Genomic DNA, 72,089 nt, shown 5'->3' on the forward strand with positions numbered 1-72,089 from the left:
AATTTTATCTTTGATAACATCTTTTTATGTGGGCATACAAATTGAGTTCCAGGATATTATTTTTATATGAATATTATAATGTCACAGCATGTATATTGGGTAAAGTCTACCCATATCACAGCAGAAATCACCTTCATTTTATTTTTCATTTATATTTAACTTGGCATGGTTTATCAGGAATCTAAATTTTATTTTAACATCTTCAAGTGTACCAACATTAAGTATCACAGGTATTCACTTAAAATAAATGGAAATTTATCATTCTTAAATGAGATTTAAAGGCAATTTATCAAGATAGAATTGTTATTGAAAAAAGATAATGGTAAATATGAAGTTTATATAGAGTGTATTATGTGTCTTTACCACAATTAAATTTTAATATTTGATTTTTAAATACCCAGATAGTTGATAGAACTGTAATCAAGGAAAATAGATAGTAAAGTGATAGCTGTAGTGCCTTTTACTGATAGGTGTAGTGCCTTACAACAATGGGGCTGTCAAATCATAAAAATTTATGCCCTAGATGGTATGGCTTAGTGGATTGAGCACCAGCTTGTGAACCAAAGTGTCACCAGCTTGATTCCCAGTTGTAGCACATGCTTCAGTTTTGGGCCAGGTCCCAGTAGGGGACGTGTGAGAGGCAATCACTCATTGATGTTTCTCTCCCCCCTCTTTCTCCTTCTCTTCCCCCTCTCTAAAAATAAATAAGTAAAATCATTTTATTAATTCATAAAAAATAAACAAAGAATTACATATGGTTAATAAATAAGTAAAATCATTTTATTAATTCATAAAAAATAAACATAAAGAATTACATATTACATAAATATCTAAATGCCCCATTTAAAATTTGGACATGTATAGTATTATAATGTGCTTGAAATAACATTGAACAAACCCAGTTGTATGTATATCTTCCTAATTACCTAGGAGGAGATTGTCTTCATCATGAACATAAACATCTAGACTCCACAAATTATAATACTGATGTTACTTAAATATACACATCTCTATAACGTGCCTATGGGTTAATTTTTGTTGATGAGTTTATTACTCTGATTTCATTGCATTGCAATGAATTCCTCCTATATGCAAGCACCTGGAAGCAATTACCTGAAGAATTTAACTATATGCACAGGTATGGCTAAGGAAAGCAAAAATACACTTTAGTTCATGCAAAATTCAACAGCCTGCCTACTGGGTTACATTTCTGACTTAAGCAAAAATCATCACACTAAACTTTTAAGGTCTAACTAAAGCAAAAATTTAAAGTTTAACATGTTTTCTTTACTCATAACACTTTTAATATTCATGCTCTCTGTATAACTAAGACTAGTTTCCAAGATAAAGCATAATTTTAGAGAAGGGAAAAAGTACCTTTACTCAATGTTATTAAATTAAATCCTTGCAAGACCTTCTGATTCTCTGGCCTGTAGTTAAATTCTCTAGAAAAGTGGATTCCCATATCATAGCAGTAAGAAGAGGTAAGACTCCCAAACTCTTTTCACAAGGCCATTATTATTCTAATTCCAAAGCCAGGTAAAGACACACCAGAGAAGGAAAACTACAGACCCATATCTCTGATGAATATAAATGCTAAAATTATTAACAAAATATTAGCAAATTGGAGCCAGCAATACATTAAAAAGATTATACATACACAATGATCAAATGGGATTTATTCCAGGGATGCAAAGATGGTATGATATTTACAAATCAATAAGCATGATACATCACATAAAAACATGAAAGACAAAAGTCAAATGATTATATTAATAAATGCTGAAAGAGCATTTGATAAAACCAAGTACCCATTTATGATAAAAACACTCAGCAAAGTGGGAATAGAGGGAACATACCTCAACATAAAAAAGGCCATATATAAAAAACCTACAGCTAATATCATATTCAATGGGCAAAAACTGCAATCACTTCCCTTAAGATCAGGAGCAAGACAAAGGTGTTCAGTTTCACCACTGTTATTCAACATGGTACTGGAAGTTCTAGCCATAGCAATCAGGCAAGATGAAGAAATAAAAGACATACAAATTGAAAAGGAGAAAGTAAAAGTGTCATTATTTGCAGATGACATGATCATGTAGATAGAAAACCCTATAGTCTCCCCCCAAAACTACTCGACCTAATAAGTGAATTCAGCAAGTAGTAGCATACAAGGTCAATATTCAGAAATTGATGGCATTTTTTATACAGCAACAATTAACTATCAGAAAGAAAAGCTAAGGAAAAAATCACTTGTACTATAGCAACAAAAAAGTATTATAATTACATATTAAACGTGAATGACTAAGTAAACTCCAGGCAGGAACATTGCAAGATGTTTAGTAATTTCAACAATAATCATCATTACATCATCCTCATTATTGTCCTTATCATAAAACATGATTAATCATCAAAGTGCTTCTTAATGCATTCAATTTTATTCTTTTAAAAATGCTATTAAAATAAGTAAATTGTAAATTATCCACACTATTGCTATTAAGCATTATATTCTAACACTATGTTTATTTTTTAAAAAATGATTTCACTTGATATCAATATCAATGTTTCAACTTTCTCATGATGTATTGATAAATACTTGTAGTAGTTTATTCATCATTTTTTCTCTTTTTTCAAGCTTCTATTTTATTTATTTTTTAAATTTATTTAATTGTTGTTCAAGTACAGTTTTCTCTCTCTTACTCCCATCCCAGTCCACCCATCCAGTGCTCCCCATCTCCCTCCTATTTCCACCTCCCCTTAGTTGTCATCCGTGTGTCCTTTATACTAGTTCCTATAAATCATTCCCCTTTTCTTCTGAAATTCACCCCCCTCTCCCCTCTGGTCACTGTCCACCTGTTCTCTATTTCAGTGTCTTTGGTTATATTTTGCTTGCTTGTTTGTTTTGTTGTTTAGCTTCCAGTTAAAGGTGAGATCATATAGTATTTGTCCTTCATCGCCTGGCTTATTTCACTCAGCATAATGCTTTCTAGTTTCATCCATGCTGTTGCAAAGGGTAGGAGCTCCTTCTTTCTTTCTGCTGCATAGAATTCCATTGTGTATATGTACCATAGTTTTTTGATCCATTCATTTACTGATGGGCACCTAGGTTGCTTTCAACTCTTGGCTATTGTAAATTGTGATGCTATAAATATTGGGGTGCACAGGTTCCTTTGGACTGGTGTTTCAGAGTTCTCAGGATATAAAATCCCAGCAGTGGAATTGCTGGGTTAAAAGGTAGATCATCATTAATCAAATATTTTTAGCTCTTATTTAGCTTACTTTTCAATGAGGTATGAAGATGATGTATATACATACAAATCACATATAATAAAAGGTCCCCACAATCTTAGTTAATATCCTAACTGTGGAAATGATCTATTATTCTTGAGCCTTCCTTGTAATTATTGTTCATTCACTCTTATTTATTGATCAATAAATATATAATTTTAAATCTGTTTAATTTTGACTTTTGTGAAAGCTGTATTTTTTCCTTATTATTTTCTTCCTTATGTTTAATGTTTATGTTCTTTGGATTCTTCAGTGAGAAACAGCAAAAATGTTTGCTTACTAAGTTAAACATGAATTAGTGGTTTATCACAAGTACACTGTATAGAAAAGAGAATTGAAGTAATATTGGGTGTACTTGGTCTCAGGATGAACAGGACTTAGGCCAGGTCCATTGACCTTAGCCAAAACAATGCAGGAAACAACTCTTACTGCTGTGCCAACACACAACTCATCATTTGCTTTCTTTTTTCTTTGACATCGCAATAGATGGTTCACATTTTCAGGAAAGAGAATGTGGTTGTACTATCTTTGATCTCATACTACTTCTTATAGTCAGTGTGTTGATGATATTTATATGAAAATTTGGACTTAAGAGTTGATGCTGCCATTATTATTTCTTTAGGGATGAGGAAATTCAATGAGTTAATACATGTACAGACTAAAAACATCACTCGGTACACAGTAAGCTCTTAATAAAAAATTTAGCCATTCACTAAAATATAAATTAGCAAACTAATTTTCCTGTCCTGTGAAGATATTGATGGGTTTATATAAAACAATCCATAAAAAGACAATTGTTGGCAAAGCTTTTAGTTTATATTAAGTGCTCAATCAGAATGATATGTCATTTTGGTAATTATTATTACTATGATTATTGGTAATTTACTTTATTGAAGTTGTGTGTTATAATACATACTTTTCCCATTTCTAACAATAATAATGTTATTAGTAATTAGATGCTATCATAACTTGGTAAAATAGTACTTTTGCATGTGTCTGAGAAAAGACGTGAACTGATAATTATGTAATTAAATAAATGCAAAATTAAAATGGTTTTTGATGCTAGAATTATTAATATTTCTCTTGTTCTTGGGATAGGGTAAACATACTTTGAAGATGGTAAAGACATGGATTCAGAAGGGCAGAAGGCAGACTCTTATGTGTTGAGTTGTGTCCTTTCAAAATTACACGTTGAAGTCCTAATCCCCAGTACCTCAGACTGTGACCTTCAGAAAAATATCTCTATGCATTTAACCAGTTAAAATGAAGTCAAACTGGAATGGGGTGAGTGCTAATTCAATATGACTGGTGTTCTTATGAAAAGCAGAAAATTAGACATAGAAATACACACAGAATGTCATATGAAAATGAAGGCAGAGATAGGGATGATTTTTTAATACCAAAAAACACAAAAGATTTCCAGAAAACTACCATAGCTACACAAGAAGCATGACAAAAAAATTGCCTTGTATAACCCTAAAAAGGAACCAAACTCATCAAAACCTTGATGTTGGGTCTCTATCCCCCTTTACTGTTTAAGCCACCCAGTTTATGGTGCTTTTGTAATGACAGTTATACCATAACATACAATTATACTGACTTTTCCTGTTAGAAATTAATTCTAATGATAATCCACAAAGTCTTATCCTTGAGTATGATGTTACCTGTAGATTTTTTCAAATCCTTTTTTTATGTTGAGCAAGTTTAATCCATTCCTTCTTTTCTGAACATTTTTATCATAAAAATGGATTTCGTCAAATGCTCTTTCTCCATCATCTGAGATTACATGGGTTCTTTATTTTTGTTCTATTACAATGGTGTATTACATTTATATTCTTATTTTGAATACTGTCATATTCCTGTAACAAATTTTATTTAGTAATAATGTTAGTAAATTTTGTTAATATAGTGCTAGATTCAGTTTGTTGAATTTTGTTGAGGTTCCTTGTGTATGTATATATATATATATGGATATATATATAAGGGATATTGATTTTTAATTTTATTGTGTTGTCTTTCTTTTTTCCAGATAAATTTATTTTATTTTATTTTTTAATTTTTAATTTTTAATTTATTTATTTTTCAAGTACAGTTTTCTGTCTATTACTCCCATCCCATCCAATCCTCCGTGTTCCCCTCTCCCATTTCCACCCTTCTCAGTTGTCCATGTATCCTTTATATATGTTCCTCTAAATCCCTCCCCTTTTTCCCCTGAAATTCCCTACCCTCTCCCCTTTGGTCACTGTCAGCATGTTCTCTATTTCAGTGTCTTTGGTCATATTTTGCTTGCTTGTTTGTTTTATTGTTTAACTTCCTGTTAAAGGTGAGATCATATGGTATTTGTCCTTCAACACCTGGCTTATTTCACTCAGCATAATGCTTTCCAGTTCCACCCATGCTGTTGCAAAAGGTAGGAGCTCCTTCTTTCTTTCTGCTGCATAGGATTCCATTGTGTATATTCTATTGCTAGGATTGTATCCTAAGAACCCTAAAACACCAATCCCAAAAAAACATATGCACCCCAATGTTCATAGCAGCACAATTTACAATAGCCAAGAGTTGGAAACAACCTAGGTGCCCATCAGCACATGAATGGATCAAAAAATTGTGTTGTCTTTCTTTACAATGCATTAGAAAGTATTCCCTCCTATTCATCTTTTTGGGAAGGTTGAAACATGTTGGAGTTCATTACTTTTTAGTACTTGAAAAAATTCACTAGTGAAGCCACTGTTCCTGGGGTTTCGTTGATTGAAAGATATTTTGTTTACTAATTCAATCTCTTTATTGTCATAATTCTGTTGAGATATTATGTTTCTTCTTAAGTCAGGTTTAGTAATGTATATTTCAAAGAATGTTTACATTTCTTCTGGGTTATCTGATTTGTTGGTATATAACTGTTTCTAGTTTTCTCTTGTTGGGAACCACCCTGCCTGGTTTCAGGAATTGTAACTGCCTCCCATGGCTAAGTGAGCTACCTCCGGAATGAAAGCCATAAGAGACAAAACTTGTCTCTGGCAGCTTCTTCTCCTACCCCCAAAGCTTGGTCGATGTCCATGGTGGATGAGACCCCTCAGAGAGGCCAGACATTATCACTTGGGAGGCCATCATGGAAGGACTCAGGGGGCTGTGACAAAAGGGGAGCAATGGACCCTCGTCCCCCAGCTATTGTGACATAGCCCGAGTCCCCATTTCCATTTGGGAGGAGCACTTCCTGGCTCTAATCCACTTAAACCTAAAAACCTATGATGGGAAAGACAGTGCAGCCCTGTACTGGGAAGGGTGGGTATCTGGGGTAAATCAGGCATAAGAAAGAATATGTAAAAATCCTGTGAAACCTGCTTTGTTTAGAATACTTTCATTTATATGATAAGGATCCAAGTAGGAAGCTTGTTCCTCAGAGTTTTATGGCTCTTTAGCTATCTGACCCTGACTGAGAATAAGCCCTCATAGTTCTCTGAATGCTGTCTATTGTCTGATCCTTACCTGTATTCTTGTGCAAACAAACCCAATAAAAGCCCCTTGAGGAAGGGGCTCTTGGCCCTTCCCCTTTGAGGGATTGGCCACCTTTCCTCCCCAAGCAGATTATGTCTTGGTAGTTTCACTTTCATCTATGGTGGATGGGGGACTTTGCGGCCAAAGTTGCCCCCACATTCTCTAATAAATCTTTTTATACTGTAATGTTAATAGTGATGTCCCCATCCTATTTTTTAAAATGTCACCCAAATCATTTATTTTAATATTGAAAGATATGGGTAAAATTTTAAAAAGCATAATGAAACTAAGAGCGTTAAATTTGCAGGCTGTCAGATGCTGACAAATAATAAGATCTCTGTACACTAATATTTGGCTCTTATGAAAACGCATGTGAAGGCCTGAGGAAGGTCTATTTACAAGATTTGCTGGGACCATAACCCCCAATTTTCTACTGGATCCTGGTGCCACCTGAGAACACAGTTGATCTTGGTCCAACCTATGCTGGAGAATTTAATTACAGAGATATGTTTCTGCACATTGTGGACCCCAATTTTGTTTGATATTACTGAAAACAGTTTTTTTTCCTTTTAGATTTGTGAGAGACTGGTGTCCTTTCACTCTTTCTTTTGTTTTTGGTTTTATTTACAAAGTAGTAAGAAGATGTAGGTACTTCCTCATTGAACTCATTAGCGCCATTTCTCCCGATGCCTCTGCAGTCAGATGGACTCATCTGTAGAAAACTTGTCCTCAGCAGACCATGTCCACTCAGAGTATTTCTGTAATAGCTGAATCACTTCTGCACCGTATTTATCTGGTTCATCATCAGGAATACCATCAATTTGAAGCAAAACCTTAGGATCAGGAGATAAAGATTCTTCAAACTTCTTGAGAGTGACAGTATTAAAGAAATTACGGTAGTGGACACCAAAAACTTTTCCCAGAGATTTGCAGACTTCTGTAAGTTCTCCAAGACATTTCTTAACCACTTCTTCTCTCTGAGATCCCTGTGTCACTAAAGCATTTTTTTAAATACAGCTGGAATTTTCTGTTTCCATAAAGTCTACCTTTAAATGTCCATTTAGTAAACTTTGGGCTTTGCTTTCAGGCATCACATAGGCAATTGGGTGGTCAATAATATTGACATAGAAATTTTCATTGAAGATCATGTCAAGTGTTAGCTTTTAAAAAGTCTTTTGCGAACTCCCAGCACACAAAAGCCCTGTACTGGATGGTTTCATAGGAGAATTTTACAAAACATTTAAGAAAGTTAACCCCTATCCTTCACAGACTTTTCCAAAATATCCAAGAAGACCAAAGACTCCCAAACTCTTTTTATGAGGCCAGCATCATCCCAACCCCAAAACCAGATAAAGAAACAACAAAGAAAGAAAACTGTAGGTCAACATTGCTGATGAGCATAGATGCTAAAATCCTCAACAAAATATTGGCAAACCGTATCCAGCATACATTAAAAAAATCATACACCATGATCAAGTGAGATTCATCCCAGGGATGCGAGCATGGTACAATATATGCAAATCAATAAACATAATACACCACATCAACAAAAGCAAAGACAAAAATCACATGATCATATCAGTAGATTTGGAAAAAGCATTTGATAAGTTAAAGCACCCATTTATAATAAAAACACTCAACAAAGTGGGAATAGAGGAAACATTCCTCTACCTAATAAAGGCCATATACAGAGATCCACAGCCAACATCATACTCAATGGGAAAAAACTGAAAGTTTTCCCATTAAGACCAGGAATAAGACAAGGATGTCCACTTTTACCATTTCCATTCAACATAGTACTGGAAGTCCTAGCCACAGCATTCAGACAAGAAGAACAATTAAAAGGCATCCAAAATGGAAAGGAAGAAGTAAAATTGTCATTGTTTGAAGATGACACTACAGTATACATAGAAAACCCTACAGACTCCACCAAAAAACTACTCAATTTCATAAATAAATTTAACAAAACAGCGGGATACAAAGTCAATATTCAAAAATCAAAGGTGTTTTTGTACGCCAACAATGAAATATCAGAAAGACAAATCAGGAAAAAATTACCATTTGCTATAGCAACAAGAAAAATAAAGTACCTAGGAATAAACTTAACCAAGGAGGTAAAAAAACAACAACCTGTACTCAGGAAAATACACGAAACTAAAAAAATTGAGGAAGACACATAAATAGAAGCATATACCATGTTCATGGCTTGGAAGCATTAACATCATCAAAATGTCTATACTACTCAAAGCAATTTATATATTCAACACAATCCTTATTAAAATACCAATAACATATTTCACAAATATACAACAAACATTTCAAAAATTTATATAGAACCACGAACAACCCCAAATAGCTGCAGTAGTTTTGAGAAAGAAGAACAAAGTAGGTGGGTTCACCATACCTGACATCAAACTATATTACAAGGCCACAGTAATCAAAACAGTCTGGTACTGACATAAGAACAGACACATAGATCAATGGAACAGAATACAGAGTCCAGAAATCAACCCAAGTCTCTATGGTCAGTTATGGTCAACAAAGGGGGCAGAAACATAACATGGAATCAAAATAGCCTCTTCAACAAATGGTGTTGGGAGATCTGGACAGCTATATGCAAAAAAATGAAACTTGACCACCAACTTACACCATACACAAAAATATACTCAAGATGAATAAAACACTTAAATATAAGTCATGATAGCATAAAAATCCTAGAGGAGAAATAGGCAGGAAAATCTCATATTCCAAGAAGCAATATTTTCACTGATATATTCCCTCCTAGAGCATGAAACATAAAGGAAAGAATAAATAAATGGGACTTCATCAAAATAAAAAGCTTCTTCATGGCTGAAGAAAACATTAGCAAAATGAAAAGGGAACCAAGTGTATAGGAAAATATATTCGCCAATGATATCTTAGACAAGGGTTTGATCTCCAAAATATATAAAGAACTCACACAACTCCATTCTAGGAAGACAAACAATCCAATTAAAAAATGGACCAAGGACCTGAACCTCCTTCTCCAAGGAGGACATACAGAGGACCCAGCGACATATGAAAAGATGCTCAGCATCAGTAGCCATCAGAGAGATGCAAATTAAAACCACAGTGAGATGCCACTTCATATGGGTCAGAATGGCCATTATAAACAAATCAACAAATAATAAGTGCTAGTGGGGTTGTGAAGAAAAGGGAACCCTAGTACACTCTTGGTGGGAATGCAAACGGGTGCAGCCACTGTGGAAAACAGTATGGAATTTCCTCAAGAAACTAAAAATGGAATTGCCTTTTGACCCAGCAATTCCACTGCTGGGTTTATACCCTAAGCATCCTGAAACACTAATTCAAAAGAACCTACACAACCCAATATTCACAGCAGCACAATTTACAATAGCCAAGTGCCAGAAACAGCTTGGGTGCCCATTGGTAAACGAGTGGATTGAAAAACTATGGTACATTTATACAATGGAATACTACAAAGCAGAAAGAAGGGGAGTTTCTATCCTTCATAACAACATGGATGGAACTGGAAAATATTATGCAAAGTGAAGTAAGCTAGGCCGTGAAAAACAAACACCATATGATCTCACCTATAAGTGGAACCTAATTAACAAAACAAACTGGCAAGCAAAATATAGCCAGAGACATTGAAATCAACAACAAACTGACAACAACCAGAGGGGAGGGGAGAGGGAAATAATGTAGGAAAGAAAGGAAAGGGATGTAAATGAACATGCGTGAAGGACCCATGGACAGAGCCAAGGCGGCATGGGATTGAGGGTGGGAGGTTGTTGTGAGTAGGGCAGGGGAAAGTGATGGTGGGAAAAGTCAGACAATTTTGTTCAAACAATACAATGGAGACATTGTATTAGAATAAAAATAATTTTAGAAAAGAATAAAATGTAGTTCACATTGTGTCATGCATACATGAACCCTTTTTCAAATATCCATGACTGAATTTTTGCATACTTATTCCCCAAGAAAATATCAACCAGCATATCTATAGCAAATCTCCCACAAGGACCTACAGGTTTTGTATTCCTCATTTCTTGCGATGAACTATGTATGTCCTTGAACCAACCTTAAAGTGTGTTTTATGGTGTCAGTCACATCTCAATAATCTTTTGTTTTATAGCAATTACCATAAGAAAAATCTGGGTATTTTTTACAAAAATTAGGATTAAATCCAATTTCACCAATGTAAGCCAAAAGCTGTATTCTTCATTCTATTTAAGTAGTAACATATCACACTATAAAAATATTGAAGTGAGTCTCTGTTGAATGATGGTTTCCATCTTCCTCCATCAGTATAAGTCTCTTCGGTCTGGTCAGCAGGATAATAGATACGTGAAAAGCAGGCAGTGAAATATTTCAACATCTCTTCCAGCTCTGCTAGATTTTTGGTAGTAACACTCCATGGACTTAGGGAGAGACATGTGTATCACAAATCACACATTGGGTTTGCTGATCCCCATTCCAAAAACCAGTGCCACACAGATAACTTGGCAGCCATCCTGACGGGTCCCCCTTGTGCTGCATGTTGTCTCTGGCAGAATCACTGAGGCGAGTGTGATGCACAAGAGCAGTGAGAAAATCCTTTTTAAGGAGTGAACCATTGTGTCACATTCCCACAAGGAGAGCCAGTCAATTATCTCTGAATCATGAGAATGATGCTTTCTGATCCACTCTAAGTAACCAAATATCACCTTTTTAAAAAATAACACATATTACAGATTATAGATATTAACACTCATGTTAAACACCTGAGGTCTGAGAATCTTTATTTGAGTATTTGACTCCTTCTGGAGTCTGGGATTATATGTAGCAGTAAGTGCCATCACCTGAACCGAGGGAATCTTCTGCTGAAGCATATTAATTATTTTGTAATTGTGATGAAAACTATGTCTCCCCTGACTGACACAATAACAAATAACATCAATAACAAACCTTGCCAAGAATTTCCTCTCATGCAGAGTCTCTAGTAGAAATCACTCTGTTATTTGTACAGACCTTCTCTGGAGTAACCTACAGAAATTTTACAGTTGGATTTTTGAAAAATTGAAGGTAAATATTCATCACTCTTGAGTCAATTTTATCACTTCTTCAATACGTTACTAGCATATCCAATGGAGTGAGTTTTGGGACTTGATCTATTATAAGTGATCTCCAGGGAGAAATGACAATAGTGACTCAGAAAGAAACACGGGCAGGGAACTAGTAACACAACTTTTACCATATTCAGTGGGCACGAAGATAAAATATGCATCAAACAGCGCATCATTATTGCTTCTAGCTGATCAGTTCTAAAATTACACCTAATCAGCTTTAAAATTATTTCTGGTTTTAGTTAGGTTTTCCGTTTTTTTTTTTTTTTTTTGTCAGTGTAGCTAAACAAATTTTAATGTTCTTTAACTCAGGGACCCACATTTGGTATTATTGATTGTTTCTATACTCTAAATTTTATTTATTTCTGCTTAAACCCTCATTATTTTTCCCTCCTATTGGCTTTGGGTTTGGTTTGTTCTTATTTTTCTAGCTAGGTTATTGATTTGAGATCTTTCTTTTAAAAATATGTTTCTCATTGTAAATATTTCTCTGAGCAATACTACTACATTTTACATAATTTGATATGCTGTGTTTTGTTTTTTAGTCTAAGTATTTTATAATTTTCCTTGTAATTTTTCTTTGATGTTGGTTTTAAAGTTTGTGGCTTAATTTCCACATATTTTTGAATTTTCAGTTTTCTTTCCATTATTTGATTTCAGTTTCATTCTAATACAGTAAGAGAAGAATCTTTATGTGATTTCAGTCTTTTTAAAATTTGTTGAGATTTGTTTTTTGCCCTAATGTAGGGTCTATCAAGGAGAATGCTCCATTTGCACTTGATAATAATGTGTCAATTATCCTTGCTGAATGCAGTGTTCTAGATATGCTATTAGGTCTGGTTGCTTTATAGTGTCATTCACATACTCTATGTCCTTATTTATCTTCTATTTGTTTATACTATCTATTATTGAAGGTGGTCCTTAAAAGGTTTCAACTATTGTAGAACTGGTGGTTTCTCCATTTACCTTTGTAAATGTTTTCTTCATGCATTTGTAACCTTTTATGGTTAGTTAATAAATGTTTACCATTGCTTTATCTTCTTGATGAATTGATCTTTTTTTAGCATTTAATGCCTTGTTTGGACTGTTTGTGACTTAGAGTGTATTCGAATGATATCATGGTAGTCACCAGTTCTCTTTTGGTTATTATTTTCATGAAATATCTTTTTTCATCTTTTGTATCCATTTGTCTTTGCAACTGATGTGTCTCATTTGTGAATAGCTTATAGTTGAATTTTTTATGCCCTCTTCTAATTTCAGCCTTTTGATTGGAGATTTTAATCTATTTATATGAAAATTAATAACTTACAAGGAGAAACTTCCACCATTTTCCTGATTTTTCAGTGTTTTTCATAAATCTTTGTCACTCATTTCCTGAATTACTGCCTTTTGTGTTTAGTTTTTTCAGGTTAACCATTTCATTTTCTTGTTTCTTTTTGTCTATGTAATTTTACGTTATTTATTTATTTGTATTCACTTAGATTTAGATAATTTCCAAGTCAATATACTCTATGTTTTTAAGGTAAGTTTTTATGTTTTTAGAGTAGTTTTCTGTTGACAGCAAAATTAAGTGGAAATCACAGAGATTTTCATGTACCCCCAGCCCTCATAAATGCATAGCTTTCCTCGTTATTAACATTCCCCACCAGAGCGGTATATTTACTGCAGGTGATTAGCTTATATTGATACATCATAATTATCCAAAGAGTTAATTACTTAATGGTTTATTTTTGATATTGGGTCATTAGATTATATTTAATGTCTTATATTTATAGCAGTCTAATTTGATTTGATATCAACTGACTTTCAGTAGAATAGAAAATGTCTGCTCTCCACAGATATCTGTTTTTTATGATATTATTGTCATGAATAATATTTTTACATCATGTTTCACAAAATAGAATTATGAAAATATTTAGGCACTGTATTTACATGAGGTAGAAAATAAAAAGTAGAGTTATAAAAAATGATAAAATGATGTTACTAGATTTTGTGTTTGTCCATGTAGTTATCTTCACCAGGCATTTTTATTTCTTGTAGGGCATATCTGGTGGTAACAGACTCTCGTAGCTTTTTGTTTTTTTCTTAATATAGAAATGTCTTAATATTTTCCACATATAGAATTCTTGGTTGGCATTTTCTTTTTTCCTTTTAGCCCTTCAAACTTATCATTCTATTGGCCTCTGGTTTCTATGATTTCTGATATGAAATTGGGTGTTAATAATACACAGAATTCCTTGTGTACAATGAGATAATTTTCTCTTCATGCTTTTAAGATTCTGTTTGTCTTTGTTTATTCTATCTTCATTTTGCTGATTTCTTGTAATAGAAACTAATACTTCCAGCAAATTTGGGAAGTTTTCTGTTTTTATTTCTTTAAGTACTTTTTTTTTTTACATCCTTCCTCTCTTGTATTTCTAGGACTCACATGCTCTACAAGTTGGTGTGTTTGATGGTCTCTTACAATTCTCTGACAGAACTGTTTTTTCTTTTCATACTGGTGTATTTCAAGTATCATCTCTTAAAATTCACTCTAAAATTTTTTTGATTTTGGCCCCTGCTTGATCAGATCTGATGTGGGACCCTTCTAATGAATTATTCATTTCAATTATTATACTCTTCAACTTCAGAATTTGTGTTTGTTTCCTTTTTATAATCCCATTCTCTTTATTGATATTCTTTATTGTGTATACATGCTTTCCTTGCTTCCCTTAACTTTTTTCACAAAACTTTTTTACAACATTTAAACTGACTTTTTCTTGATTCAGTATTCACTTGGTTAATATAAAATTGTGACTATTTCCTGAGAATAGAAACCTGTCGGTGTCTATTCTATTTTCTTGCTGCTATCTTTCCCAGATACAGTCATTTTGAAGATCTATGTCTATTTGATAGTTAAGATTGGTAGTTTTTATTACACATTTTATTACTGAAATTTTCAAATATATATAGAAGTAAATAGAATATTATAGTGACTTCCCATGCATCCACCAACCAGCTTATAACAATTTACAACCACTCTAGTTGAATTTATAATTCTACTCATTGTCCCTATTCCCCTTATATTTGAAAGCTAACCCCAGACTCCCAGTATCATTTCATCAAACTATCTAAGTATCTCCAAAGACAAAAACTCTTAAAAAATGAATTATATTACCTTCATCACAAACACAGTTAACAATAGTTGGTTAATGTTAATAATATCCAGTTAATTTTCTCAAAAGTGTAGTAATTTTTAAAAGTTAAATTTTTATGCTAAATTCAATTTCTTTGCTGATTTTTAAACTTAAAAAAATACATATGGTTCCTAAATATTTTGTACCATTATATTATTGTTTATTACTGTATTAAACAATCTAAATGTTAATGAAGATTATCAGTCAAATATATAAAAAACATATTTTTTTAAATGATAGTTTTCTAGGTATGCTTTTTCTCTAAATCATGAGTAAAGAAATTTAATATTGTATGGACCAAAAAACTATATGTAGACTTAAACTGTTATGGATTTGAAGTTCTGTTCATAAGTTAATATATTTTGTGATTTTTATGTCTTAGGTTTTGTGGTACATGTTAATTATTATTAAATACATTTTCAACAATAGCATAATAAGTACTATTATAATTTTAGAGATCAGGAAATTATAAGAAACTAAATATTTGGACTAAGGTCACACAGCAACAATGTAACAGTGTTAGGACTTAATATAAGACTGTATTTGAAAGTTAAATCTGATTAAGCAAGAGGATACTCGGAGTCTCATGCTTTTTCTATTTCTTTACTTTTTTGAATAGAAGTTGGTTTATTAAATCATGACCCTTATAAATGATACTATCTATATTTTATGTGATTTTGTGCTTATTGTGTTTGTTATTATATTCCATGAAATGTCAAGGTAGTAGTACATGTTTGTGTAGGAGATTTAACTTAGAGGATTTTTTTTTAATTATAGAGTTTTAGGTTATACAAGTATGTTAGACAGTAGATAGTAAAAATATCTATATTTCAGTATTAAACAGAAAATATAATTATGTAATTTAAACTTTAAGCCATATCAAAAATTTTTTGCATAATTAATAGACAAAATTCACATTTGGTTATTTGTCACATAAATTTTATTTTATGTATTAAAAATCTATAGTTCTTAGTGTTTTTTTGGTGTCTGAGTATTAAGTATTATGCCAAAAATATTATGGGTAAAAGCAAAATGATATCTAAACTAGGTGTTTTTTTTTATCTATTATGTAACAAATTGTATTTAATAATTCATTTTGAAGATAAAATGAACCTGCATCTTTTAGATTGCAGTTACATATGCATTTCTATGATATTTTATTAAATATTAAATAACATTAGTTTTATATAATCTAAAATTCTAATCATAGCAAAGATAAATTGATGGTGATATTAATAGTCAATAGTTCATATTTTTCTATTGAGACATAAAAGATGAAAATCATGAATATGGACCTGTCTTACATAAACTAAAATTATTTCCAATTTTTTTCAATATGACAAAACGTATTATTAAGTTATATAAAATTTACAATAATATATATTTTCAAAAACAATCAATGGCATAGTTTAAATAAATACTTAATTCTCTTTAAGTAAATTTTTTTCTCAAACTTTCTGTCTTAAGTGATCTGACAATGTTCTGGCTTAGATGAGTTTTGCCTACAATCATATTTATAGTGACAAATTAGAAGAAACAGAGCATAATTATGAGATGAAATTAGGAAAAACGACTAGCTGTGTATGAACAATAATTCTTCTACTTCCTAAAAGAAAATGTGTATCCTATCTAAAAGCTCTGTTAGTCATTACTTCGTAGAATTGGAAAAAAATAACTATTTCTATTCTATTTAAAGTCTTCTCTGAATCTAAAATCCTGGTTCTTATTGTTTAGTAAGAAAGAATGTGGGGAGGTGTATATACACAAGTAGATATTATTTGAAAGTATGCACATATACCATCTGAAAAATATACATGTGGAGATCTGGAAGGATTCACTTTTAGGACAGAACAAAGAGAAACTTTGTTTTCAGATGTATAATCATGAATGGGAGGAAAGTAAAGTTTGTTCTTTTTTTATGATCAGTACCTTTCAACACAATAAATATTACCTAATCGGATTTCTTAATTATTTATCACATCTTTGTAACATTTTATAATCACCTACAGATATGTTATATATTTTTTAAAACGAAAACAGAAGAAAAGACATGCCACTACACAAAATATGGTGCAATTTTTTTAAGACTGGCTAAGTATAAAATAAATAATGAGCTTTTATACCAGTTGGATATTGAATTATTTCAAAGATGCTGAGCTACTGCATAATCTTCATTTTCACACATTAAAGCCAGGCATCTGGTAAGTCATTAATCACATACTTCTCTATTGTCTTGATTAAATGTATTTTATACACTTTTTGTTTAGAATTTAATTTCAAATCATTCTTATGTGAATTAGTCATTAATTTACCATGTTTTGAAAAAGAAAGAGACAACAGAAAGAGAGGGAAAAATGGCTTCCTGTTAAAATAAGAATGACACTTTGGATGTCAATGATTTTTTATAAAATAAATGTGACATTATTAATTATATCTAAAACCGAATAGCATTGACAAAAGTGTAGTTACTCTTTTACACAACAAATAATGCAGAACACCCAAATAGCCTTATTTCTATTGCTATTTGAAAATTGCTGGGAAGGCATGTTTTAAGGATGAATGTGGTAAAAGACTATAGTTACATTTCAATATTTTGAAAATAATTTACATAATTAAAATCTGTGTGGGAATACAAGATAATTATTATTAATTATTGGAAGTAACTGTCAGCTAAATATTAAGATGTTGTATTTTATCAATTGCTTATCTCCAATAAAACTTTAAAATAATGATTATTCATGTGTTTCTTATTTATTATTAGTCTGGACATTTTTAGACAATTTGTTTTTAGGTGCTCTAAGAGATATGTTTTCACATACCTAATTTAGTAATTAAACTGGAAAATGTAAATAGTTTTAGACAATTTATTATTAAAAAGTGTTATATGTATAAGTTGTTTCTATGAATAACTTATTTTAAAATAGCATAAGGCTAATTTGTTAATAGAAGCTCACTATAAGTTCAATTCCATGATTAACGATTTTCCAAAGTAGGCATTCCCTAAAAAGAATTATAATTAGTTTCTCAGAATTTAATAAACCAGCAAACTTACAAAGTAATACAGTTTTGATTCTACTTGTCACAAGTATTTTAGTGATTGTGATTTTTTTTTAAATGTACAGTGGTAGCAAGTGAGTTGTTACTTAGAGGCACTCAGAATTGTAATGGCACCCTCACTAGTTTTTACTTAATATTATTTTATTGAGTTTATGTGGAATATTCATCCAATTACTAATAAAATTTTCTTGTTGTAAACTGCACTTCATTTTCAATGCTGGAGTTCTTACAGTCCCAAGACTTTTGAAGATGCTGCTCTATTTGTCCTATTTCTTTATAACTTTGATGTTTGAGATTTAATAAAAAATATCTTTTCTGTTAATAGTGACTTTTCATTGGTTTGGTTGCTCTAGAGTTATAATCATTGTTTCAGAAGGGTCTGGATGGCTGAGGAGGGATTTGCACATGCCTCAACTACTAAGGAAACAAGAAAGGATGACAGATGGGGAAGCCAGTCTTGTATCAAGACTCTGCTAAAACATATTGCTACTGCAGGGTGTTCTTTTATTTAATCACTTTTATTGTTATTCTATTGCAGTTGTTCCAATTTCTTCCACTTTGTCCCCTCCATGCATCCCACCTCCTAGTCAAGAACAAAAAGTGTTCCTGACTTTTTAATATTTATTGTTCTTTTTATAGACATGATTCATTAGTCTCTTTGAATTTTAATGCTTAATTAAATAACATTATTTATCAATAATGCACCTTTTGTCACTATATATTTTTTTAAATATATTTTATTGATTATACCATTACAGTTGTTCTATTCCCCCCCTTCAATCCCCTCCACCCACACCCTCCCTCCCCCACCATTCTCCCCCCCTTAGTTTATAACCATGTGTCTCAAGTTCTTTAGGTCCTATATTTCCCCCACTATTCTCACCCTCCCCCTATCTATTTTCTGCCTACTGTCTATGCTATTTTCTGTGCCTTCTCCCCTCTTCTCCCCCTCCCACCCCCCTGTTTCTAACCCTCCATGTGTTCTTCATTTCTATAGTTCCACTCCTGATCTAGCTGTCTTCTTGGTTTGCTTTTGTTTTAGGTGTGGTTGTTAATAACTGTGTGTTTGCTGTCCTTTCACTGTTAATATTTTTCATCTTCTTTTTCTTATATAAGTCCCTTTAGCATTTCATATAATAAGGGCTTGGTGATGATGAACTCCTTGAACTTGACCTTATCTGAGAAGCACTTGATCTGTCCTTCCATTCTAAATGAAAGTTTTGCTGGATAAAGCAGTCTTGGCTGTAGGTCTTTGGATTTCATGACTTGGTATACTTCTTTCCAGCCCCTTCTTGCCTGGAAGGTCTCTTTTGAGAAATCCGCTGACAGTCTGATGGGTACTCCTTTGTAGGTGACTGTCCCCTTATCCCTTGCTGCTTCTAGGATTCTCTCCTTCATTTTAGTCTTGGCTAATGTAATTATGATGTGCCTTGGTGTGTTCCTTCTTGGGTCCAACTTCTTTGGCACTCTCTGAGCTTCCTGGATTTCCTGGAAGTCTATTTCCTTTGCCAGACTGGGGAAGTTCTCCTTTATTATTTGTTCAAATACGTTTTCCACTCGTGGCTGTTTCTTTCCCCCTTCTGGTACCCCTATAATTCGGATGTTGGAACGTTTAAAGATGTCCTGGAGGTTCCTAAGCCTCTCCTCATTTTTTTGAATTCTCATTTCTTCATTCCTTTCTGGTGGGATGTTTTGTTCTTCCTTCTGGTCCATTCCATTGATTTGAGTCCCTGTTTCCTTTCCATCACTATTGGTTTCCTGTGCATCTCCCTTCATTTCAATCAGTCCAGCCCTCACACGTTCCTCTAATTTGTAACTTTGTTCCTCTAATTTGTGACTATAATCAACCAGTTCTGTGAGCATCCTGAGAAATAGTGTCCTGAATTGTGCTTCTGAGAGGCTGGCAATTTCTTGGTCGCTTAGAGTTATTGGCTCTGGGACTTTGAGTTCTTCTTGTGCCATCTTTCGGGTTGTTTGTGCCTGTTCCATAGCAGGATCAGAGCCCTAAAGTATTCACTAGAACAGGGCAACTCAGTCTCTGGGTTGTGACGTTGTATGTGGGGGCGGGGTCAAAGAGGGACAATGGCTCTCACTGGTATTGCAGGGCAACTAAGTCGCTGGGTTGTGACGCTGTATGTGGGGGCGGGGTCAAAGAGGGACTCTGGCGTCCTGACCGCCGCCTGCCTCCAAGGCCCTCACCTGTGCCGCAGTTGGTGCTGTCACCGGGCCCAAGCGTTTCGTCCCACTGCACGCGAGTGTGCCACCGCCGTCAGCCCTCGCCCGCTGGGGCCTGCATGGTCCGTCTCCCTGTGCGAGAATGTGTGCCCTCGGTCTGCCCCACACCCCAACTGGTTCCCGTCTGCCTGCGCACCTGGGTCGGGGCGTGTCCTGCCCGACCCTGCTCGCTGCTGGCTCCGCCCCTCTTACCGTCCCAGTTGAACGGTTAGATGTAGTCGGACTTCCGTATAATTAAATTTTCTGTCTTTTGGTTGTGTCTTTGTTTCTCCAAACCTTTGTTGTATTCAAACTTGGTTGTGGGAGAAGGCACAGTGTTTCCACCTATGCCTCCATCTTGGCAGAGTGTCACTATATATTTTTAAATATTATATTCCCAAATAGTTCAGATAAGGCACATTTCGATGTATGTAACTTATTTACATTCACTTCAATCTGTAATCAGTAGTTTTAATTATTTTAAGTTTTAAAATTTCTGGTATTTAAACTATTGAGAAAGTAAAGTATTGCCTTACATTTTCAATTTACTTTTAATATGGTCAATGGGCATAAGACTTTTAAAATTATATACCATGTCAATATTATGTGTCCTAATGATTAATATGAACTTATATTTATTGAAATATGTGCCATAGACTATTTTGATAATAAAGTTTAACTACTATAACTCTAGGAATTGTTCTTACTATTAGATATTTTCACCAATTTAAATCAATCAATTTGCATGTCCATGGGTTAATTGTTGGGTTGAAATTTTATTTTAATAATTTCTCTATAATTTATGTGTGTTTTCCATGGCTTAGATTTACATAAATTAAGTTATAAGAATGAGTAAGACAATGATGGAGAAAAAAGAAAGTGGAAAGAATAAGAGATAAAACAATAAAATTCTAAAAGTTCCTTTTTTTAAAATTATGGGTGTATGGATAATTTATTAAACTCCAGTGAAGCTTAAACATGTACTGAGCACTGAAACTGAAATCTTACTTTTAATGAAAACAATAGAGCCTTCAATAATATAGCTTTTCCACACATATCTGACATCTTTTCTGAAATTGTTTCAAAAAATAAAAATAACAAGTCAAAGGTAATAATTACCAGATGACTCAATTAAATGTGATGAAAAATTCTAGCTTTAAAATGCAATTAAAGTTTCTTTTTTTGTAGAATACAAAAGAATTTCTTTTCATTGTATAAATAAATTAACACAAAATGCTTCAAATTCATGTTATCACAGGCATTACTTAACTCAACATACTAAGGGAAAAAATATTATAAAAAAAAGCAATGGTAAAATATCCACTTGAAACTTCAAAATTCATAAATACTGCCCCACAGGCAGTTTGTTCTTTGATAATGAACACCATGATAATTCAAACTGTAACAAATAATATTTAATTGACTCAATATCATACCACTTGATTTTAAATGGGACTTTAAAAGGAAACAACACATGAATAAATGTGTGTATACCCATCATATAATATTTTTGTTAAAATATAAGACAAGCCCAGCCTGGTGTGGCTCAGTGGATTAAGTGCTGGCCTGCGAACCAAAGGGTTGCCAGTTCAATTCCCAGTCAGGGCACGTGCTTGGGTTGTGGGCCAGGGCCCCAGTAGGTGGCACGGGAAAGGTAACCACATACTGATGTTCCTCTCTCTCTCTTTTTCCCTCCCTTCCTCTCTCTCTAAAAATAAATAAATAAAATGTTTACAAAAGTAAAATGTAAGACAATAAATACAATTATAATTTTAGGAATCTATATTGAAGAAAATATTAAATTCCCATGATGCATATATTAAGGTCCGAACATTTCTTCTCTTTTCTCAGTATTCTTATAAAGATGGACAAGCTTAAACATTAATTTTAAAAATTTGATCATTGTTTTTCAAGATAATATAACTTTGTATTTCCTTAAAGGAGTTTCTTAGAATGGTTATTAGTTTCCAAATATCTCCTTAATTACTGTTTTAATTTCCTAAGTTTTAAACACAAATTATTCCTGAAGATCAGCAATGTTTTAGGAGTATGTCAACTTCTGTGAATGACTCTTTACCAACTGCTCTTCAAATTCTCATAATTACTTTTCCCATATTCTATTTCTTTTTGTAAGATTTTATCTATTTATTTTTAGACAGAGGGAAAGGAGGGAGAAAGAGAGTGAGAGAAGCATCCATGTGTAGTTAGTTGCCTCTTGTGTGCCATCAATTGGGGACCTGGCCTGCAAGCCGGGCATATGCCCTGCTTGGGAATAGAACCAGCAACCCTTTGGATCACAGGCCAGCACTCATTCCACTGCGCCACACTAACCAGGCCCCAAATTCTATTTCTCCCTACATATTTATTTTCAAAAATTGTGTGGGAGGAGACCTGGAGTATAAAATAGTTTCAGTCTCTAATTTCTCCAACTATCAGAAAAGACATGTATTTATTATATTTTAACAGAGTTCTTTGCTGGGTTATTTTGTGATAGAAACACAAAAGCTAGGTTCAAAAATATTATCAAATTTTCATCATCTGAAAAGGTGAGAATCATTGATGAATTTTCTGGTTAAGCAAAGAAGACTGAGAAAAAGTTTGAGATTTATGGAAAAGTGGACTAAAATATCAATAACTTGGACTGTTTACATTTTAAGGAGAAAAAATTAGTAAATATGACTACTAAACATTATATATTCATATACAAGTAATAAGCTTTTAAACAAGATTAAAAGACATTAATGGACACAAACTATGTACATTATGAATAGCAGGAAAAGTATTAGTGATTAGAATGTATAGAATATTCTACATATTGATAAGAACTGTGGAAAACATAACTAGAAATTATTTTAAAGCTATGAATAGGCCTGTGAGTTTTGAGTAGAAATGTCTTTTGTTATTTCAACCGAGGTATTCAGTAGCTTTTGTGAAAATCCAGTGTTTTCTTCCCCTGCCCTGTAGAAAAAAGAAGATGCATGTTCTAGCTCTAAGATTTAGCTGTGAAGTTATGTTGAATCACTCATGGCCATGTCTTTTTCTGTCACCAGAGAGACGCAAATTATGGGGCTTCTTTGCCTTGGTTCTTGTCTCTCTTGTGACAGATGAATTCAGGACAGGCACAAAACCTGTAGTGAAAATGAGGTACTATACGGTAAACGGAGGCAGCCTGGCTTCCTCACCCAGATGTCTGGGCAATTACAAGCAGTTTCCCATAACCTTGAGAATAGGCCTGATAAGTGATGTTCTCATAGCCTTGAGACTGGGTCTGATAAACGGTTCTCACAGCCTTGAGTGTGCTCGCAGGCACGGAATGTTGCTGTGTTGCACAGTATGTTCTGGGTCCCTGTCAGCTTTGCGTATATTTTATTATGTAAGGGAGCTGGGACTTCTCCCTGAGAGAGAGGGGACAGATGCCATCAAGGGACACCAGGAGGACACACAATGTATAGTGTGCATTGATCGCCCCACCCTTGAATAAAAGCTTGTCAAGCAGTCCCATGGCTCCGGGAATACTCTTCTACCTGCTCAAATCCCATGACCCTGTTTGGCCTCGAGCAGTCACAACACAGGTACCAAGTTTTGTTTAAAATACACTGGAGCACGAAAACTCCAGCAGGCACCCAGCTGATTTTAGTGCCTGGCCCTTGGGATTTTGCTGTCAACCACTGCTCTGCCCCACTTCCTCCCCTCTCCAGACCTGGAGATAACACCCAGTTTCAAAGGAGTCTTTTCCCAGATAGTGAAGACACAAAATTTCAAATGCTTCCCTCCTCCTCTGCTTATCATGATCTCTCTTGTGATCTTTGGAATCCTACGAAAACTGTCGGGGCTCAAGCCTGCTGAATTAATGGGTCAGACATGTCTCCCTTCTGCGTCCTGCCCAGTCCTGCTTTGCTATCTATCCTGCATAACAGTTCAGGTACCTTCTGAATTTTCTGAGACTTTACTGGGCTTAACATAAACATGTTGTTTTCCATCAACAATAATAGAGGTTTTCTATGGTAGCACAATATGGATAATCCTAATATTACTTTTGAGAAATTTGTACATATGTTTAAAAATAAGCCCATATGTTGTAAGAACCTCTAATTTCAACTAGGTAAATACATTTAAATTACATAATGAAAAGCTATCCAGCAATTAAATGAACAGCCTTCTTCTTTACATGTAATAAAAGAAAGTAATTGACTGAATAATTTAGACTCTGGCATAAAAAGGGAAAAGCTATTTTTTTTCCTTTTATAGACTTACACATGTTCTATTGACCATGCATAACCCTCTCCACTTAGTGTCAACCTGAGCAGATTCCATGCCTCGACACTTATTCTCAGCTACAAGGGTGGTTTAGTTCCATCCAAACTGATGAAAACTTCACATGAATGTACAATTCAAAGCACATGCTCTTCCCCAGTTTAGGCCTTTCCATTGTATTAAGGAAAAACATTTCTCAGCTTGTGTTCCCTGAGGCAGAACCCCAAAAGTCATTTGCTGGTGGAGTGTTGAAGCACTGGGAACCATTTTTTTTTTTTTTTTAGGAATAGCCAGCTTCAGGGATGATATTTACTTGGTAAATATTGGCACACACGGATAGTTCCATTCTGATACAAAATATTTTAAGCATATAGAAGAATGCTATGCATGCATGGTGCACTAAAAAAATATTTGATGGATTAAAGATAGAAATAATCGTAAACATATTTGAAAACTTAGATGACAACTAGTAAAATTTCTGGAAAAATACCATTTCTAAAATTTACTTGAATAAGATATGGAAAACCAATTAATTCTAAGAATATGACAGATGTTAAATAATATTTTTAAAAGTTTCCCCTAAAAGTTATTTGCTCAATTATGACAGGCAACTGTTTTTTTTTTAATTTCAGGGTGCAAATAACTCTTAGCACCTACTAACTGTTTCAGGAAATAGGAGAGAAAAACGTATTTAACTCCATTGATAAGAGTACTAAAATCATGAAAGTAAAATCACACAAAAATTATAAAAAAATGAAGATCTAAGCTAATTTTCTTATAAACAAGAAAGAAAAATATGAAATAGGTACATTGAATCAAATGGAGAGTACTTTGAAGGTGACTGAAGTCGAAACATGTAAGAATAAATACATAACTTTTATTAATAAACTTTAGTTTGGGGGGGTCCTCCCTAGTATCTAGAAGCTTTGATACATGTATAGGGATGTGTGAGTATGTGTGTGAAATTTATGAAAGAACATGCCTTGATTCCATGACTGATCCATGATGGTAGCTGGTTGTGGAGAAGGAGATGAGCATTGAGGTCTGGGGAAAAAAAAAACAAAACAGAAGCAGCTTGAGATATTGACTTTATTCGTAGTTTGTTACTTAAGTTAAAATCTATGAAGCAAATATAAAAAATATTTACATGACATCTGTGTGGAATGTGAAGAAAATTATGTCCATTATATTAATTTTCATAGCTTCTGTACACATTTTTAAAATCATAAGCATATATAAACACAATAAATGAGAAGAAAATGAGAGATGGAAATACAGGCAATAGGCTTGAGTAGTATAGTTCCGCTGTATTAAAGATGGGAAAATGTTTGATTGCTAATGGGAAAAATTCACTTGAGGAAAAAACAACAACAACAAAAAAAACCCCTGATGACTCAGGAGTAAAAGAATATAGCTTTAGGAGCAAGCTCTGGAGAAGGTTCTATTTGTATAGAGGTGAGGACCTGGATAGAGGTATTGGGTGTTTATTGATACATAATTTGGACATAAAGGATGCAACCTTAAACACTGGACCTTGAGAACTAAGGGACATTATTTTTTTCTTAAATAGATTTGAAGGGGAAAAGCAACTCACTTGAATCTTCTCTCCTTCATCATAGTTTAAGTGTTCTTTGTTTTATCGTATATTCTTGGCATAAAAATATTAAATTGGTAGCATCTTTGTGTATGTGTATCATTTTATGTAAGTGTATGTGCATAAAAAGATATATTCATTCTAACTATGAAAAGATGAAAGAATTATATCTTTATTATGTCTTAAGGAAATCTTATACAAAGGGCCACTTTGTGACTACGTGTAATTGTATTTCTTTGAAATTTACTTGCAAGCCTGTACAAAAAATAGCTTAGAACCTGTGACAATTAGAACTATTCTGTCCTTTACAATAATACTGAATTATTTTATCTATTTTAATTTAATGCATTGATTTTCTGATTTGACATCAAAGCCTCAATTAATTAAATTGTACTGGCTTAACTCTTTTATTCTCTTTGATTCAGTTCATAACTCAGTCATCCATAATTCTGTAAATAAATTTCACCTTACTGTTTTAGTTTATGTGCTTGAAAGCCATGAGCCTGAGTGTTAAGAAAATAAGCAGACTGTTAATGAAATTGTCCAAAATGTATTACAACAAAGAGAATGTTTTATTTTATGTGTACACACAAATATAGAAAATTGTTCCAAAAATGTGCTAGTACTCTTGTTCTTTTGACCATAGAAGTCAACCAGTACAAAAGGGTGTGGGATTTTCTTGAAAATAACAAAATTTAAGCATTCAAATTAGAGTGTGTTAAGCGGCAAGGAAGCCTAAAAGAGACCCTTGACTACAAGGTAAAATAAACATGGCTTTATCCAGAAATACTACTCTTGTCTTTCAACAACAAATGCAACATACTTTGTTAGTTTCATGTAACAACCAGAATCAAAATCTCTCTAAGGGAACTTATAAAATCTTTTAATGCTAAGTCATATTTCCATATTTCTTTTTCAACACTTCATTGCTTAAAAGAAACCTTTTAGTGTCAGTGATATAAACATGACCGTGAAAAAACCCATATTAATATTTATAAAAATAGTAATTATAAATATTTGAGTAGTTGATTATTTTAATGTAAACAATTGTTTTATTCTCATTTTTTTCTAGATTTTTATAGTCTAAGTAAGCAGTCTGTTTAACAACTCAGTATTTCTCACATATATTCTGTTTTTAAAGCTTAAATTAATTCATATTTAATTTAACATATCGTATTTATGTTTACTGAACTAATTAAAGGAGACTCAGAATAGCAACACTTAATTTCCTCTGTAAATGAAAATCTTAGAACATACTTTGAATAATTTTAGCTTTCAGTCAAGGTGGTGGGTAGCTCACAACCACATCAAAATTATAATTCAACTACAAAACAACAATTATTCATAACCACTTGAAGTTTAGCTGAACAGAGGTCCTATAACTAAGGATGTAAAAAAGCCACATTGAGACTATAAGGAGGGGCACGGATACCCCTTCATATAGGATTCCAATTTATTAAAATAGTAATACAATGTTATAACAGCATGTTTTCTGTAAAGTGAAATGAAATGGACTTGTGGATAAATTTAATAAACCTGAAATTGTTGTACCAATATGATAAAATGCAAATACTCTGAGTCTTCATGATGTGTCCTTAGAGTCTCATAGTTCATATCAAGAACCATATGGAATTGTCTTCAAAGTATAAATAGAATTTAAAATTAGATCTAAAATTCTGAAAGAGTAGAGACTAATAAACTAAAGGCCAAGGAAGTTAAAATATTTTGCTTACTATCTTCATTTGATGACAAAAAATCGGGATATGCCTGTGACCTAAATTAATACCAAAGCTTCATATTTTAAGAAAGAATAATTTAATAAGATTTTGGAATGAAATCTCAGAGTGCTTAATGTAATTTACTATAGTATTTGGTAAAGCTTTGTGCATGGGTATAGATTTCGTAGAAAAGTTACCACTTGCCCCAATATAAAAATATTATAGACAAAATGTTTCAATCCCTCTGTCTTTATTTATTTTCTTTGCTATGCATAATCTTTAGAGTTATACTTTCTGTAAGAGAATTTTATTTATTTATTTATTTATTTATTTATTTTAGATTTTATTTATTTATCTTTAGAGGGGAAGGGAAGGAGAGAAGGAGAGAAATATCAATGTATGGTTGCTTCTCGTGAGTCCCCCACTGGGAACTGTCCTGCAACCCAGGTATGTGCCCCGACTGGGAATGGATCCCTGATCGGGTGGTTTACAGGCCTGAGCTCAATCCACTGAGCTATACCAGCCAGGGCAGAATTTTATTGTTTAATTAAGATAATTTATGTCATATAGTCATATAATTTTCAGAGTAAATTACCCTTGCATTTTTATTAATCAGCTTGATCAAAATATTATTTTGATCAAACTCATCCAAATCAGTTGATTAATCCAAGAAATAAATACACATTAGTAATAGTCAGTCTCAAATGAGAACATGATGTTGCCTTGCATTCTACTATGTGTTTTGGTTAAATCACATTCTCCATACTAATTCCTTACTCCTTCCTTCCTTTCTTCTTTCTTTTTGACTTTGCTATTCTTCTTAAATTTTTATTTTTTCACTTTTTCTTGTATTTTTCCATTACTATTTATCCCTCATACACTCTTCTACCTCCACTGTCTCCGTACCCCCCAAATCATCACACTGTTGACCATGTCCATGAGTTCCCTTTTTAAAAAACTAATTTTTGCTTGATTCCTCTACCTCCAAATTCCCCCTCCAGAGCTGTCAGCCTGCATTCTATCTCTGAGTCTGTCTCCATTCTGCCTGTTTGTTCAGTTTGTTCATTAGATTTCACATGATTGATATCATATAGTATTTGTCTTTCTCTGACTTGCTTATTTCACTTAGCATAATATTCTCCAGGTTCATCCATGCCATTGCAAAGAGTAAACATTTCTAATGTTGTCAAGGATGTGGAGAAGTGGGAACCCTCAAGCACTGTTGGTGGAAATGCAGATTGGTATAGCCACTGTGGAAAGCAGTAGGGCACCACCTCAAAAATTTATAAATGGAACTCTCTTATGACCCAGCAATTTCACTTCTGAGAATTTATCTGAAGAAACCCAATTTGCTAACATAAAAGAATGCATGCACCCTTATGTTCATTGCAGCAATATTTACAATAGCCAAGATTCAGAAACAACCTAAGTATCCATCAATAAATGAGTGGATAATACAGCTACTATATATTTACATATGGAATGGTACTCAGCTATAAAGAAGAAGAAAATGTTACTCTTCCATACTATTTAGATCCATTAACTTATTTCTTCCAAATTATCTTTCTACAAGTATCTACAAACTTACTAGTTTCAATTTTGAAAATTATTAATAACAGTATAAATAGTAAAAGCTGCCACTTTGCACTGGGAAGTCCCTAAAATCCCTAAGAAACTCACTTTCAGTTGTTGCATTTGTCCTCCCAACACCTGCATGCGAAAGAAACTCTCTTCATCACTATTTTACCTTACAGTAAAACTGAAGAATACAGCAATTCAGAAACTTGCTGATATCACAGAGAATGAGTGGCATAAACTTACAACTTTGAATTTCAAAAATCATTAATAACAGTATAAGTAATAATAAGCTTCTACTACATTGTACTAGAAAGTCCCTAACTCACTTCAAATAATCTTATTTATCTTCCTAACACTCATATGAGATAGAAGCTCTTTTCATCACCATTTTACCTTACAGTAAAACCGAAAAGCACAACAATTCAGAAACTTGATATCACAGAGGATAAGTGGAAGCAGTGAAAAGACCTGAATTCAAGCAGTCTGTATATTTAGTCACTGCACAAATTTCTCCTGTAACCTGTGTAATAGAAGTTTTATATTTGAAATCCATTGGTTTCATGACACTATAGAGTACATTTTTACTTCTCCTCATTTTTGTTGTGTGAAAAGACAAGCATGTTCATCTGCTAAAGATAATTTTCCTAATTACCAATACAAACTCACCATCTTAACCCCAGCAGTGACATCTTCCATCCACTGTTTCATTCTTTACTGACCAGTATATCTCTCCTTCATTACAAACTTCACTCCATAAGAATTCAGTCAAGGTCAAGGCTCACATGACTTAAAACAAAGAACAAAAAACAACAAAATCTACAACTGAAGATATCCCCCCAGCTATACCCTAATTTTCTTTTCATCAAAGCTTAATATTTAAAATAATAATTGAAAAACATTCTTCTCACTTTATGTCTCCTCTTTAACCTGGAGACCTTTGTTTTATCTCCTGAAAATAATTTGTCTTCCACTTCCTGTGTAAAATATATAAGATGAGTTCTTTTCACTTATCATTTTGTAATATTATTAATTACTTTCTTCTTAAAATATTCTTTCACATTTGTTTATGTTTCATACTATTTGATTTTTAATAACTCTTCCTTATATGCCATTTCATCAAGACTTTTTTCCCCCGCTCCATTCTCTCTCCCATACTATTATTCCTTTACAGAGAACTCCTTACCTCTCTTCTTTAGCTGTATGTTTTTCCTAAACAAATATACCATGCTTTATCATTTTAATCATTTAAATGCCCTAATTTTTGTACATGGAATCATGATGTAGACATTGCTGAAGTCTAGGTGTCTTTAATACATAACATCAATTCTCCCCACACCTAACCAATTGCTATATTTTAAAAAATATATCCATATTGTCCCTCATCTGCCTAATTGTTACTCCACCCGCTGCTACTTCATTCACTTCTATAAAGGCCACATTAATCTTTATTTGAATTATAATGACTATCTCTTAATGTATATCCTTAATTAAATATTGGTCTTTTCCAATTTATTTCATTACATATATAGAGAGTATGATCAAAACATTTCATTGACTCCACGGCATTTAGAATTAAGTTAATATTTATTAACATAATACCTTAGTTTCCTGTTGGCTTGGGTTTTGTGAGCTCTCTAGTCTTATCTCCCCTACTTTACTAATGATGAACCCTTCTTAGTACACTGTCTCTAGTACTCAGAGACAGTAGAGTTTATATTAGTCAATTATTTTCAAAAGTGTATTTTTGCTTTTGCTAGGAGGACATTTTTCTGAATTTACCTCACATTCATATGCATATTTAAGCTTTATCTAGAAAGCCTTGTTTAAATTCAAGATTGGAATAGGATTCCATTCTGCAGGCTTCTAAAGAGCTCTCATAGAACTTAGCAACATGTTTTGCAATTTCCTGTTTACTCATCTCACTTATTTACTATGCTTAAGTTTCATAAAGCAAGAACTGTATTTTACTGACCACATTCTCAATAACTAATAGTAGTTTCTCAATAAGCACATGTTCAATTGATTGATAAATTATTTAAAATATACATTCATTTTCTTAAAAAATTATAAAATATTTTGAGTCTGGTTTTATTTTGATGTATCTCACCTTCTACAGTAGATGTAGTTGACATTATTTTCTTTTGTACATGTTTATTTGTATCCCCAAGGTTACGATATTGCCAGAATTCAATTCCATAAGATTGAGGGAATGATTGCAATAGTTGTAGAAATCCAAAAGCTGCAGGGAATAAGGACTGAGACAACTGTTAGAGGTGACTGAAACTGTATCACAATTTTGAGTCTGTGGAACCAGCAAAGTATTTGGAAAGCAATTTCTGGTAGGTAATCGAATTTGAAGCCTGGAGCTTAAGGGAGAAGGCACAGCTGAAAATCTAAAATTAATCTGCATAGAGTTAATATATAAACCTGTGGTTTTCATGATATGGTTAAGTAAGATGACTGAGAGAAATGAGGACTGTCAATCGTAACCTATTTTTTACCGTATTTAACGTATAAGAACGAGAGCAATGGAAGCAGAGAAGCTGTAACGTTCAGGAGAATGTTGGAAATACATAAAACAAGAAAGGAACATTGTAAGAAGAGTGATGTTTCTTTCCAGTATTTTGCTAAAGAAATACCAGAGTGGTAGGGTATAAAAAATAACTTGGATTTGGTTATTAGGAGGCATCAGTGATTTTCTTTTTGCCAGAAAAGTAGGTTTGCAAACATAAATTTTCTATTTAATAAATAAATACCTGTTTATTTATTGGTCAGTGACTATGTAAAAAAGCATATTGGAGCACAATAAGAAAAATTAAAAGTAGGATTTAACACTCTTAGGTATTTTTTCCTAACTTTTAGGGACTTAAAATCCATTTTTTAAAAAGTAGAAATAATAGTGTTAAGGTTAATTGAAGCATATCATGTATCAATACTAGATAATTTATTGAGTACTTGCTGCATGATGAAACATGCTAACAAGCTTATTGGGTAGGCACTATATAATTCAGACTTTACAGAAATTTTTAATTATCTATATCTATATCTATATCCATATCTATATATAATATCTTTCCCCAAAGTCACAAAGGTAATCAATGATAAAGTCTCTATTTAAAAATTCATATGACTTTTAACTCTGTTTTTTCCATCACAATTATAGTTTCTATAATGACATATAGCAATAAGTATTATAATGGGGGTCTCCTCTGTATGAAATGATTAAGAGAGTTTTTATATCTATGTGAGAAAAATGTGTGACTGTTCTGAGATTTTAAGAGGATAAATGTCTTAAATATCTACTGGTTGTCTGCCTAGTATAACGCATCTTACCCTACATGACTATGCATGTGCTACCACAGATAACTTTTAGTAGCCAATCTGAACAGTATCAGCCATTCTTCCAGACCTTCACCTGTAATGAAACTATTATGTAATCTAAGTTAATGACACTATTCTTTACTAATTTAGACATGGAACTAACATGTTTCTTTCTAATTCTGTTTCTTTGATAGTCACAGATATAAATTTTGGCACTCTGGATAGCAATTTTTCCACATGCACAATAAAGCAAGGAAACCATATTTGTAGTATGAAAATGAAGCAGATGTTCAGAAAAGAGAAAATACATGAAGAAAGAGAGTCCTGACTACAGGCTCTTTCAATGTTCCATTCCATTTCTTGATTACGGATGCATTTCAAATATTTTATTTCATGAAAAAACTTGCAACTTTGAGGTAATCCTCTTTAATTACTTATGTTAATGACAGAGTGTTTGCTATATATAATTAAAGTGATCTAACTAATATAACTCTAAACATGGAATACATTACAAGAAAGAATCAACAATACTTGAAATTTTTTGGCATTAGGACCTGAGGGATAGGTAATATTTTGGTTTTAGAGATTTTAATATGATCAAGTGAGGAAAGAATAAAATTAACTGAAATAGGAATGTGGGATGAGAGAAAAGGATGATTATTTTGGAATCAAGGAGTTGTTTTTGTTTTTCTAGTAGACAATGCAAGTAGAAAATTCCAGCCGAAACCTGAAAATGGGATCCAATAACAGGTGAGCATTTTCAAGGCTGAAGACAAATTTGTACATATGATTTAATGAATGAGTGATATCCCATAGAGAGATAAGTTGGAAAGACAAGACTGAAGAGAGGATTTCAATTAAAATTTAATGGATGTCTTATGGTTCCAACAAGCAGAAAGAAGTGAGTATTAAACTTATCCCCACACTCCAAATAATTATAAAACTTGATACACTATATTAAACAAGCTTTTTTGTATTGGACAACAAATAGTGGAGAAAAACTATTTTTGAAATAAGAAAAGCCTTTTGGGTGAGTTCCCCAAGTATCTGGTTCTTCACCTGTGGTCACATTCCAAAACATAGCACAGGAGAATCAACTTTAAAATACAACAAAATTTGAAGAAATAGAGAGATCCATTCTGATGCAGCTAAATTTTGAAGGACAGAGTACCAAGATAAAGGAACTAGAAAAGGAAAGAGCTTCAGAAGTTTTGATAGGTCCTCTTGACTCTCTCTGATTATTCAACTGTACATGCCCTCAATGAGGCTCCGTGGGACCTGGCAGAGGACAGTTACTAGACTGGTGGAAAAACAGCCTACCAAGAGGTTGTGAGGTCAACAAAGATTCTGGAGGTTTCACAATTATCAGAGACATAACACTTATAACCAGCTAGAGAATAATGACCTTAATTATTGCCCATACAAGTAGGATCCCAGAAAGGGCACATCTTGATAATCGGGATCTAGACCAGCACTATCGGAACTAAACATAAGACTGGATAGGACAAGCTGAGCCACCAGTAAATTAATTGTGTATCTGCTGAAACAAACCTCAGAATCTTTTGAAGAAATAAGGACTACAGACTTTTAATAATTTAATATCCCAATGCCACCTTACAAGAAAAATTTAGATAGAGAAAACAAAAAAATGTGAGACATGGCCAGGGAAAAAGAATTATTAAAAAAAAACAATAATATAATAGAACTCTGAAAATCTACATTAAATATAAATAAATATTATACAAATATATATATACATTTTTTAATTTCCTAATTTATTTAATGTAAGTATATTGAAAAGATGACAGTAAAAAATAGAAAGAATATTATTTTTATCAATTAAACATATTAAGTGTAAGGAAAATGGACTGACTTACTGATGTCAGAAAAAATAGACATCAAGACAAAGGTATTTGTAAGTAATAAAAAGGGATGTTTCATAATAATTATATAATTTATTTACTTTAAAATAATTCAAAATGTTTACTTTTTAATTACAAGATGTAAAATCAGAGACAAAGAGAGAGAAATAAACACACTTAGAATTTTAGATTTTAATACTTCTCAGAAATCACTATAACCAATTTTAAGAAAAAATAGTAATTATTCAGGAAAAATTAAATGCTCTATAAACAAAATGAATGTAATGAAATTTATACTGCATTATACCCATTATACCCATCAACTAAAGAATATCTTTTTTAAGAATTTGGAATCCATGGGACTTTCACCAAGTAAGTTCAAGTCACAGGTCATAAAAATGTGCTAATAAATTTCAAATTTCAAACGATTAAAATAATACAGAGAATAATTTCTGACAAAAATGAATTAAATTTAAAATCAATAACAAAATTAAATGGAATATTTTCACATATTTGAAAATTAACCAAGCTATTTTAAATGAGTCTAAGAGAAATTACAAAGAAATAAAATTACAAAACTGTTACACATAGAATAATAATGAAAATATAACATGTCAAATTCTAAACTTTTTTTCTTTCTCCCTCATCATTTACAAAACTGAAAATTTAATATTAAAATAATTTGGTGTTATTCTACAATGTATACTTGTAAGAGGAGTCAGAATAGTCAAGAGCATATATGAATAGAACAAGACCAGAGTGGACTTTTTAGATACTTTTGACAATCCATTATGGAATCACTGTCTGCCATGAAAGTTATATCAAGTACTGTGTCAAGACTGAGGTAATGGAGTATAATGGGAACAACTTTCGGACACTTGGATAGAGACTCCATTTGGACATTAATAATAAGAGTGGGTCTCCATTCCTGGTGGCCTGTAATGCCCTGACCACCCAATGCTCAAGATTGTCTGTAATATGGGTCACACTGTGAGCTCTGCTGGACCCCATTGAAACAAAAGTGTGCCATCACTGTAGCCACGTAGCTTGAGATCGATACTCACCTCTCCACCTGTGAACTTCTTGAGTGACCATGACTTCGCACCAAACGCTCACTCTGTTCACTTCTATCAGGTAAACCTACTCTCTGTGCGTGTAACTTGTGTGCAACTGTGTGGGATTTGGGGGGGCCTCCCCTAATAAACCTGGCATTATGGAAAGAAAAACATGTGTGTTAGTGACTCCTTTTGAGGATGCTCCCTTGCTTATGACTGTGTGATACTGGAGCTTGAGTAATGTTAGAAGGGTGTCTGTGTAGGATGGCTGCCTCTCATGGGGTATCATCAGAATGTGGTCAGGACTAGAAGTATGTCTGAATGGAATGGTTGAGTTGGTTTAGAAGAGTGTCAAATGTCAGGTTATCTTGGTGACTGGTGTAAGAGTCCATAGGTAACACATTATCGCAGTGACCCTTGGATTATTCTCCATTTTGTGTTGAAAAATGAAAAAATGAGTTTCAGTGGTTTCCCCATGTTCATACAATTGGTGAACTGAAATACATTGTGGATATGCTAAGTGTATATTAACAATACATTAATATTAATTGAAGACATCTGAAAAATCATTTGTATAATGAGAGAAATACTTTCTCTTTTGCTAACATAATAAAATAAAATTTCAAAAGAAGCTCATAAAATAGGCATATTTTTATGGGTAGACTATTTTTAAAATATTTTAAAAGAAATATTTTAAAGGAGGAAAAAAAAGTCAGATAATTATTGAAGTATAAAATGCTAAATTATTTCTAATAAACACTTGGCAGTAATACAATATGTTGAAAGAAATTTAAGAAAACTTTTTATTACAAAGCTCCTGCCAGTTCTTCATGTTTCTAATGACAGAGACTAAAGGTAGCTGACTTTTGCTTAGTACAATAGATTAATCACCCTTGATTATTTAAAAAAAATGGTATTGTCTGCCATGAAAAGTTTAAGATAAAAATGAGCTGAGCTGTTTTGCATAAAAAATTAAAATGGTATTTCTAGGTGGGTGTAAGATAATTAGAACTTTACATGATTGTTTGACTACTTTGCATAGTTTCAGGAAATATTTCAGGTTGGTAATTTTTAAGGTACTGAGACTCAGCACCTTAAAGGAAAGAGATTTTACTGAAGATATTTGGTAAGAAGTCAATCTTTCAATAGAAGAGACAGAAAGCAAGGGATGTTAAAAACTATTAAAATTTAATTTTAATAGCCTAATTTCAATAGCTGAATACTAAGTTTAATTTGTTTTCTGTTCTAAATTACAAACACTTTTATTCTCTTTCATTAAACATGAATACTTCCTTTCCACTATCACGACCATATTTCATCTCCCTCCCCCCCATATTTAATGAAGCTATAGTAAATTATTATCTTTGCTTATATTTGCCTTAGCTTTGCCTTAGGAAATAAAAAGGTGTCCATCTCCTTCCTGAAAATGAAAAACAGCAGTAAGCAGGAACAAGGGAATATGGACACTTAGTACAACAATGTGAACCAGGAATGTTACTTAATTTTTTGACTAGGTAATATATTAGTAAGGCTTAGAATTCTAAAAGTATAAAATATAATATAATAGGGGAGAGGGAGGGAACAGTGGGGAGAAGGGTTTTCAGGAGCTACTATAAAGGACACACGGACAAAACCAAGGGGGAGGGTGGAAGCATGGGAGGGAGGTGGGTTTGGCTGGGGTGGGGAGGGTGAAGGAGAAAAAACAGACAACTGTAACTAAAAAACAAAATAGTAAATAAAAAATAATAATAATGAAATTTTTAAAATGTCTTTTCAAGTCCAATTGATCTTGCCATCTTCCCACATAAGGGAAGATACTCATATTTTCCCACATACTCATATTTTCTAGTATGTTGCCTTCAGGTTTTCATGAATAAATAAATACAAATTTATGTACATGTAACAGAGTGCAGCCAGGCCCCCACAAAAGAGAGATTTGTAATGAGGTACAGAACTCAGGATATCCAGAAAATATTAAAAATATATAGATGTCCTCACCTCCACAAGTCTGAACTTGGGGATGGGGCACATGGAACAGGGTTATTGAATTATTTTGCTAATCAATAGTTTTTCAAATAACCTCAGGAACGGTCATTTAACATATCTATAGCTTTTGACTGGTTTCATAGACGTGTTAAGTAGCCGCAGCCAAGCTTTGAGCTAGGGAAATAGGAGTGACTTCGGCCCAGCACTTAACTGGGGGGCAACTCCCTCTGGCTGTAGCACCTGCTTGAGAACTTGGAGATGATTCACTCCTTGCCACAGGACCACACCTGCCTGGACTAACTATGACAGGCCAGAAAAATCGGATAAACATGGGAACGCTGCCAAGTGTAGCCAGTTGTGGGAGGAGTTGGAAATTGGGCTGCAACGGGAGATTCACAGCTGGGATTTAAACCCAGGTGTCGCAGCCATGTGGGTGGAAACCACGTGGTCTTGAGGTTGGTGGAAACATGTAGCTTTTGGCAAGGTGCGGAACCACGTGTTTTTGAGGGGAACCACTCAGTTTTAGGGCTCTCTTCACCAGGCCACTTACGAAGTTGGCAAGCAAGATGTAATAGCGACGCAGAGCTATCACTTGGCAGTTTGGAAGAATGCAGGAGAGACACTGCAGGAAGGAAAGGGGTGAAAGGACTCTTCCTGGTGGGCCATGAGAAGGTGCCACACATGAGAAGGTTTGGATTAAGAACTGGAGATCATGGCAGCGATACAGCTGATGGTGCTGGGGACCACAGGCGGCCTGCCCAGCTGAGCACAGACGACTAATTAGAACCAGGAGAAGTGTGCTGTGGACTCCTGTTCTTTTTTCTTCTGGAACACGGTATTTCTGACTGGCATGTTCTGAGACTGGCCTGCCAGGGCAAAGTGGGGAAGGAAGGACTGTGTGTATTTGTGGGTGTTTTAAGGGACTTTGGGATCTTAATGAAGACATTAAGTCATTACTCTAAATCTGTATAACTTTTGAATACTTAGTTCCTTTCCTTTTCACCAAGCTCTGGCATTGAGAGTGATAATTCCCTCATGGTGGGCAAGGTGCACCTAGTACACGGGGACCCCAGGAGAAGGGGGATCTGTTACATAACATACAGTCATGTGCCGCATAGGGACGTTTTGATCAACAATGAGGCATGTATACAATAGTGGTCCCATAAGATTATAATGGACATGAATACCCTGTAAGAAATGGAAGAATATCTGGTTCAGGAGGAATTTTATTTTTCTCGGATAGGGGCAATATCTGTAGGGTTTGGCACCAAGTTCCCTTCCACTTACAGCACCTTGATTTTGAGTGCAGTTTGCATTCCTGTCAGTCAGCCACTGATCTCTTTACAATACTCATAGCATCCCCCCCAGTACTACATATTTAAAGGGTGCTATACCCCTCACACATCTAGTCTGGTGATCTTCAGAGAACATTGCTATAATTTTTTAAATTTAATTCATTGGGGTGACATTGGTTTGCAAAACTGTATGGGAAGGTTTCAGGGTATAACTCAACAAAAAATCACCTGCACACTGCATTATTCACCTGTCAAGCCACGCAAACACTCTATCTGTACCCATTTCCCCCAGAACTTTGCACACCTCCACTTATGGCCAAACCCCTTTTTCTCCGGGTATCACCACACTGCTGTCTGTGTCTGTGTGGTTTATGTGTGTGTGCATGCTTTTGCTTAATTCCTTTCTTCCATCTAGCTCCCCAAACCTCCTCTTTCTGACAACTGTCCATATGTTTCATGTATTCATGCCTCTGTTTCTATTTTTGTTTGTCAATTTATTTTGTTCATTATGTTCCAAATATAAGTAAGATCATTTAGCATTTGTCTTTCTCTGGCTGGCTTATTTCACATAGCATAATAATAATATCTGGGTCCATCCATGCCATCAAAAAACAAAATATTTCTTTTCATGTTTATAGTCAAGTAGTATTCCACCGTGTATATATGCCACAGGTTTTTTAATCCACCCATCTACTGGTGTGCACTTGACTGTTTCCAGATCTATAATGCAATTCTTATATAATATCAATGGCCTATCTCAACAGATCTAGACATAATATTCCAAAAATCTATATGAAACCAAATAGCCTCAGCAATCTTGAGAAAAACACAAAGTTGGAGATATTTTACTATCTGACATCAAACTATACTACAAGGCCATAATAATGAAAACAGCATGGTATTGGCATAAGAATAGGCATATAGACCAGTGGAATAGAATAGAGAGCACAGAAATAAACCCCACCTTTATCGTCTATTAATATTTGACAAAGGAGGCAAGAACATAGAGTAGGGTAAAGACAGTCTTTTTAATAAATGGTGTTAGAAAATTGGACAGGTGAATGCAAAAAGAAAAAAAGAAAAGAAAGTAGACTATCAACTCACACCATACACATGAATAAACTCAAAATGTGTTAAAGACTTAAATGTAAGTTGTGAAACCATAAAAATCCTAGAAGAAATCATAGGCAATAAAGTTTCAGACATTTCTCATTGCAGTTATTTGGTGATATATCTCCTCAAGCAAGGGAAGCAGAGGAAACTATAAACAAATGGAACTACATCAAACTAAAAAGCTTTTGCACAGTCAAGACACCACCAACAAAATGAAGGGATCCCACTGAATGGAAGAGTGTATTTAACAATAATACATGTGATAAGGGTTAATTTTCAAACAATATAAAAAACTTATACAGCTCAACACCAAGAAGACAAAGGACCCAAGTTTTAAAATGGGTGAAGAACCTGAATAGACAGACACCTTGCTAAAGAGAACATACAGATGGCCAAAACATATATTTTTTTTTCATCAGAGAGATCCAAATTAAAAGCACAATGAGATATCACCTTAGACTTGTCACATGGATATAATTGATAAATCAACAGACAACAAATGCTGGCAAGGATGTGCAGAAAAGGGAAGCCTAGTATATTGCAGTGAGAATACAAACAGGTGTAGCCACTGTGAAAACCAGTATTGAATTTCCTCAAAATGTTAAAAATGGAATTTCCTTTTGACCTTGCAACCCCACTTCTGGGATTATATATCCAAAGAAACCTGAAACATTAATTCAAAAGAATATTTGCACCCCTAAATTCATTACAGCATTATTTACAATACATATAAAATTGTCACTGAGGATCAATGGTATTGTACAAGGACACTTGTCCACTGAACCTGTAGACAAGTACAAGGATTAAGTACCTCCTATTTTTAGTAAAAGCTTTTTGTGGTAGTGTGCAGCCAGTCTGTCCTTTTACTTTGAAAATTTTTATAGATTGTAATGATATAAAGTATAAATAAGACTTTTTACATCAACTCAATGCCAAAGATAACCCTTTGTGCCAAATTGGTGAATGGAACCAAAAACAAATATTTAAAGTCAAAATAAGAAATCCTCAATTCTATACCTTTCCCGTGTTAAAACACCCCCCTTTTCCTTTTAACAAATACCACAAATTTGCTTGATCTGACCACTGCTCCGACATGCAATAGCCAAACCCACACTGTGGTGGTAGTCTCCTGTGTTCTTTTATCTCTCCGTCTCATTTTCTTATTCCACTTGATCTTTAGGCCATCTTGCACTGCCATCTAACAGTCACTGTTCTGACGACCTATGCCAGCCACTTTCTCCTCAATATTCCAACCAGCCCAGCCCACACCCCTCATGGAGCAGTGCTGACAGCTTTGATGTTGTATTCCTGACCCCTCTGTATGAAAGTGGGGTAGGGGTGCTCATGAGGCAGTGTCCGTAAAGTCTACAGTAGTAACAATTGCCATCGGCCTTCACATTCACTCACCACTCATTCACTGAGTCACCCAGAAGTGACGTGCTATATCTGTTTGTAGTATAGGAACAAGAGTCTATACATATAGCCTACGTGTGTAGTAGGCTATAACATAGAGGTTTGTGTAAGTGCACTCCATGATGTTTGCACGATGAGGAAATAACATAGGGCTCATTATTCAAAAGGTACCCCTGTTGTTCAGTGACACGACAGTATTTCTAATTCCCTACAGTTAAAAATATTTCTATGCACACTTTTCTACCCTATAATTCTTTAATATGATACACATTAGAGAGAATTCCATAACAGTATAAAGAGCTTTCTTAGAGCTGATAGTATTTGTGTATTAACATATCATTTAATCTTAATATTTACTCTGTTTTTAGTCATTTGTTTAAATGATTGATGTAATGAATGATAATATAAATATATCACTATATATATTTGCAAATACCTCAGTTAGATAAACACCCAGGAGTGGCATTTCTGGGTCAAAGTTTATGTGAACTATTGCTACAGTGCTTTCCATAGGGTTAACACTAGTTTGTACTCCTGTTAGTGAAGTATGGATTGCTCCTTCCTTACAGCCTCACCAATGTGATCAAAGGTATTCACATTCACCAAACATAGAAAAAGAGTATTTTTATAATAAAGGTTCAATATTTTTCAGATGTTTATAATATTTTCAACACTATTTATGTACTTTCTAATTTTGGTGGTGGTTTTCTAGAAATATTCATATATAAAAAACTGTAGTCCTTAATCTAAGGCATGAGATGGCATTTTTTTCTGATTTGGCTTTTGTATTGTGACTTTGTTTATGAGGTATGTGTGTGTTTGTGTGAACATATATGTATAAATACACAAAATTTTTGAGAAAATCAATTTATTTAGTCTTTTATTTTATATTATATTTAGTTTTGTACTGAACTCAGAGTTAGAAAGACTTCTTATATCCATGGTTTTAGAAAAACATTCCAGTCTTACACATATTTTGATTTTTAATTAAATTTATTTGTGTGACACTGGTTAATAAAATTATATATGTTTCAAATGTACAATTATATATTTTTACTTTTGTAAACAGATCTTTAAATGAATTTGCAGTTCATTATGGAATATGGTATGGTACATAGATCCAAATTTACTCTTTATTTATTTATGGTTAGAAATAAGTTGTTATATCTATTCAATAACCCAAATCTTATTTTATGTCTATAGAAGTATTTTATGTTTCTTGAGATGTAAACTTAGGTTGTCTGAGTTCTTTCTAATTTTTTAACCTAAACATTTATGGCTATTAAGTTTCCTCTCAGAACATTTTCCATAGTATTTGGTATACTGTTTCCATTTTCATATAATTTGAGGTTATATATATATGTGTATATATATATATATCTATATATATATCCCACATACATATTCCAAACATATATGATTATATATAAGAATATATATATTTGTATATGTAAATTTCCCTTGGATTTCTTTGACTCATTAGTTGTTTAGAAGTATGTTCTTTTGTTTTCACATATTTGTACATTTTCCAACATTTTTCTTGTAAATTTCCAGTTTCCTACCATTGTGGTAAAAAAACCTTGGGTGTGATTTCAGTCTTCTTAAACTTGCTAAGTCCTGTTTTGTGTTTTATCATATAACTCATCCTGGAGATTGTTCTGTGTGCACTTGGGAAGAATGTGTATTCTGCTGCTATTGAGTAAAACATTCTATGTGTGTCCGGTTCTGTATATTGATTAATTTTCTCTAAAGTATCATTCACTTTCTATGTTTCCCTTTTCATTTATTTTTTTAGTCTGGCTGGTCTATCCCCATCATTAAAACTCAGTTACTTAAGTTCTCTACTACTTTCTTGTGTCTGTTTCTCCTTCAGGATCTATTAGTGTGTGCTTAACTTATTTAGATATTACAATGTTGGGTGTGTGTATATTTACAATTGTTATTTCTTCTGACATATTAATCCTTGTTTTTTTCAAGAGTTTGCAGAATATTTTATTTTATTTTGTTTATTTTTTTTTATTTAATTCTTGTTCAAGTACAACTTTCTGTCTTATATTCCCAACCCTGCTCACCCCCCGCCCTATGCTCCCCACCTCCCTCCCATTTCCGCCCCCCACCCTTAGTTATCCTTGTATCGTTACATAATGACCTTCTATGTCTCTAGTTACTGTTTTTTTTTTTTAACTTAAAGTCTATTTATCTGAAGTCAGTATGGCTATCTTTACTTTCTTTTTATTTGTTATTGCATGGGTTATCTTCCATACCTAAATTTTGAGCCTATGTGCATCTTTAGAATTGAAGTGAATCTCATAGGCAGCATATAGTTGAGTCTTAATGTTTTTTATTCAGAGAGTCTTTCTCTGCTCTTTGAATGATAAATTCATTGCATTTACATTTAGATTGAATATTGATTTGTAAGGACTTATTACTGTCATCTCACTGTTTGCCTTTATTATTTCTTTTTTGCTCCATTTTTAACTTTGTAAATTGGTGTTTTTTCATAATAATAAGCTGTTTCTCATTTTCTATGCTTTGTTTTGTATTTAATGTGGGACATAAACCATCTCATAGAAAAACAATCAATTTTATCTTTATTTACCTAAAAAGTCTCCACCCTTTTACTCCTCCCCTTTTATATGTTTGATGTCATAATTTTCTTTTATATGCCATGTGTTTGTTAACACATCATTCTAGTTATAGTTAATAATATTTTCTTTAACATTTATGTTATAGTTAAGTGGTTAATAATCACTGTAATATAGCATTACAGTTTTCTAATACTGTCTGTTCCTTAATTTTACCAGTGTGCCTGGTACCTTGATAGGTTTTCATGTTACTGATTAACACCTTTTCATTTCAGTTTGAAGAACTTCCAGCATTTCTGGTGGTGGTAAACTCCCTCAGCTTTTGTTTGTCTGAGAAAGGTTTTATTTTCCATTCATAGTGGGAGATAACTTTGCTGGATAATATGTTCTTCACTGACCGTTTTTATCTTTTAGTAGTTTGAATATATCATTTCAGTCTCTCCTAGCCTATAGAATTTCTGCTGAGAAGTTTGCTGATAGTCTAATAAGGGTTCCTTTTGTAAGCTACTTTCTTTTTCCCACTGGTTGCTTTAAACTTTCTTTATCATTAATTTTTGATAGTTGCATTATAATGTATCTCAGCAAGGGTGTTTGGCAATAAGATAATAAGGTGTTCTATTAACTTTAGGTAGTTGTATGTGCAAGTACTTCCTCTGGTTTTGGAAGTTCTTAGCTATTATTCATTTAAATAAACTTACACCTTCTTACTCTCCTTCTGGAATCCCCATAACTCTTAAAATTTTCCTTTCTGGTTGAATTAAATATCTCTTGGGCTTTTATACATTTTAAAAATCTTAGTTTCCTATCTTCTTCTGCGTTGTTTTTATACTTCTATTCTTCAATTCACGTATTCTTTCTTTCATTTCATTGGCCCTGTTACTCATTCTCTGCATTGCTTTATTAATCTCATTCATTGAATTCCTCAGCTCCAAAATTTTTGTTTTGCTCTTGTTTTGATTTCAATCACATTGCTAAAGAACACCATTCTGCTCACTAATTTTATTCCTAGCCCTGGCTGGTGTAGCTCAGTGGATTGAGCGCGGGTCTGTGAACCACACTAATTTTATTCCTGATTTCATTGAATTGTTTTTTCTGAGTTGTCTTGCAGTTTGCTGAATTTCTCTATAACAGCTATTTTGAATTCTTTACCATTTATAAGGCAATATTCCATGCACCTGAGTTGTTTTTGCTCAAGAATAAAATAATAATCTGATTTTTCATATTGTTTGCATGTATGAGCTTCTGCTTTCACATTTAAATTAGTAGAAACCTTAGTAAGCTTTTACAATGACTTTGGTTCTTACAGTTCAACAGCCTGGATAGAGAAATCTTTGTTTTATGTTTCAGAAGATGGCAATATTAATTTTTTGTGTTTTTTTTCTCATTGACCTTGGCCTGTGTTCAGATCACATTCATTGACTGCCTACCAAAGCTGGCTCCTGTAAATGCACTAGAAAGCACACACAAGGAGTGGACGTTAAAGTGAGGGAGGTGTGGATTTAGCACTTGGAGCTTTAACAAAACCCATGAGCCTGGCCGATCATCCCTGACTAGTGTACCTCCAGACACTTGTGAGTGGACTTCCTGTTGAAATTCTGACGTGGACAGCAGGATGCACATTCCTTTAATGAAGCAATGTTGTTTCTTTTTATCTGCTTTCTCCTCTTTTTCTCCTTCTCCCCAGTCATGGAAATTCCACCTCAGAAATCTGGGTTCTGCTAGAGACAAATGAATTTTTCCAGCTGCAACCTAGGCAATTGGGGTAGCTGGGCAATAACTCACAGCTTTCTCTTCCATCTCCTCTGTGGGCAAGATCACTACATTCCACTTTCTGTATGGGAGAGGTCAGCACTGCAATAGCATTACATTTGGACAATATAATTTTCTTCATAAAAAGAAAACAAGAACAAACAGAAGTTGAAGGCAAAAAAGCAATACAGTTAGTGTGTTTCCTCTCCTTCCCATGTAAATTCTCTCTTCAAATAATAATAGCCAAAAGTATTAAATTTTCAGGGTTTCTGTTTGTATAATCAAAATTTTCACTAGATTTTTCTTTAGCCACAAAGATTATTCCTTGAACTCCAGCTGTATACAAATATTTCACAATTTACTTTATTTCCAAATTTCTTTAATTGATAGGCTGTTACTATTTTCTTACAAATATTATTTCTACATTGTAGGAGCTAAAATATTTAGGTGCTTTCTTCTCACTCTATATGTCACATTTGTTTCTGTTTTAGTTCTGTGATTAAATATACTCAGTATTTCCTAATAATTTTTATTATCATTTTCTCAGCATCTAACTGTTGATCATTTAATCGTTTCTATTGAAGAGGGCTCACAGAACTTTTTTATATTTGCATGTTAAAACCCATTTTATAACTTTTATAATTAAAATTTAACTAGCTATTTATAGGTATGTTTTATTTCTTGAAAATTTTACAGAAGTGTTTTATTCTGAAGTTCAATTTTTTGCAAGATTTCTTTTTATACTTCCCCAGTTTTTTCATTATATTTAAAGCTTGTTAATTTTTAGTAATACATCAGAGTTTATTTAAATCTGGGGTCACATTTACCAAGCATAGCTACTTTTAATTTACTCAGTTATAAATTAGATACTTATTGAGTGATATGAACACTTCCAGGCTTCTCGTAGGTCCTACACATTTCTTTTCCTTCCATCTTCAGACACTGTTATTTGGTTTTCTTCATTTGGATCATAAATCTTGTTAACTCATTTTTTGCTTCCATTTCTTTTTTCATTAGTTGCTATACTTGTGCTGCTATTTTGATGTCTCCACCAATTATACAATTTGTTTTATATTTAGTATTGTTTATTTTATTATTATTTCTTGGCATGATTTTGTTTTATATTCATTCTTTTTGAATGGAATTAAATTTCTTTGTAAACTATTTGTAGAAAGTCTTTGGAGTAAGGCGACACAACTGAACCTAAACATTCTTCTTCCATAATTTTACTGAAATAGACTCTCGAAAATATAATTTCTCTATGATTTTCTTTGTATGGCCCCTAGCTGCTCTGCTTCTCTGATCCAAAATAGATCCAAAATGGCTTCAGTCATTAAACCTTCTCAATCCTTACTCTAGAAGGTGTTATTGTAAATAAAGGATAGTTTTTATTTCCTTTGGGGTAGCTGATTCTCTTTGTCAAGAATGTTATAGCTGTTATGTGGGAACTCTAACAGGTGATCTTTCCTGACACTAGCAAATGTTTTTTTTCCTTATTTCTCTCAAAACCTTTGCCCAATTTTATTCAAAAAAATTCTGCCTAATTTTCTTTTGCAAATACTGCCTAAAGTATAAAATCTGATAATATCTGTCAGGGTTTCTTTTATGCTGAACATGTAATTTGTGATTTTCTCCATTTACTTGTAATTTCTATGATTTCCAAGAGAAACAGAAAGATGTTGACTTAATATAGTTATCTAATATATTTGGATAAAGAATTGGGTGAATATATTTATTTATCTTTACTGTGCAATCTAAACAAAATGTTAGTGAGATTGTTAAAGTTTGTACCATTGACAGAGATGTTGTCTGCTTTAATTACCTGTTAAAGCTGCAGGATTTAGGTATGCTTAGGTTACAAAAAAAATGGCTGAAGCACAGCAGATACTGTATGGTATACAAAGGGTGAAAAGGTACATTCTAAAACTTTCAGATTATTATGTAAGTGTTTACTAATAGCAAAATTTTAGGACAGCTAATAAAATAGATGGTGAGGTAGCACTTTGATAGAAAAGTAATGCCCTGGCTGGTGTAGCTCAGTGGATTGAGCGCGGGCCTGTGAACTAGAGGATCGCGGTTTGATTCCCAGTCAGGGCACATGCCTGGGTTGCAGGCCAGTTCCCAGCAGGGGCCAGTTCCCTGCAGGGGATGAACTAGAAGCAACCATACATTGATGTTTCCTTCCTCTCTCTTTCCCTTCCCCTCTAAAGATAAATAAATAAAATGTTTAAAAAATTAAAAAAAAAAGAAAAGTAATGACATCTAGAAGGTAAACAGCATTCTTTAAATTTACATAATGCCAAGATGATTGTATTTCATCCATATGTTTATTTTATTTTCATTACAGAAGTATAGATGGTAGTTTATTTATGTGTAGTAGTTGCCTATTAAATAATTATACAGAGTGGTAATAAATGGATTATTTTAAACCTAGAGAGAGGATGCTAAGATTATGATATTTAAGTGCACTAATTTAATGTACAGAGAACAAAAGGTTCTGTATAGTAGCTAATATGGTATTTGCTAAAATTACAATTCCAAAGTATGTTATGAAAAAACAACTCATACAAAAAGACTTTAAAAGTGATACATATAAATTAAAAATATATAAGTTTAAAACTTATTTAAATAATTATCAAATTGATAAACAGATTTGAACATAATTTGGTATGTTCAAAAGAACTTGGAAATCCTACTTGAACTTAAGCTTTCTATTTGAGTCATTTATGCATGAATGACATAATGTACAAATTATTTGTGTAAAACAAGTTCTAGTGTGTATTCAAATCTTGGTACCCTCTAATGACAGGAAGCAGGAACCTGTAGGTGGGATGTCAGCTGAGTAAGAATGATTCCACTGTACATGTGATTTATCAGACTGCATTTTCAGCAGTGTTCAAGCATGTAAGGGGGAAATCCTCATTAAGGAGGAATGCTTATTTGGGGTCCAGATTCACAGGGACTGCACCAGATCGTGCTATTCCATGACTGCATGACTCTAGACTCTAGACCATCCTTTGGGTTCTGTCATTCAGTTTTTCATATGCGGATTAAACTGATAATGGTGCTTAGCTCAAAGAGTTGTAAAAATTGCAATATAAAAATTAGACCAATTTCTTGCATTTAGTAAATATATAATAAATGTGAGCTGTATTAATATATTGGCCTACTTTTTGTGAGATTTGAAATTAAGAAGATTAAATTTAGCTCTTTTTGCCATCTTGGAGCCTATGGTGACCTGCTGGGAACAGAATATCTAAAATGAGAGATACGTGTGGAAGGCTGTGGTCCAAAGTAATTTTTGTTGGCCATAAATGGGTCTTTGAAACCAGAGGGAGCATACAACCCTTCTTAAAATTGACGGTGTTTATGCTCAATAGGAAACTGAATTCTTTCTAAGTAAGATATGTGTTTATGTACACAAAGCAGAGAACAACACAATAAATCCTGTGGCAAACCAAACAAAACCAGAGTAATCTGGGAAAAAGTAATTCATATTCATGAAAACAATAGCAAGGTTGGATCCAAATTCTGAAGGAGCCTTCCTGCTAAAGCCTTTGGATACAAAATCTGTGTAATGCTGTACACCTCAAGGATTTAAACTTATTAAGAAGGAAATCAATTAAAGTGGATTTGTTCTCTTGTGTAAAAAGAAGAAATATAAAGCCAACTGGTTTGACGAGAAATCTAAAAATGCCCTCATGTAGTAATCAAATGTTATTAATTTAGAAAAAGTTACTTTATTTTTAGTCCTCAATATAACTAATAAACTTAGTTAACATGAGCAAGAATAATAAGTCCATACATTGTGAAAAGTATAAATATGAAATAAATTTCTACTGGAATAGCAGTTAAATAACATTCTTTTGTCATTGAAGTTATTCTTTTTATATGACATTGCGACTATTATAGATCAAGCTACATTGGAAATAAATATATACATATTTTGTGAAAACATTCATAAGTCAACATGTTTGCTTTACATATACTACATAAAAAGTGCTGAAGAAAATTTTTAAACGCCTTAAGGTATATAGTCATAGAAATATGATTTTCCCATATTCACTTAACTCATTTATTCACTTGAGGATTTTGTTGTCCTGTACTTTTTTTCTTTCCTATCTGAAGAAAAGGCAGGCAATACAATTGTAGTTGCAATAGGGCACTTTAGAAGAAGTTATTTTTATGCTTAAACTGTTTAATTTGCCTTTGAAAGATTATATTTTACACCCAGAAAAATTTGTTCCAATTTCTTCTGATTTTTAGTGTAATGTTTAATACATATTTCCCATGTGTAGGTACTCTTCAACTCTTTTTTGTCTGCAGTCCCATTATTCTACCTTTCCATTATGCATTTGTGGCCTTTCCCCTGAATAGAACTAAAATTTACTTAATAATTTATTTACAGAATATATTGTGTACCAAGATTACATTGGATTCAAAAATATTTTGTTCTTCAAAAAGGCTTTGTTTTAAATAGAGTTTGAAGTAATATTTTTTCCCAATTCACCACTACAAAATAAGTATTCAGAAAGCAAGATTTTGCTAAGGCTTAGACAAATAATCTTGCTTTTAATAAACAGATGGTGTCTATTAATTGTCGTTCTGTTATGTCATGCTAATATAACATCATTTACTATTCAGATGCCAGATAAAGTCTGGCAGATGGAACGTCAGGATAGCTAATGTCGGATGATATGAACATTGCAAGCATGATACTAATGTGTTAGCTATGGCATTGGCATTTGGAACCATAATGTCATCTTGGCAAGAGCAGAGGCCCTACAATAACTGGCTGGTTGTCTATGTCCAACCAAACACATTGCTGTCAGTTGTATCGTTACTAAGAGGAAGGAATATTTAAAACTACAAAACTGGCCAATGTATATTTTTTTAAACCCAACTCTAAATTTTGTCAAGTCCATATGCTTTATTCTGTTTGCCTTGTTGTTCATGTAACTTTTGAGATAAGAGGACATCTGCTAATTTTGGCTCAGAATGCTACATGGACTTATTCTCACAGTCATTCTGCTTTTGAAACAGTTTTCTATAAACAACAAAAAAGTTTTTTCAGGATGCTGCAGGCCTAGTCAGTCATTTCATATAATTCAGTGTGTCTAAAAGATCTTTTTTTTTAATGATTTTTTTAGTGGGCTTTTCAGAGTTACAGTTGCAGCTTGTTTCCTCTCTGAAATCTCTGAACAAAATGGCCTTAAGCATGCTCCAAGAACAGGCTGCTCTTTGGCATAGGCCATTTGACATTCATTCTACTTCCTGAAACTTGATTCATCTGGACTGTGACATCTCAGCAATTTTAGCCAGAAGCTAGATAATTTGCCTTCTAGCATTTTTGTTTTTTTTTATGCACCTCCTGGACCTGGATATAGGTTTCTTTACATTCTGACCTTCAACTTCTCTTGAGGTCTTGTAGACTTTCTCTTCCTGAGGCATAAAGAGTCATCTAACATTGTGCTGTCAAATGTGCTTTGTGCAAGAGTAATATTGATTCCAGCTGACAGAAAAATACTAAGTCATGCATGCTTTATGCTGTTCAATGTGTCTGTTCTCTCTTTGTAAAAGTTCATATTAAAAAGGCAAAGCTGGCCGTTATATTTGAGAAACAAAACAAAACAAGACTTACTTCAGCTACCATATTGAATTGCACTCTATTCTGTATCCTGTAATGAATGAATAACTATGCTGTCTTTTCGATGTCTTATGGGGGGGAGTCACTTTTCAAATGGGTGCCAGTTCTTCATAATTTTCTTGTGTTGACTTTGATGTACAAAAAAAAAACACAATAGAAAATACACTCAGAAAGCAGACCTGGTATTCTGCTGAAGTGTTTTTTTTATTAAAAGGATGGAAATCAGACAAAATATAATTATAGGTAAATTTTCATTACCTAATCACTGTTTTAAATATTTTAGAAATTATATATATTATAGAAAATAAAAAATGTTCCAAATCAAATTAAGTACAAATTTCATAAATCTGCTGCCCCCTCCTGACATGTCATTCTTTTTAATTGCTATTGTATTGCATATTTATATAGTATTTTACAGCATCTTCAAACATTTGCTTAATATCTCCACATTACTAAATAGCAGAATTATGTATTTATTACCAAATATAACTTATATCACACCTTAAAGAAACATAATAATCTGTTTTATTCAATCTATATTTTCTGGGAAAACATGCCTGACTTGTTTTGGGGAAATATTTGCTTGAAATAGCACAGTATCTGTTTGAGTTAGATGATGCAGCTGTTTTAGCTTCACACCCCAAAAAAATGTTGCCAGAAAAAAATTGTGTCCCTAAGACATGGGTTGAGTTACAGCTTTAAAAAAATTAAATTAGCTCAGCACATGTTTTGCTCTCCCACTACTTGGCTTCCTTGCCCATGACCCACCACCATTGTTTCCTATTTGTCTGACATAATCTCTTCTATATTTTATTGAGAGCAGCAAGATAAGTCACAGTTTCCATTGGGCACCATACCTGCTCACAGGTCTTAGTCTCTTTAAGGAGGCCAATAGTTCCCATGCAGGATTGTGAAATTGCTCTTTCAGAAGATTAGAAATTAATGCCCCAAGAAACACACTATTCTTAATCCAGGCAGTAATTTTTAGGAATTGTGATTCTCCCCTCAAAATTCACTATGGAGTTGGCATCTTCTCATCTTTGTGCAAGACTCACATAGTCATAAATATTTTATCCATGGAAGAGATGATAAGTAAAACTATGAAACAGTAGGGTAAATTTCTAATTTTTGTTTTTTTTTAATATTTAAAGTGAATATTTATTAATTTTTTAGACTTACATATCAATTCTTAAATCACAATAGTAGAAAGTGCCCTTTGAATCTGAAGAAATTTAATTAAATCCCATTTGATTTTAATTTATGCCATAAATTTATTTCATTTGTGGGAATGAAAGTATCATGTTATTTGAATTATACATATCAATACTTCACTTACCTTGGGCTACTGTCCAATTAAATGTTAATTATACCATGTATCTTGAATTTACGAATAACTAAAGAACTTCTATTCTATAAAACTGTAACACCATCATAGAATAAAATTAAAGTCACTATGGCTATTTGTAGAGAAAATCATTAAATCACAATGGAATATAAATCTAAAGTTCATAAAGGAGAACATTAATGATGGAATGTTGTCTTTATTGGCCTTAGTGGAAAGCCTGTGTTGTCTCTGTTCTAATTGGCAAGTGAGTGAATAGCTTAACACTGAAACACACACACAAATCACAGCTTGTTTATGTCAACTAAATATAAAATGAATCTATCTATACTTAGTATTTTAGTTAATACTTAGAAGAGTAAGAAAATCCACCAGTGACTTTTCAAAGCATTGTTTAAGGATTGGATGTTTAAATTACATGTGCTGCATTGTTTTAAAACGTTTTCTACTACTTTGTGTTAAACTTGTTGACTTGGCCACATTTCTAAAAAGAGAAGGAATTATACTCCATAACATATACATGAAAATATGTTAAATAAAACTAAAATTTTATTAAAAGTTTTAAAAGGCATGAGGTCAAATGAATTGAATGAAGTTCATGGATGCTTTCAATGCAATTTTGTGACTCATGATTTTACCCAAGGCTAATAATGTTATTGACTGGACAACATCTGTAGAGTGCACTTTTTTTGCTATTTTCTTGGGTAGTTTGATTTGTTTTTTGTTTTTTGTTTTTAGTTCTGTCACTAACATAGTAAATCGATGTTACATGACACTTTTCCAGTGGTATATAAAATAACTCTTCTTATTTTGTCTAGATTCAGAAGAAAGCATAGAGTAGATAAATTCCATGTAGCCCGATTCATTTCTGGTATTGATTTCCAAAAGCATAGAAAAGGATGGCAGCATTTCAAGTTATTGAACACTTGAAAAATAATATGCTTGAATTATTTGTTTATTCACTCAAAAAGTTGATACTAAGCAGGACTAAAAGATATCAGTATTCATATCACAGAGCAAAAGACATTGATATCTTTTGGTCCTTCTGTGACTTTGCTTGAGAACTGATGACAGTTTCATGCCATGTTCATGAATATAGATTATGAAAAGATAATTGTATATTTGCTGTCAAAAAGTATATCCTCAACATTTTTACTTTAAATAAAACAAAACTTCTTAAGTGTCATTAATCTTCATTTTGCAACCAGGCATAACACTGAGTTATATTGCTTTGTGCTATCTACATATGTGCTTTAAAGTTATTGGCATCCTTCAATTAGGATGTATTTATTTAGTATTAAAGTATAGTATATGACCTTATAATTTTAGTTTTGGTAAGGATTTTTCTATGTAATCTAAGAACTAAAAGGCAAAATTGTAAGACTAACAACTGAGATTAGAAATACTATTTTAAGATTTCTATCTATACCATGTTCACTTCAGTACTCATATCACTTAGATTGCCATTGCATACTGAAAATATTTATCAGCTGTATATTGGATTGTATGCTTACTACATAAAGTCAAGTCTTCTTCTGTCATCATATTGACTCCTTTTACCCTTTACCTTTCCCCAACCCTTGCCCTCTGGTAACTGACCACCACATTGTTATCTGTGTCTATGAGTTTTTGTTTGTTTTCCTTGTTTGTTCATTTGCTTTCACTTTTATACCCCACATATGAGTAAAATTATATGAGTCTTAACACTTTCTGTCTGATTTATTTTACTTAGCATGGTATTTTCAGGATCCATCCGTATTGACACAAATGGTGGTATTTCATCTTCTCTTAAGGCTGAGTACAAAACCTATGTATTCTTATTACCCCACGTTACTCCAATAAATTATTTTCCAAAACCTTCCTAAAATTTCAAAAAATTTAAATATATATCAAATGAAGATATAGTGGCATAGTTCTGTTGTTAAATATTTCTTGCAGGCCTGAAAATAACCAAATATTTTTTTTGTGATCTCTGAGTACAGTTTTACCCTACCCTTTGAAAAGATATTTAAGGAAAATATCAGATTGTTGTATAGTGTCACTGACAATTTAGAATGCTCACAGGGGTCAATCTCTCAGTTAGATGATTAAGTACATAATTTTATTTACCCCCCCCCAATGCTATAAAAACTATTACTCCTATTGTTTTGATGAGATAATAGAAGACCGGAAATGTGTCACTCGCCCGAGAAGTTTTATACACCTAAGCAATGGAAAACTTATACTCAACAATTAAACTGCTTACATTGATCTCCATGTGTGTTATTTGAAACAAAACTGCCAGGAACACTGTAACAAAACATAATTTATAAATTGGGACTGTTTTATTCCCTCCAAAAATTTAAGCATTTAAATTTAAATAAAATATTTTACTTCTCTAATCAACTGCAAAGTTGTTAGTATTAAACATAAGACTTTAGTTTGTAGGTAAAAAAATTAGCCTTCTGATACCCTAAAATATGCTATTTGGGCCATTGTATGACTTTTAATACAAATTACTGTAGGGATTAGTAACATGGCATCTGGAGACAAATTGCTCAGGCACAAATCTCAGCTCTGTAGCTATATTGGGTGCTGTGGCTTAAAGTTTCTACGCCTCAAATCCCTCATTTGTAAAGTAAGAATCAAGTGGAATTTCTTTCATTGGTTTGTTTGTGTGTTTGAATACTACATATCTGTATAGAATTTATGTAGAAAACTCCTTTCCCAGTGCCTGACTAAATAATTAATAGCTTTATTAATTTTCAATGCTATTCTCAGGTCAACTGATTCAGCTAATATAATGGTATATAATACATTAGTACTTTAATATTGGCTTTATTTTGGATGTGATAAACACACAAAAGACTAAATAATATGGTTTTGCTTATACAAAATATTAAATAATATGATTTGATATTATTTTAATAAATAAAACTATTGCAAATAATATAATACCTTTTTATCTTTAGTTGGAGTCATTTGTTTTTTCTATATGTGACTGTGTGTATATTCAGGATTATGGAACACATTTATTCAGATATAGCTAAGCAAAAAGGAAACAAAACAAGAACAAGATAAACCATTTTATTCTCTGAGATCTCAGCAGACAACATTCATAATTAAAAATGATCTCATACAAATAAACAATTGGGCCTAAAAATATCCCTATCTATCAGAGAATGAGGAATTTAAATACAGTATATAAAGAAAATTCATTGTCCCAGCTTATTAAAGTATCTGTAAAAGTTGAAAATGATATTTCTCAGTGCAAATTAGTTAATTAATGACTTTATTTATACAGTTGTCTGGAGGTTGGCATGAATCCAATTCTTTTGAGGACCCTAAGCAAATCAGGTCAGGCAAGGTATTGGCGCTCCGTAATGGTGCACTGCTAGGTTTCTCATGGTTGTGGTCTGCATTTCCCCCTCACTTTCTATCCCAAATATCAATGCCTTCTTTCATGCTTTATTCTCACTCATTTTTCCCTGTTAACACCTACCTTTTTGCATTTTGAAACCAAACTAGATCTTCTCTTTTCTTGTACCTTTTAATTAACTACAGATGTTATGGCTACTCAATCTTTTTCACTTTTTTAATTGTTATTCTGTTACAGTTGCCCCAATTTTTCTCCCTTTGCCCCCCTACACCCATCCTACTCCTCTGCTCCCACAGTCAATCCCCACCCTGTTGCCTATGTTTGTGGGTCATTCATACACGTTGTTTGACTAGTCCCTTCCTCTTCTTTCCACCATTATCCCTCTTCCCCACCCCACCCCTGTTCTCAGTGTGTTCTGTGTTTCCATGTATCTGGTTCTATTTTTCTCATTAGTTTATCTTTTTCAATAGATTCCTGTTATAGCTGAGATCGTGTAGTATTTATCTTTCACCACCTGGCTCATTTAACTTAGCATAAGGCTCTCCAGTTCTACCCATGCTGTTGTAAAGGGTAGGAATTCCTTCTTTCTTTGAGCTGCATAGTATTCCATTGTGTAAATATAGCAAATTATTTTGATCCAATCATTTACTGATAAGCACTTAAACTTTCTCTAATACTTGGCTATTGTAAATAATGCTGTTATGAACATAGGGGTGCACACATTCTTTTGAACTGATGATTCATGATTCTTAGGGTGTATTCCCAGTAGTGGAATCACTGGGTCAAAAGGTTTTTACATTTTTAGTTTGTTTTTTTTTAAGAAATTCCATACTATTCTCCACAGTGGCTAGCACTAGTCTGCATTAAACCTTTTTTATAAAATTACTCCCTCATAATATTTGTTAATTTCAATATTTATGTTGAGAGAATCTCTAAGCCCTTGAATTCTTCGGGCAGCTTTTCCTCTACACTTCCTTAGCAGTGACTTTGTCATCATGAAGAATTGTACTTAAACTCTAGTCTCAGTTTTCAAGCATCCTACTGCTAAAGTAAGTGCCTTTTAATTTCTCTCCCACAAACACCCAGACTACATACTTTTTAGCACTTACTGGATCTGAAAACCTGTTGATCCTACCCAACTCTATGCTGTTTTATACCTGACTCACATGCTAGTTTTCTTTCTGTCTCCTTCCAAAGTACATGTTTGGATAAATATCACCCTTATTAAATTCATCTTCCCATCTCATTGATGGCTGAATCCAGGCCACTAAATGTGTCTGGAAAAGAAACAAACACTCCACTAACTGACCTTTAAATCCATTACTACCAATAGCTTCTGGGCCCTAGTGCTGCCTGATAATTCTTGTACATCGATCTTCTTATTTTCTTAAATATTTTAGTTAAATTACACACTAGTTCTAGTAGCTCATTGTGAGCTCTTTGAACTTCCTGATAACCAGTGCTTTGAAGTCAATATCTGATAGTTGACTTGCCTCTATTTCGTCTAATGTTTTTTCTGAGGTTTCCTCTTTTCCTTTCATTTTTGGATTGTTTCTTTGTTTTCTCATTGTTTGTGAGACTCTTCTTGTTAGCTTCAGATTCTTAAATCAATTTTTTCTGGCTTCTTGGGTTTATGGTGTGAACGTCTGTGGTATAATACCTGTGAGCTCTGGTGCTGTAGTCTCCTTGATCTCCCAAGCTCACTTGTCTTGGGCTGTCGTTTAAGTTGGCTCTGTGTTTGTCTTTGGGTTTTGGTTGTTTTGGAGTCTTTCTTTTGTGGGTCCTTCCCACCAACTGGTTAACTGATGGTCCCTCTGTCCACCACCTGTTTTAATTTGTTGTACTGGTGAGGGCAGGTTGTGTTGAAGCTAGTTCTTCCATTTGTACAAGGTTTTGAGGATTCTCTTTTGCTCTTGTTCAGTTGTTTGCCCTGGGTAGGTTTCTCCGCTATTTAGATGTATTTCCAGATAGGTCTTGGATTGAGGTTTGTGTGGTTTCCACTCTCTCCTTCACCTTCTTCTGTTGTTATCTCTCAGTGGTTCCTTTGTTGTTGGGTTTCCTTTTCCAGTGGGTATCCTGGTATTCTCAGCTTCCACCAACTTATATTTTTTTGTGATCAGTTGGAGGGGGAGGCAAAATGGTTTATGACAGCAGCAGAGTATTTTATGATATTTACAGTCACAGCTGGTAGAGAAGAGATAGAAGAGATATAACCTAAGAGATATATCCTTAGGTTATATATAGTCTTAACCGTCATCTTCCATCCAACTAGCCACTTATAAGAAAGGATGGACAAAAGATAAGTCTCTTGCTGGGGAGGGAAGTCTTGTGAGTTGGATCTAGAAAGCAGTGAGGTTGTGGGAGGCCAGATTCTGAGGTAAGGTGAGAATAAAGGATAGTAAATAGGTGTAGTGTGTGAGCAAATAGAGTTAACCACTACAGTAATAGAATTCAGGAAACTGTGAAGTTCCGGGAGGTGTGTTGTGAAGTATTTACAGTTGTATAGAACAGCTATTATTTACAATAATATTAGAGCAACAATCGTATGACAGACTCTATGTGATCTGGATAACATGAATAAGGGGTATAGAAGTTTGGGTAGTGTACTAAACGAAAACAAGTGACGTGAAGTTATAGAAAATTTTATAGAAAATTAGCAGTACACTGTGGAGGGGAGAAAAGAAGAAACCCATCAAATGATACAATATAACCAGCCAAGGCAAAGAAGCCTATACAGAAACAGGAGGAATAAAAAGATACTATTAAAATATAAAAGAAGTGAGAATAAGGAAAAATAATAATACAAATATGCAGCAACTTGTGGCTTCTCTGCTATAGCAAAGTGAAATTTGTCTCTGTTTCTACTGTTGGGATGCCCCCCTCTTTGGGTCCAACTTTGGTCTTTTTGCAGTTCCAAGTTGTTTGTGTTACTTGTGGGTAAAAGAAAAAAAAGGCAGGAGAAGGGAAGAAGTGATAAGTTTGGAATAAAAGGAAGAAGGAATAAAACAGGAAAGAAGAAAAGAGAGGAAAAAAGTATTGAAGGATAAAAGAATAATAAAATTTAAAATATAAAAGATTACTTAAAAAATCTCTTGTTTGTTTCAAACTGGCCAAACAGGTTTTTCTGGTCTCACTGGCTATAACAGGCTGAGAGGCAATTTGTGTGGTCTTTCTGCAAGTCCTCACCCAAGAGCTAACCTGGGGCCTCTCCCCAGTGCCCCACGAAGGGGATCTAGATCCTCTTTAGAGCACTGTTTCCCCAGGGGTCATCACTGTGGGCTGGGGTGTGGGTGCATGTGCTGGGCAGGCTGCCTGTGTCCTGCAGATTCAGGCACAGAGCCTGCCCAGTTCTGTGGGGGAGCGCAAGGGCTTCCACCCAGCCTTGGGATTGCTGTCAGGCTGGGTGGGGAGTAGGCTAAGTGTCTGTCACAGGACAATCCTTCAGTTTACTTCCCAAAAAAATTCTCCTTAAGAAAGCCTGCCTCTCAGCACAGCCTGATCCCCCATCCAGACCAGTGACTATCAGAGTCAGAGCCCGACACTGCACATCTCAATTTTCCCGAGCTGGAGACCACAGAGTCCTCAGTTTAACACGGCCCTTTGTCCTTAGTACCCTCTCTGCAAACTCGAGCAAACTAGTCTCTCCCGGCACCCAATGCTCGGCCTGGGAGGGAGGTAGCTGATGACCCAGCTCTCTCCCAAGGACCATTTGGCCAGGCTGGGGCTACCAAAGAGACTGAGGTAGAAGCACCAGGTGCCGGGCGCTAGGCAGTGGACAAGGATGAGGCCGAGGCTGCTGTTGCTCCTGTCTTTGCTCTGGTCCCTGAGACCCTACTGTCCTGCTGCCATCTGCTTATCGTCTGGTTTTTCAGTGTCCATTACAATTTCTGGTCTCTTATCTTCATATATGCTGAGGAACTGTTGGCTGTTTGCGCTGTTTCTCCGTAGATTGGACAGGATTCTCTCCCATGTGTACTGGGAAATGGAGTCCTCTCCGTCCTACTCCATTACCATCTTCTTGCTCTAAATCACGCATTAGTTCTAATTATTATTTTTAACTTATTATTTTAGACATTGATTCTTTGGCTTTCCCCCCTTCAACATTAGGTTTTTTTTAATGTTTTTTCCCATTACCATTTATCCTCTTATGCAGACAGTCATTCCATCCCTATATAAAAGCAGTTTTATTTTGTATTTATTCCTTTTGGTTAATTTATTATACCGGCTAAGATCTTAAGTCCACCATTTCATTGAAATGATGAGAGAGGACAATACAATTATCTTTCCCATACCATGCCCCTGAAACTACTAGTGAAGGTAACCCAAGAACCTTATTGTCCTGATTCTAATGGCTCACACTCAGACCTTTGATTTGACTAATTTGTAGTGCTTGAGGAAGGAGTCCTGTAGGCACTCCTTCCTACTTTGGCTTCACACTTTGGCTTCTTACTTTACCATATCACACGCACCTAATTTTAGTCCTTCCTTAGAAGATGCTTTTTAAAAAAGATTTTATTCATTTATCTTTAGAGGGGAAGGGAAGGAAAGAGGGAGAGAAATATCAATGTGTGGTTGTCTCTCCTGTGTCCCCCCGCTGGGAACTGGCCTGCAACCCAGGCATGTGTCCTGACTGGGAATCAGACTGTGGTCCCTTAGGATGACAGCCCCGTGCTCAATCCACTCAGCTACACCAGCCAGGACTGAAGCTTCTTTTTCAAAAAAATTCCCTTCACTCATTCCCCCTTATCCCTTCAAATGTTAAATTTGATTTAATTTAATTTAATATTTGAATATTTGATCCTGGGCTCAGGCCTCAGGATCTTTTATTCTCTATCTGGGCTGGTTCTATAATTTTTTTCCCGCTAGTTTTATGGATTACATACCATGTAAATAACCTCAAATTATATTTTTCTAATTTATACATCTAGATTAGATGTATTTTTAAAAAGCATACCTTAACATATATAAATGTGCATGTGTCTTCCTTGATTTCTAGTAAATATATTAAACTTAAGTCAAATTAAATTTCACAATACATCCACCCACAAAACAAACAAACAAAAACTGCTTATCTTGCATTCTTTTCTTCCTCAATAAATAGCAACTCCACTTTTCCAGCAGCTCTGATGAACAACCCTGGAGTCATTTTTTATTCTGTATTTCGATCACATATCATAGCCAGTTCTGTTTACTTGATCTTCAAACACACCAGAACCCAATGTTTTTCATTATATCTAGCTCAACACACTGGTCCCAGTAAGATTACCTCTTGACCAAATTTTCCTCTAACCTGGAAACTGCTATCTGTGCTTCTGCCTTCATTGCTCTCCCCCATCCATTCCAAACATAGCAGTTATGGAGACCCTTTTCAGAGAGTCATTCTGTAGACAGAAAAAGCTAAGAACCATATGTTTTTACTTGTATGTGTTATCTGAGACAGAAAGCCATAGACTCAGGCAATAGTATGGAGGTTACCAGAGGGAATAGTATGGAGGGAGTTCAGTGGCAGGTATGGGACCAAGATACATGTTGGTAGGTGATGATTTGACTTTGGGTGGTGAGCACACAATGCATCGTAGAAATCTACATGTGAAACCTTTATAATCTTATAACCAATGTCACTCAAAAAAGTTAATAAAAGTAAGTTGAAACAAAATAAAATTGAAAAAAAAGTAATTCTTTTGACTGTATCTCAATTGTCAATTGTTTTCTATTTTTTTTTCAAATTGAAATGATAATTCTTCTAAAAGGTGTTCTACTGCTCTGGTTTCCCTCTGAAGTCTGTGCCTTCATTTCCTACTGCTTCTTCCTTTGCTCACTCTGACCCAGTCACGAGTGTCATTTCTGTGCCTCTAACAGCAAATACGCTGCAGCTTCAGTACTTTGTACTTGCTATCCCTGAGGCCGGACCAGCCTTCCCCTCATGTTCGCATATTATAATTTCTCCCCTGCCTTTGGGTGTTATCAAATGTTAGTTATCTTTGAGGACATCCCTATTTTCTTTAAAATAGTAACCCTTTATTCTAGTACATAAAAAGAACAACAAAAAAAAAACTTCTGAGTTCTCTACTGTGTCTTTGCTAAGTTACTAGGTTATATTTTAATTCTAAAATTTTGCTATTCCCCAAAATGGTTTACAGTGAGTAAAGTAATAAAAGTAATAGGGTGAGTCTTATGAGTATCTTACCAACTTCATGCTAATACTACTGAAATATACAGAGTGGTGTTGTCTGTGCAGGTATTTTCCTATTAATACCCCACAGATGATATATAGTAATGAAATTAAAAACTTTTTTGTTTTTTCATATTTTAATGCTAAATTACACATCAAATAGTTTTTTAAGATAAAAAATAAAAGAAATAGTTGTTTCAGATGTCTAAATAAGACATCTGATTTTAAAGAAAAAGGTTATAAACAAATATTGCATTTTCATAAGTACATTAATCATATATTATATGTAATGTCTTATTATTAACTGTATCTCAGGATGTTTCCTATAAAGTTTAAAATTATCTTGTTAATTTATTTTGTAACCTCCATAAGTAAGCACTTTTTTAGTCAAATACAAAGTAAGGGTGACAGATCAAAAACAAAGGAACTATTTCCTATACAATGTGTTTCATTTGTATTGGTTTTGTAAGTCATTATCAAGATAAGCTTATATGGGAAAATTACTTAATGCAGTTATATTTGTAAACATTATATAAACAAATTTACCATAGTAATGTACAGAAGAGAATATTCTCATTTATATGAACACTGTATTTCCAAGTTTGTTTTAAAGTACTCCACCACAAAACTGTTTTCAGTAGGATATTTATTTTCATGGTAGTATAAAATCGCAGCTACATAGCTTGGCCTCTTATGGAGCCAATCTGAAGCCCTCTGGGTTTTGGATGGTCTAGAACATCAAAGCAGTCAGTGCATAAAAATATTCTTACACATCAGATAATGTTGTATTTTTTTTTGTTATAGAATTTTGATTGCCCTAGCTGGTGTGACTCAGTGGATTGAGTGCCTGCCTTCAAACCAAATGTTGCTGGTTCCATTCTCAGTGAGGGCACATGCCAGGGTTGTAGGACAGCTCACTAGTGGTGGGTGCGAGAGGCAATCAATCAATGTATCTCTTGCACATTGATGTTTCTCTCCCATTTTTCCTCTCTGCCTTCCCTTCTCTTTAAAATAAATAAATATAAAGCACTGGGGGAAGATGGCGGCAGAGTAGGGCCAAGGATTTCGCTCCCCCCATGCACCAGAGAAAAACCTGGCTGATATGTGGAGGAGCGCAGCAGATAGCCAACAGGGACCCAGCATATAGGAAGGTAGGACTCCAGAAATTGGAGAGGACTCTGAATGACCAGATGCTGAGGAGAGGAGACAGCTGTAAGTCAATAAGGTCCAAGGGAACAGCGCAAAGGCCACAGGTCCTCCGCCCTGCTGTGACAGGGCCTGGGCCGGGCTGGTCCACCTCAGTCTCTGAGAGCCCAGGGCTGGTGGCAAGGTCCTTGGGAGAGAGCCAGTCATAAGCACCCTCCCTACCCGCTGGGCACAGTTTGAAAAATGCCAGGAGAGATTTGTTTGCTTGGAGTGTCAGAGAGAGGAGTGGGTAGGAGAAAGCAAAACAGAGAGCTTTGATCATCTGTGGAGTCTGTGGTCGCCAGCTTGGGAGAATCGAGAGTTGCGCCTGTGTTACCCCATGGCACTGGGAAAGGTTCCCACCAAGCCTGCAGGACCAGGGAAGCCCGGTCAGGAGTGCGGCCCACACCCCAGTCCAGGACTGGGCCCACTCCCCAGGCTGGTGGGAAGGACCCACAAAAAAAGACCCAGAAACAACAAAAACCTAAAGAAAAATTCAGAGCCAACATAAAGGACAGTCCATGACTGGCAAGCTGGGGAGGTCAAGGAGACTACACCACTTTCCTGGGGAAAGTCTGCTCTCAGTGGGGCGCTAGGGAGAGGCGCTGGGCCAGATCTAGGGAGAGTACTTGTGAGACACTGAGTTCATCCAGAAGGGAGAAAGGCGACACCAATTGCTCCTCAGACTGCTGCAGCTAGTGTGACCAGAAGAAAAGGTTTGACCAGCTGGAAACTAACAAAAGGTTTTTTTTTTAACAATCTTTTATTTTTGTAACTTTATTATTGTTTTATCTTTCAATACTTTTACCCTCTCTCCTCTTCTTTCATGTTTTATTTCTTCTTCCTTTCTTTCCAAACCTACCACTTTTTCCTCCCCTCTGCTGCCTTTTTTTCTTTCTTTTTGTCCCCCTCCCCCACAAGTGAGACAAAAGACTTGGAACTGCAAAAAGACCAGAGTTAGACTCAAAGAGGGGGTATCCCAACAATAGAGACAGAGAGACAAAATTCACTTTGCTATAACAGAAAAACTACAAGTTACTGCATATTTGTAGTTTTCATTATTTTTACCTCTTTTATTTAATACTATCTCTGTATTTCTCCTCTTTCTGTATAGTCTTCTTTACGTCGGTTGGATATACTGTATCACTTGACAGGCTTCCCCTGTCCCCTCAATCATAGTGTATTACTAATTTACTGTCCTTTACTTCTCCTTGCCCAGTCAGCACACTATTGAAGGTCCAATACTCCCTAATCTTGGTATATCATAGATTCTGTCATAAGATTGTTGTTCTAAAATTATTGCAAATAATAGTAGTTATATACTACTGTAAATATTACACAATGCCCCCACCCAGATCTTAGCCAACTTCATTTTTGCCTGAACTAAAATACTGTAGTTAACTCTATTCTCTCTCACACTACACCCATTTACCATCCTTTATTCTCACCTGACCCCAGAATCTGATCTCCCTCAACCTCACTCCTTTCTAGGTTCAAATGTAAAAAATTCCCTCCCCAACAAGAGCCTTATCTTCTTTCCATACTTTCTAAAAAGTGGCTAGTTGGGTGGAAGATTATGGGTATCTCTGTACATAGTTAAGGGATCTCCTATATCTTCTCTACCAGCTGAAACTGTAAATATCATAGAATACTCTCCTGCTGTCATAAACCAGTTTGCCTTCCCCTCCAACTGATCACAAGAAAGAAAAAGAGTAGGTGGAAGCGGTGAACACCAGGATACCCAAAGGAGGAGGAAACCCAACAACAAAGGAACCACCAAGAGACAACAACAGAAGAAGGTGAAGGAGGGAGTAGAAACCACACAAAGATCAACCCAAGACCTATCTGGAAATACAACTAAATAGTGGACAAACTACCCAGGGCAAACAACTGAACAAGAGCAAAAGAGAATCCTCAAAACCCTGTACAAGCAGAATAACTAGCTTCAACACAACCCACCCTAACCAGCACAGCAAATTAAAATGAGTAGTGGACAGAAGGACCATCAGTTCACCAGCTGGTGGAAAGGACCCACAAAAAAGACCTAGAAACAACAAAAAACTAAAGAAAAATTCAGAGCCAACGTAAAGGACAGTCCATGACTGGCAAGCTGGGGAGGTCAAGGAGACTACACCACTGAATCTCACAGGTATTATACCACAGAAATTCATACCATAAATCCAGGAACTCAGAACAAATCAATTTAAGAAGCTAACAAGAAGAGTCTCACAGACAGTGGCAAGACAAAGAAACAACCCTCCCATGAAAGGAAAGGAGGAAGCCTCAGAAAGAATGCTAGATGAAATAGAGGCAAGTCAGCTATCAGATATTAAACTGAAAGCACTGGTTACAAGGAAGTTCAAAGAGCTCACAACGAGCTACCAGAAACTACAGGGGAGCTACAGTGAACCCACTGCAAACCATATCAACATGAAAAAGGAAATAGAAATTATCAAGGGCCAAGAGGAAATGAAGAATGCAGTTTTTGAACTGAAGAACACAGTAAACGGAATCAAAATCAGGATTGATGAAGCAGAAGATCGGATCAGTGGCTTAGAGGACAAAGTAGAAAAATACACCCAGAAAGAGCAAGAAAAGGAAAAGAGGCTGAGAAAGAATGGAGAGGGATTAAGAGAAATGCAAGACAATATGTAACCTGATAATATCCAAATAATAAGGACACCAGAAGGAGGAGAAGAACAAGGGAAAGCAAACCTATTTGAAAAAGTAATGATGGAAAACTTCCCTAATTTGATGAGAGAAAAAGTCACACAAATCTAGGAATCACAAAGAGTCCCAAACAAGAGGAACTCAAAGACTCCCACTTCAAGACACATCATCCTTAAAATGGCAAAATTTCAAGACAAAGAGAGAATCTTAAAGGCATCAAGAGAAAAAAGGAAGTAACATACAAGGGAGCCCCAATAAGGTTAGCTGCTGACTTCTCAATGGAAACACTCCAAGCAAGAAGAGATGGCAAGAAATATTCCAAGTAATGAGAACCAGAGGCCTTCAACCAAGGTTACTTTATCCAGAAAAGCTCTCAATCAAGATAGAAGGCCAAATAAAGAGCTTCCAAGACAAAAGAAGTCTAAAAAAATGCACCTCCACCAAACCAGCTCTGCAAGAAATATTAAAAAGTCTGCTTTAAGGAAAGGAAGGAAAAAAGAGAGACAGAAGCACAGGTGTAAAAATTACAATGAATATGTATCTATCAATGATAACCGTAAACTTAAATGGATTAAATGCTCCAATCATAAGACACAGAATAGCTGAATGGATAAGAAAGAATGACCCACACATTTGCTGCCTACAAGAGACCCACCTCAGGACAAAAGACTGACACAAACTAAAAGCGAAGGGCTCAACCAAATTTTCCAAGCAAATGGCCAGGGAAAAAAAGCTGGGGTAGCAATAGTCATATCAGACAAAATAGTCTTCAAAAAAGGGCCATGAAAAGAAACCCAGAAGGTCACTTATAATACCCAAGGGAAGAATCCACCAAGAAGACATAAACATTGTAAATATATATGCACCCAACATAGGAGCACCCAAACATATACAGAAAATCTTAGAGTACCTCAAGAAAGATATTGACAGCAACTGTTATAGTTGGGAATTTGAACACCCCACTGTCAAAAATGGACAAATCTTCCAAACAAAATATCAACAAAGATATCATGGCATTGAACAATGTCCTAGATGAAATGGACTTAACTGATATATAGAACCCTTCATCCCAAAGAAGCTAAATGCACATTATTTTCAAATGTGCATGGGAATTTTTCAAAAATAGACCACATGATAGGACAAAAAACAAGCCTCAACAAATTTTTAAAAATTGAAATCATCCCAAGCATTTTCTCCAATCACAAAAGACTGAAACTGCAAACCAACCCCAAAAGAAAAGACCCAAAACATAAAAAGTCACGGAGATTAAATGCCATGCTATTAAACAACAAGTGGGTAAAGAATGATATAAGGAAAGAAATCAAAAAGTTTCTGAAAATGAATGAAAATGAACTCACAATAACCCAAACTTATGGGACACACCAAAGGCAGTCCTGAGAGGGAAGTTCATGGCAATACAGGCCTACCTAAAAAAGATAGAAACATTTCAAACAAGCAACTGAACCCAACCCCCACAAGAACTCGAAGAATAGCAACAAACACAGCCCAGAGCAAGTAGAAGGAGGGAAATAACCAAGATCAGAGCAGAGTTAAATGACTTAGAGAGTCAGAGTTAAAAGCACAATTCTAAGGATCAATGAATCCAGGAGCTGGTTTCTTGAAAAGATAAACAAAATAGACAAGTCTTTAAGCAGGCTCATCAAGAGAAAAAGAGAGACAACTCAAATAAACACAATCAGAAATGAAAGAGGAGAGATTACAACTGACCCCACAGAAGTACAAAGGATTGTAAGAAATTACTATGAAGAACTGTATGCCAAGAAATTTGAAAACTTAGGTGAAAAGGACAAATTTCTAGAAAAATATAATCTTCCAAAACTCAATGAAGAAGAAGCAGAAAGCCTGAATAGACCAATAATAGCAAATGAAATTGAAGCAGTAATCAAAAATCTCCTGAAGCACAAAAGCCCTGGACCAGATGGTTTCACAGGAGAATTCTACAAAGCTTTTAAGAAAGAGCTAACCCTGATTCTTCACAGACTATTCCAAAAAATCCAAAATGATGGAAAACTCTCAAACTCTTTTTATGAAGCAAGCATCACCCTAATCCGAAAAACAGATAAAGATACACAAAAGAAAGAAAAATTCAGGCCAATATCCCTGATGAACATAGATGCTAAAACCCTCAACAAAATATTGGCAAATCACATCCAACAGTACATTAAAAAGAACATACACCATGACCAAGCGGGATTTATCCCAGAGATGCAAGGATGGTTCGATAATTGCAAGTTAGTAAATGTGATATATCATATAAACAAAAGCAAAGACAAAAACCACATGGTCATATCAATAGATGCGGAAAAAGCTTTTGATAAGGTCCAACACCCATTTATGATAAAGGTACTCAGCAAGGTGGGAATAGAGGGAACATTCCTCAATATAATAAAGGCCATATATGAAAGACCTACAGCCAACATCATACTCAATGAGCAAAAACTCAAAGCTTTTCCACTAAGATCAGGAACAAGACAAGGGTGTCCACTTTCACTACTTCTATTCAATATAGTATTGGAAGTTTTAGCCACAGCAATCAGACAAGAAAAGGAAATAAGAAGCATCCAAATAGGAAAGGAGGAAACAAAACTGTTACTGTTTACAGATGACATGATAGTGTACATGGAAAATCCTATAGACTCTACCTAAAAACTGCTCAACCTAATAAATGAATTTGACAAAATAGCAGGATACAAAGTCAATATCCAGAAATCAAAGGCATTTTTGTATACCAACAATGAAAAAGCAGAAGCAGAAATCAAGAAAAAAATCCCACTTGATATAGCACAAAGAAAAATAAAATATCTGGGAATAAACCTAACCAAGGAGGTAAAAGACCTGTATACAGAAAACTACACAACACTGAAGAAAGAAATCAAGGAAGACACAAACAAATGGAAACATATATCATGCTCATGGATTGGAAGAATTAACATCATCAAAATGTCCATACTACCCAAAGCAATTTACAGATTCAATGCAGTACCTATTAAAGTGCCTATGTTCACAGATATAGAACAAACATTCAAAAATTTATATGGAACCATAAATGACCCCGAATAGCAGCTGCAATTTTGAGAAAGAAGAACAAAGTAGGAGGGATCACAATACCTGATACCAAACTGTATTACAAGACCACTGTAATCAAAACAGCCTGGTACTGGCATAAAAACAGGCACATAGACCAATGAAACAGAACAGAGAGCCCAGAAATAAACCCAACTCTCTACAGTCAATTAATATTCAACAAAGGGAGCAACAACATAAAATGGACTAATAATAGCCTCTTCGACAAACGGTTTTGGGAGAACTGGACAGCTATGTGCAAAAAAATGAAACTCCAGCACCAACTTACACCATACACCAAAATAAATTCAAGGTGGATAAAAGACTTAAATATAAGTTGTGACACCATTAAAGTCCTAGAGGAGAACATTGGCAGTAAAATCTCAGATATTTTATGCAGCAACATTTATACTGATATGTCCCCTAGAGCAACGGGCATAAAGGAAAGGATAAACAAATGGGGTCTCATCAGTTAAAAGCGTTTGCAGCGCTAAATGAAACAGTATTAAAATAAGAGAACCAACTGTATGGGAAAACGTATTTGCCAATGATACCTCAGACAAGGGTTTAATCTCCAAAATACACAAAGAACTTACAGAACTCCACTCTAAGAAGACAAACGACCCAGTGGGCAAAGGATGTGAACAGACATTTCTCCAAGGAGGACATACAGAAGATCCAGAGGTATATGAAAAGATGCTCAATATTGCTAGCTATCAGGAAGATGCAAATTAAAACCACAATGAGATACCACTTTACACCTGTCAGAATAGCCACCATAAACAAAACAACAAACAACAAGTGTAGGAGAGGTTGTGGAGAAGAGGGGACCCAAATCCATTGTTGGTGGGATTGCAGAGTGGTACAACCACCGTGGAAAACAGTATGGAATTTTCTAAGAAAACTGAAAATGAACGTGCCTTTTGACCCAGCAATTCCACTCTTAGGACTATATCCTAAGAACCCTGAAACACCAAACCAAAGGAACCTATGCACGCCGATGTTCATAGCAGCACAATTTACGATAGCCAAGGGTTGGAAGCAACCTAGATGCCCATCGGTCAATGACTGGATCAAAAAACTATGGTACATTTACACAATGGAATTCTATGCTGCAGAAAGAAAGAAGGAGCTCCTACCCTTTGCAACATCATGGATGGAACTGGAAAGCATTATGCTGAGCGAAATAAGCCAGGCGGTGAAAGACAAATACCATATGATATCACCTTTAACAGGAATCTAAACAACAAAACGAACAAGCAAGCAAAATGTAACCAAAGACACTGAAATGCAGAGCGTGCTGATGGGGTCCAGAGGGGAGAGGGGAGAGAATCATAGGGAAAAAGGGGATGGACTCACCTGAACAAGTATAAAGGACACATGGACAATAACTAATGTGGGGGGTGGAAATGGGAGGGAGGTGGGGAGTACTGGGGTGGGGCAGGGCTGGGAATATAAGACAGAAAACTGTACTTGAAACCATAAACCAATGGTCTCATGGATTTATGGAGGCAAAATGCAGAGTGCATTGCTTATCTGATCTTTCTCTAAACCAATTCTAGACCAATATTCCTTAAAGAAATGGTATTTTTAATTTTACAGTGAGTGGGTCTCAGTTATCTACTACCATTAAAGAAGCATTGAGTGATGCTTACAGGAGGAAGCCTATGATGATTTTTGTTTGATTTAAGTCATTTTTAAAATTGTTGTTCAAGTATGGTTGTCTTCATTTTCCCCCATCCACTCTCCCCTACTCCATTGATCTCTACCTGCCACCCTCAACCCTACCCACCTTTGGTTTGGTCCATGGGTCCTTTATACACATTCCTTGATGACCCTTCTCCTTCTTTCCTTCATTATTCCCCTCCCCCTTCTCCTCTGGTTACTGTCAGTTTGTTCTCTGATTTCTCAACATATAAATCATTTACCTTTAGATTTAAATGTTTATAACTTCTTTGATGTAACATTTTTATTAGCTGTATTGTTTCCGCACATTCTTCTGAACACTGTGAAATTATAGTTAAATATTGAGTGTGCTTAATAAGATCCTTCAAATGTTCTTCTACATGCTTAAAGACAAGTACGAACAAAATCATCTCAATTGGTATGTAAGAGATGAAGGTGACCTCAATAAGTTGTAAAAATTCCACTTCAAACTTAGATGGAGTTATTTGTGAATAATTAAAATGAAGCCTTTCCACCTGCACCCCTTTATTTAGACAATCCAGCCCATCAAATTTTGATATTCAGATGCAGTTTTCTCTAGGGACAGAGGTATTATTGGTTTCCTAAGAGACACATGCCCTTCATATATTTCATGTTAATGAGTAGGGTGAATTGAGTAGAATCATTTTAGAAAAGGGACCAATTTTGATAAAAATTGAAGCATTATCATAAAAGCTATGCTTCCCTGACTGCAATGTGAAATATCCTTATTCAAAATACATATTTGATTTAGCCAGTAGTTGTTCCTTGCCTTCCAATCTGAATGACTCAAACTCAGATGTTAAAGCAAAATTGAAACGCACTGAGTACCACACATTACATCATGAAGGGGAAAAAGGCCAAATTCCATTAAACAATTTTATAGCAAAATTAATTAGTAGTTTAACTTGGATAAAAATATAGCTTTATTAAATTCTTTCTAGTATTATAAATGTTCTCAACAATATTTTATTTATAATAAAACATTATGATTTATAAACAAAGTGATCAAGATACAACAATAATTTTAGAAGATAAGTGTAATCATGTATGTTTAGAAGCAAACTCA

General features: G+C 34.3%; 1 pseudogene; it reads right to left on the reverse strand.

Moving 5' to 3' along the window:
- Nucleotides 1–7,138: 7,138 nt before the first annotated feature.
- LOC118995746 (Bloom syndrome protein-like) lies at nt 7,139–35,757 on the reverse strand (annotated as a pseudogene).
- Between the last annotated feature and the right edge of the window lie 36,332 nt (nt 35,758–72,089).

The sequence above is a fragment of the Sturnira hondurensis genome, unplaced genomic scaffold, assembly GCF_014824575.4.
Source record: "Sturnira hondurensis isolate 20B ecotype Veracruz unplaced genomic scaffold, ASM1482457v3 Scaffold0010428, whole genome shotgun sequence".
NCBI lineage: Eukaryota > Metazoa > Chordata > Mammalia > Chiroptera > Phyllostomidae > Sturnira > Sturnira hondurensis.